The 72,089-nt window shown below is 45.8% G+C and overlaps 1 protein-coding gene and 1 non-coding gene across 2 annotated transcripts; one reads left to right on the top strand and one right to left on the bottom strand.

Moving 5' to 3' along the window:
• Positions 1-26,081: 26,081 nt before the first annotated feature.
• Positions 26,082-50,786, top strand: LOC119375213 (uncharacterized). The gene is made up of 5 exons (XM_037645399.2): positions 26,082-26,136; positions 40,959-41,088; positions 47,511-47,656; positions 48,033-48,165; positions 49,878-50,786. Exons 1-5 carry the CDS (start codon positions 26,082-26,084, stop codon positions 50,134-50,136), a joined length of 723 nt encoding a protein of 240 aa, XP_037501327.1. The 3' UTR covers positions 50,137-50,786.
• A 2,146-nt stretch (positions 50,787-52,932) lies between these two features.
• LOC119373291 (uncharacterized) lies at positions 52,933-60,128 on the bottom strand. Its single transcript, XR_007417946.1, has 3 exons — positions 59,908-60,128; positions 57,108-57,197; positions 52,933-53,227 (listed from the first exon to the last, which is right to left on the bottom strand). It is a non-coding gene; the product is annotated as an uncharacterized LOC119373291 (transcript).
• Positions 60,129-72,089: the final 11,961 nt, after the last annotated feature.

The raw sequence follows: 72,089 nt of genomic DNA, 5'->3' as shown, positions 1-72,089 counted from the left end.
CTATTCTAGTTCACTGTACCACTGCGCACCTAGAAGAGCACTCCGGGACGTAAGCAGGCGCACGACACCTGGCGAGCACCGGAGAAAGTGCACCCGATGCGAGCCATCTCCTGTGATGTAAATGAGATGGACGCTGTGCATTGGCGTGTGCAGAGGAGGGGCAGGGGGTAGTGACGTACCCTAGTCACTTAAGAAGACCGGGCCACAAAGTCTGCCCCATACATTGACTTAATAGGGAGGGGGGCACCGCGATGAAGCTTCGCCCCCCCCCGCCCCCTGAAGGGGAACCCTGCGCACGTCTATGACGCTGTGTAACCCGGCGCACAGCTGGTGCAACGGGAGGGAGGACCGGGTGAGACCGTGTGGCGATGAGGATGTGACGTCAACAATCCAGATGTTCGCGGTCCTTTAGCGTTGTTGAAGTCACGACATACCCGAATGTCCACTCTATCATATACAAGCCTTATCTTGACCCTGTTCATTCCTTTTATACACGGTTTCGGCGTTTATGTGCCCTAGCGTATTCCTCAGATGAACTATATGTTGCGCGCGCCACCGAAGCAACGGAGAAAAATATTGATGGACCCTTAAGCTTCGCCTTTAATGAACGCGGTAGCGGTATCCGCACGTACGCACGCACGCACACACACACACACACACACACACACACACACACACACACACACACACACACACACACACACACACACACACACACACACACACACACACACAAACAAACAAACACACGCAAGCACGCACACACAAACACACACACACACACACACACACAAACACACACACACAAACACACGCAAGCACGCACACACAAGCACGCACACACACACGACACAATATCTGGAGCAGTGGTTCTCAGCCGCCGATGTGTCGGGGCACCCTTGTGGACTGGTCGAAGTGATGGCGGACCCCTTGATGTGACGAACCGAAGGAGGGGGAGGGGGGTCTGATGTAGTAGGCTTAGTTTTTAATTGAGGCGTTGGGGCAGCCGAGGCGATCTTGTTCAGAATGTTGCTGCCGTTCCTGGAGCAAGACCTGGGACTGGGAATAGGTCAAAACCAGCCTCCACAAACTTTTTTTTTGCGGGCGATGGCGTAGCGGAACCCCATTTCGGAAGCACTGACCTATGGTAAAGGTGAGGGTATCCACCCTCTTTAACAGCACATTTATGAGAACAGTGTTTTGTAGCCGAAAGTCCTTGCGCTTCGGCGACCCCCATGGCCCAGCACACTATCCGGAGTTGGTCATCCGGTCGTGAGCTGCGTAAAGCAGCCTCCCCACGAGACACAAAGCGACCCCATTCTTGCACGCATCACATTTCGTTACAGGAGCAAGACGCAAGATGCAAGAGAATCTTCAGTAACGACGCTGAGAAAAAAAAAAGTCCATATATATAGGCAGTGACAAAATGAATAAAGCCATTTGATAGTTTGCGCTCCTTCCGTTTACTCTGTCCTTTCCTTCCTGTGTTCGTCCGATTGAATGCGCAACGATTCCCACCACAGACACACACCAACCCGCCCAGCTAGAAGTTCTTCTACAACACTGTAGCAATATCAGTATTTGCGCGATAGACGATGCACGCAGTGGAGTACGCGGCGCCGGACAGTGGCTAAGAGCAAGTGTCGCGGCATTGGTGCAACTAAAAGAAAAGAAATCTAGAAAACAAAAGGTACGTGGGCTGGGCGTAGACGTCCGCGCGCTTGTCTTCCTCATCTTGTGCCCTCACTGGAGGACTCTCGCGGAAGAACAAAATTGCGTCACTGCCCATAGACTTATTGAGATGGCTTAGTGGCACCAGTACCAGCTTGAGAAGCGGAGCTTGGCCAGCGATTATTGTTTCGCACGGTTGTGTTGCGATAGAAGTATTCTGTATCTTAAGATACACGATACATTATCGAACGTTATCTTTCCGGCCTCTCTTCATCCCAGTTCGTACGGCGGCTTGCTCGACTGCGTTGAACCAGCGTTGACACCTTGTGAAAAGGTTGGAGGGAGAGAGTTCACAATCAACCTTGTGGACAAGATATTGGGAGAGGTTCTGACACCGTTTTGTAAAAACTGCAAAAGAGGATCGGATTCATGCAAGGCGCTGCCCAACCTGCCAGCACTGGGTCCACATGATCGGAAATTCAAAAGCTTCGTTGAGCTCATCGTTGAAGCGGTACACACGGCCATTCTCAAAAACTAGCAACACGCAGCGTCTGTGTCAAGCTTGTGTTTTGCAAGCAAATAATGTGAAATAGATGGTTGTTTCCATGAGTAAACATGTGCTGTAGAATGGTTACTGCAGAGATATCTTGTGGATACGAGCGCGCTGTCTTAAATAAAGATAATTCTATGCATTTGTAAGATTGCTAGGCTGTGGTACATTTGTAAACAAGTGTGTTTGCCTCGAAGCATGAAATTAAATGTCAATGGCAGCTGATGCGGCGACGGTATGTCTTCTCTTAGACATTGCCAGCTCTCTTTCTAACAAGTGGCGTCATCAGTTGTATATTCAAAGCAGGGTTGCCAACTGTAGGGTAGTTACCCTACTTGTAGAGTATTTTCGCAATTTTTCGGCTAGCGTTGTGTAGTAGGGCAGCAATACGATTTTCTTATGAGACCTAGGCTAATTTTCACAATTTGCTTGTCTTGGATCAGCGAAAAATGCTGATCATCCGCGTCACATATCTGAGGGTTTCATCCTTAAAGAGATCCGAAAGCTAAATCTGTCTTTGAATAAAATTGGAACTGTCTTAACTCACATGTCACCAGCATAGGGCAGAGACGGAAGTTATAATACACCACATCCCCGTGCTAGCCATAGGTCAGAAAAAAAATTGGGACTCACTCACTCTCACTAAACTTTTTCTCAGCCGGACTCACTCAGACTCAAACTCACCAACATATTACTCAGCCGGCCTCACTTAAACTCAGACTCACAGCTTCATCTAAGTCTGAGTGAGCCTGAGTGAGTCAACTCATGAGTCCGTTGGCGTAAAATTAGCGTCTTCGATCATGATGTCAATACTCTTTAACCCCAATATCTCCCATAATCAGTACTCTACGATACGCCTTTTGTTCCTGTACTGTCAAATACGAGCTATCATCATATATCGATCAAGTAAGGACATTTTTATGAAATACGCGACTCACACGAGATATTTTTATCAAGAGCTTCCAATGAAAGAGTTTGCGGAGAGAAGTCATGGCACCCCTTCCCGTAACCCACGCCTCTGATCAATAAATACTGAGGTGTGAATAGACTTGAGTATAAACGTAAGCCGATATAAGACTGATAGTAATGCTGAAGATTAGTAGATAGGGCCATAAGTCGGCAACAAAATGTAGAGCTCACTCGGACTCAAAGAAATATATTTTGCGCTTAGGGCTCACTCGGACTCAGAATCACTAATGTTTTCCTCAACTGGACTAACTCAGACTCAGGCTCACTAAAAGTTTCTTCAGCCGAACTCACCCGGATTCAAACTCACCAAAATATTACTCACTTGGACTCACTCAGACTCAGGCTCAAGAGCCGATCTGAGTCTTAGTGGGTCGACTCATGAGTGAGTTTGCCGACCTATTTATTTATTTATTTATTTATTTATTTATTTATTTATTTATTTATTTATTGAAATACACTCAATGCCATTTGCGGCGTTACAGAGAGGAGCGGTTACAAGTTATAGATGGCAGTCTTGAATGATGCATGATCAGGGTTGTTGGCGATGGAGGCAGGAAGGTGTTTCCATTCGGATGAAGTCTTCGGCACGTAGGAGTGGAAGTACATGTTGTTATGGCAGAATGGCACATGGACTTTGAAGTTATGGTCGATGCGAGATGAAACGTAAGAAGGTGGCGAGAACAATGTGAGTTTTATTTCAGGATTCATGAAAAAAAATTTGTGGAAGAGACAAAGGCGGGCCTGCTTCCTCCTGTTAGAAAGGGTAGGAAGGTCTAGAGAAGTTTTAATTGATGATATACTAGCAGTACGGGAGTAATTAGCGAAAATGAAGCGAGCTGAGCGATTTTGGATGGCTTCTAGTGCATTAACAAGTGAACAAGAATGAGGATCCCAGATTGATGAGGCGTACTCGAGTTTAGATCTGATTAGTGTTTTGTAAAGAATAAGTTTTAATGAATCAGGTGCTAATGAAAAGTTACGGCGCAAGAAGCCGAGAGTGCGGTTAGCATTGTTAATCCCATAACTGATATTGCTATTCCATGTTAAATTGTTATCTATGCGTACACTTAGATATTTGTAAGTATTGACAGATGACAACTGAAAATTAGTAAATGAATAAACAGGGCTAAGTGTAGTCAGTACTTTCTCGAGATATCCTCATTATTTTACATTTGTTAATATTCACTTTCATTGACCAGAGTGAGCACCAAGATGTAATGTTGCTCGCATTGTTTATTTTTTACTCATGGATAGTTTCTTCCCTCTCTGTTGTTTCCCATTATTTCGTTGCCTAGAGGGGCCTTCAAATTTTGTGACTCTGGTCGGAACAGTTATTAAGGCGAAAGCCTTAGGTGCCTCATAAAACACGAAAAGTAACCGCTGGCGTCAACGCGAGTGATTGATAAATCATGCTACAACGACATCAACTCATGACGCCAACGTGACGTTACAGATATCCAGAATGTGTGACCTCATCATGGAGTCATAGTGACGTCAAATATAGACGCCGTCACATGAAATCGTCCTTTGGTCATCAGTGAGCCGATCCCGGATGCGCGTGAGGTGCAGAAAGCTTGCCATGCCCCCGATCCTGGAGGCAGTGCAAAAGCACGCAAGGCGCAGAAATGTTTCGAGTGCTGAGGATAATATCGACTGACAAGAAGAAAATGGTTTTCGCCTTCCAGTCATCTTAGGCAAATGCGTGAGGGACCATGCGAGTTTTTTTCAATGGCAGTGGATGGATGGATGAAAGAGCGTCCCTTTTATAACGGAGCGATGAGCTGCGTTCCACTAAGCTGTATATTTTGTTATTATTATTATTATTATTATTATTATTATTATTATTATTATTATTATTATTATTATTATTATTATTATTATTATTATTATTATTATTACATTACGGCCTAATCTTGTCCAGATGAATTAAGGTTATCTGCCTATAAAAAGAAACGTCATAAATTCACAGCCCAACTTTCTGCGCCTTATCGCATTTATTAACCTTATTTTTCCTGCTTTTTTTTCTTTCTGCCTATACTTTTTTGCCACCAATCCTCCTGTCGTCTTTTACTTATCCCTATCGCCGGCCTGTTTACCTTTGCAATGATGTTCATAAAATCCTAGGCTTCATGTATGCTAGTGCCCTAACATACACGCGAGTGTAGTCACCACATTCAATTAAAACATGCTCCGTCGTTTCTTTACGTTCCTCACGCATTTGCATTCCTCTTCTCTCGATTAATAACAACGCGTGCTAAGGCAACCCGACCTCGCTTCAAGCAGCGAAGCACTTCCTTCTAAAAAGACAGGGCGTGCAAACACGGACACAAGAAAGAAGTCAGGACACCTCTGCACGCCCTGTCTTTTTAGAATGAATACTTACCAACTAGCTCAGCTCTGTTATTCGAAGCACTTCCTTTTGAATACTCGTAAAATGTATTCTTGCTTATCTCAACTTCACCCTTTCGGTAGTTGCTCAGAGCCTGCTTACTTTTCATTCCTGCTATCGAATACATCTTTTAGGGGCGAAGCTCCTTAAGGCGTCACCCGTTCGTCCCTCGTAGTCGTCGTGGTCGTAGTAGTGAGTAACAAGTCTTACGCTTTGACCTCCAAGGTGGTGCCGGTGGGAGATTTCTCCTGTGCGTTGTTGAACAATAAAAAATTCGCAGCGTGCGCGTTAACTAAAAGCCGAATTCTTCTGTCTCTCATTCCCCATTAGCAGCCATTGGCATGTTCCAGTAGGAAACGTTAGTAGAAGTAGAAGTGTAAGTGTTAGCTAAAAGCCGACTTCTTCTGTCTCTCATTGCCATTAGCAGCCATTGTTTACCTCCAAGGTAGTGCCTGGTGAGATTTCTCCTGTGCGTGATTAAACAATAAAAATTTTGTTCAAAACGCCGTTGATTGATGAAATAAACCAACGAAAGACGCCAGATGTTTTGTAAAAGCAGAACGAAAGAACGCCAGATGTTTTTCTTAAAGTGTAGTAGTAGTAGTTGCATGTAGCCACCTCGCCCGATCGTCAACGGGCGAGGTGGACCGGCAACGGCGCGAGGACCCTGCCGTACGAGAGTTAAATCACACTAAAAGACATACTTTGCGGGCGATACACTCTAGTGAGCTTTCAACTTTTCGTCTTAATGTACATGATAAAGAAATTATTTCTACGAAAAACGCAAGGCACACCTTGAGCAATATGTTTGGTTTTGGGACGCTAAATGGAACCATGAGGCGATGCGAAGCCGGAGCACTTGCACGATCGCGTTCCGTTGGCTTTCGTTGGGCATGCTACCGACCTCGCGTCGTGGAACGCGCGTCCTGTCTTCCCTCTAGCCTTGCCTTTAATTCGCACAGGGCGAGCGGGGAATGCGGTCTCTCTTGGCGCTCTTTCGCTCGGGAGCGGACTTCTTCCTTGCATTTCACCGATCACAAGTGATAATGAAGGGACCACGTAAACCAACAGTACAATAAAAGTTTGATGTTTAATATATACACGATGTTTCACACTCTTTATATTATGTACTGGGCGCATTTCACGGAAGAGTTTCACGGTTTACAGATGATTCCCTCCGTAGCTTCGCCCCACTCATCATCATTCACCCCGTGGATATGCTGTGATTTTTTCCGCCTCTATGACATTTCGCTTAACGCTCCTTAATTGTTGCCATGTCGCTTACACTGCCAGCCGCATACTTGATGGGGAGTCTCCTAGAGATTTGCTTTAGGGGCGAAGCTCCTTAGGGCCTAGCCTTGTCGGCGTCCGTTACGGTCCACGAAACCGAAACCGACAGAAAAAGAAACATATGTAAACCGAAACCGAAATGAAAATAAATATCTGTGAACAAAAAATGCACGACAGGACGCTGCAGTGGAAAAAAAAAACGTTTGTGAAAAGAAAATTACACGCTAAGGCACTGCAGTAAAAATGGGTATATATATAACCGCGTTCCAGGCCACACATTCTCTTTCTGCCATGGGCGACCGCGAACGCGCTCTGGCCCGCGAAAGGCAACGTCGATGCAAACAGCGAGCTACCACCAGACCACCAGGGAGACGTGCATAGACCTCGTCTTTGCCAACTTCAGGCTAAATCCCATCGAATAACAATTGGCTCTACATTTCACGGACCATAAAGCAGTAATAATGAAGGGCAAACGGAATCCCCAACTCAGCACCACATACCCTTTATGACCAATAAACATTGTATATAACTGTACGCACGCGTTGTCACTCATTTACACGCGCGAGTGGGCAACGTCACGGGAGATTCACAGTCACCGAACAATACCCAGCGCTTCGCCCACTCATCATTATTCACTTCGTGGATATGCGCAGATCTTTTTTTTTACTCTGAGTCAACGTTCTTCCAACACAAATACCAGAACGCTTTCTCTTGCCATGTTACTTAGCCTCTGTTGGAAACTAATTTTTAAACCGCTCAAGCCGCTACCGACTTCAGCGCCACCTCACAGTGCATGTTCTGCAGTGAAGCATAGTCTGTATGTTATTATTGTTACATTGTGCTATTTTTAGGCCTAGGGTAAAATGTAGGGTAATAATAATGTTGTGTAGGGTAAAGTAGGGTAATTTTGACCGTGACGTAGGATATTTTCCGAAAATTGGTTGGCAACACTGATCCAAAGCCTCTGCATTCAACTGTATGATTCCTACACCAGACGGCCTCGGACGACCAGCGAAGGCTCAATGACCAGGTCACCCGGATTGCAGCAGCAAATGGGGGCCTTGGACTGAGGTCTCCAGCCTCATAGAGTTCACATGCAAAAAAAGAAGAAATATGCAAAAAAGGTTTTTTACTACGGCTACTACTAGCAGAGAGTATATGCAATCATGTTGTTGTTACATGCCTTAGTGTGCCATCTTGTAGTGCTAATTGCGTTGTGTGATGTATGATGATGATGGTGATGATGCAAACTTTATTGGGGTCCAGAGAAGACACAGGGGAGATTTCACGGAGTAAGCACCGGCATCAGTTATTGCTACCTTGGCTCTCGGGTCTAGGTCTCCTTTGAAGTGGCGCCAGATTTTTTAGAAAGGTGCCTCAATGCTTAGCACGTTTTGTCGATAAATATTACATACGCGCTCTTGCTTAGGAGACCTTCTCGTTGATTATGTTTCTATCTGTTCATATTATAACTGCATGAGGCGCTAAAAACCCGCACAATAGTTGGCAATACAACGAGTTATTAGTGGCGCTCCGTCCCGTCGTCCTCTGTTGTGGTGTCTGTGCTCTTAACGCTTAAAACAGTTATATTTGGGGCTTCATTGCTCACCGCTGCGAAGAACGAATGAGGAAATCCATGTCCTGTGCTTAAAGTGCTCTCTAAGAATAACGCCAGCGATGTACGTGGAATGTTATAGCATATATGAATGAAGGACACGTTGCCGGGCTAGATGGGTGGCTCCTGCCGTGTTGCGCTGCTCAATGTAATATTTGAATAAAGCCGCGGTGACGCCCCTCAAGGAACGCAAGGTATGTTTTATATCCCCGATACCTTATCGGTCATGAATTCTTAATGTACAGGTAAGCGGCACCGGCATGAATCCTACAGGATATTTCGTCGGATAGCTACGTCAACAAAATTACTATAGATGTAAAAATCCCTCCGGCGTTTCATTCTGTGAAATGCGCGAATTTATTTATAATTCTTGGCGAATCACGATGCCGAGAAACTAGGGGTGTGTCTCCTTGGTACTCTCCAACTCTTCTCCTGCAAGATTTGAACCCTCCTTCTTCGCGCCATCCTCCTTTTTGAGAGCGAAATATAAAAGTGAGTACTTTTTTGTATGTGTATGAAGTGTGTTTATTTATCTTTGTATCTTCCCCATTCCTTCCCCCAGTGTAGGGTAGCATACCGGTCCTTCTAGACTGGTTAACATCCCTGCCTTTCCTTTCTCTCCTTCTCCTTCGTGTTATATAAAAACAGAAAAAAGCCACACAAAGTGTCCTCCATTGATGTATTTGATGCTACAAATACGCGTATTGGATGTTTTTCTTTGTACCGCATCCACTGTCCTGCGGTGTGCATGTAAGGGGGGGACTAGTCCCCGTCTAGTGAACGGAGTTTAACTTTCCTCAATTTTTTATGTATGTCAAGAAAAATGGAATAAAATTAGATTGAATTGAATTCAGTCGAGAGTGCATGCTTAAAGAAATAAACTGTAATGACAGATTTAACAGCGCTAGTGTGTCTAGCCAGCGACTATACCGTTGTCTAGGGAATGCTGACGTGCACAACAGTGTCGCTGCTTTGCGAACATAAACAAGTTGCTAACAATCCTTCGTGGCGACGTTAAACAACTGCTTATGCGGCACTGTGAAGCAATATTTTTCTACAATGAATAACATTCCGTTACAATATTTGCTGAACAATCTTACTTTAATAATCAATAATAACTGTCGGGGTTTACCGACCCAAAACCACGATATGATTATGAGGGACGACGAAGTGGAGGGTTCCGGGAATTTCGACCGCCTGGTGTTTTTTAAAATGCACCTAAACCTAAGTACACGGGCCTCAAGCATTTTCGCTTCCACCGAAAACGCGGCCGGTATTCGATCCCGCGACCTTCGGTTCAGCAGTCGAGCTCCTTAACCACTAAACCACCATGGCGGGTAACAAGCTTACTTCAGAATATCTGGTTGGAGGAATTTTTTGTTTGCAAGTGTCAAGATTTGTGCTACAGAGTTGTACGTAATGCGTTACAGGTAATCGATTACTTATATTCAATGACATTTTCTTGTAATTTTGTAGTACAATCGATTATTTTTTCGAAACGGTAACGTTCTGGATAATTCAATTATATTCTCTTGTAACTGATTACCGGTAATCGATAGCTTTCTTTTAAAAAAAAATCAAGTTGCAACCAGTCTACGTCTAGTAAATATGCGACCACTCTGTAGGGATCCATCGTCCTGTTAGATGTGGGGGTCCCTAGAAAGCCTATCTTTCCTGCGCTTACCTGCAACGCCTTAGCCGAGCGCCGGCAACATCGAAGCGCGACGCTTTGTAGAGCACATGGACACTATCACGGAAGTGCTGCTCAACTACGAGCTGCTGCTCGAAGTTCCTGCTCGCCCCCCCCCCACCCCCTCGCGTCTTTTCATGGTAGCTAAAGGGACTGTCTACTACTCGCAAAAAAATTTCTGATTGTGGTGTAAATGAGAAGATCGCTCGTCACATCGGCGGCAACGAGCATGCTTTTGCCCCATAAATAAAGTAATTATATTTTTAATTTGATGTTCAAAATCATGAAACAATGACTGCTAGCGTCACCCAACAGCGAAGCAGTCAGTCTAGTGGTAGGACAAGAAATCCTCGTAGGTAGACTCAGTTTGGTTGAAAACAAACATCTATAACTTGAAATTGTATTTTACGCATTTCAGGCAGCTTTCGGTTGCGTCAGAGAGTAATCTCTCACGCATCCAAAAAGGCGCCCCATGGCGCTGCTTGCGGCGCCGTCTTCAATTTCGTCTGCTTCAACTCATGTGCTATGCCATGTGGCCCTCCACGCTGGTCGTAGTGTGCCGCTCTATTGTTGTTAGGATGTCTCACATGTGCTGCGCTGTGAAGATGTGCACTTATAGTGTCTTTTTGATGAATCAATTTGGCTTGGAGTGCGGCAGCAGTGCTCGAATAAATGCATAGACTGCGATTACAGCAAAACAAGTGTTTTGTAACCGTGTGCAACACTTGTCCGGGCGCTTTGAAATTACCCTGCAAGAGGACTTCGCACCCCGTCTACAAGGGCGGCTCTACAAGTTCTTGTTGCCAAAAAGGAAAAGAGAAAGATCAATGAGATCAAACATCGCAGTCGAGAGACACGGCTACCGTGGTGGGAGATTTATTGCCGATTGTAAAGTAGTCCAGTGTGCGTGCGCTTTAGACGGATGTGTTACTTGTACAGGGCCTGTGTGCTACATAATATATTGTATCAGGTTTAAGTGTGCACGGACCTGCATTAGAAATATATTGCCAATGTCAGAAGAGCTGCTATCTGTTGAAAAAACAAGCCACGTTCTCAGTACGCCTGCCGAAGGTCGTTTGCGAATGCTTTACTGCAGTCGCTACTGCTGTGACACATGGATATAACGAAAGATGCTAACAGCTATGACGCACATAAATTAGCGACATCAACTTTCGTAAGCGCTGTGCTCGCAGATTTTTGTTATACACATTTTGTTATAAATTTATATTCTGGCGTATAGATGTTACAGTTTTCGTAAGACTTTTGAAACTTCATAATGGATGTGAATAGTAAAAAAAAAACACTGCACTGCCTCAAAATAACACACTGCGTAGACACGCGATTGTTAGATTGAAGTTTTACACGCAGAAAATGCCGTTTTGCTGCGTAGTTTTCTCTGTTTATTGCGTTTTGCTTCCATTAGATTGGTAATGCAAATGAGCTTGCATTTAAATTGCCGCTAATGTGTCCCTGCACCTCAGTTGGTTCTGAACTTCTTCCAAGAAAGTACTCTCAGAAATGTTGCCAAAATACACAGCGGTTGGAATCGTGCTGGTCGCGGCGTCCCTTATTGGTAAGCCGCTTTTCAGTTAACATCTCCCAAATAGGGTATCCTGAGCTACTAGGAAACACAGAGAACAGGAAAGTTGATAGATAAGACACATGCGTGGCTATCTTTCGTTTACATCTTGATTGCGCAGAATATACATGCCTCCTCAGTGTGAGAAACTATTACATAACAAATACACGGCAATGAAGGGTGAACGTCACCTCATACACAACGTTTACCTTTGAACAGTAATTTCCTTGTTTCCAGTAAAATAGATGCAGTTCCATACCAAACGTGACATGCCTCTTTTTTTTTACATGATTATCTATTTGTGATGATATCATGTGTTCGGCACAGTCCATGCCCTTCATCGAATCTCGGCGCGCACCGGGTTACCTTGAAATACTGCGCAAGATGTACTTTGGAAGCTGTCGTAACAGTGAAGTGGAACTTTTTACGACTTTCAGAAAATCATTCGCCAAATTTACTCCTACACGTGGTGGCAGCGGGCAAGCCACACTGAATAATAATAAGAAAATACCTCGGCACGTGTCTCCAATGGCCTGCCGTGCTGTCTCTATCATCGGCCACTGTGCTTGCATTCGAGCGTGAAATGCTTGCTCAATTTCGGTCGTTGTACGAAGCCATACAAGGTAAGAAAGACACGCACAGGCGTTAAACGTCTGTGTTATCGCTAGTAACCGCTGTTTTTATGCATTCAGAGAACACGTCAAGGGTCATCACAGTATGGAAAATGTGTGCACTTGAACATGGTAACATTCAACACACACACACACACACACAAACACACACACACACACACACACACACACACACACACGCACGCACGCACACACGCACGCACGCACGCACGCACGCACACACACACACACACAACGACAGTGGGTAAATATTTAGCTGAGATGCTCAGGTTAATTCGACAACACTTTTGTCCATCTTTTTACGAAGAACAGCGTCGTTGAAAAAAAAAACCGGAAAGTCATTTTAGCTGCATGACGTCGGCAATACGCGCCTCGTCAGGGACTAATGCGTAGGACGACGGCACTGACTCCGATTTTCCTCGCACTGGTAGCGGTGCTCGTGCGACCCTCTCATTTAGCCTCACAGAACTATTTTATTTCGAACCACGTCGAGAAGCAGGCCCTGTACACGATAAAAGCTCTTATGGAAAGTGTGGCGATTTATCACGCAACGCGAAGGCAACCCTATCTGTTGTGTCAAAGCTCGTTTAGACAAAATAAGGTCGAGCGATTATGTTAAAGCTTATTTGCGGGACACACAAGCAACTAAACGATTGTAGCCGCAGGTTGCTACAGCTTGTGGTAGCATCAGCCTGAGGGTACGAAACTTTCTGATCCGTAGTAACATGTTTAGGCATGTACATTGAGAAAGGTGACATCGCATCTTCTGCACCCGTTACACAAATTAGGCACGTGCCGAGCAAAGTATTAAGGCCTTAGATGCCTCATCAAACGCGAAAAGTGACCAACGGCGTCGGCGTCCCACGGCGTCGGTGCACCACGAGTCACGCAAGAAATCACCATCATGCGATGACGCCATCATGACGTCACGGATCGCTAAATTTGCGACGCCATAATGACGTCACTGTGACGGAACGTCCCGTGATGATGTCATCACATGACATCGTAACTTGGTCGCAGGTGTGGCTATCACGGAGGCAGTGCGAAACCAACTGAATCGCCTGCGATCCTGGAGGCAGGGCAAAATCACGTTAGGCTCGGAAAGCTTTCAGAGGGTGGTGGAGCAGGATCAATCCATTTTAGTGAGAAGAAGATGTCTTTTGCCTTCCAGTCGTCTTAAGTGAATGCATAAGGGAAACCGAGTTTTTAGATGCGAAGTATCTTAAGGCCGAGCTCAATCCGGTGGTGTGCGGCGTGACCACCCTTACTGCGCATGCGCATACCCTCTCCCCCCTCCCTCTCCACTTTCCCTCTCCCCTTCCACTCTCCACTTCCCCTCTCCCCCTTCCCCTCCACTTTGCCTCTCCACTTTCCCTCTCCCCTCCCCCTTTCCGCTCTTCCTCTGAAACGCGGGCTAGACATGCCGAAATTCTCTCTTGCGCAACGCCGCGATGAGCTCGAGCGCATGCGCGTCCCCTCCCCTTCCCTCTCCTCTCCTACGCTACCCCCCTCTCGCCCGCCTGTCGACCGCGTTCCCCGCTCGCCCTGTGAGAATTAACGGCCAGGCTAGATGGAAGATACGACGCGCGTAGCGTCCCTCTTCGCGTTCCACGACGAAGGTCGGTAGCATGCCCAACGAACGCCAGCGGAACGCGATCGTGCAAGTGCTCCGGCTTCGCATCGCCTCATGGTCCCCTTTAGCGGGAGATGGTGTAATTTTTTTAACAATCATCTCACCTAACAGGGCCAGCACGCCTTAGCGTTGCGTTCAGTCTCTTTCCTGCCCATTTTCTTTCCTTTTTTCTTGGGCTAGTTAAATATATCTGTAGTCAGTAATGGACTTGCAGGGACTTCTAGGGGACTACACAGGCTGACACCAATGCCTCGGCATTGCATTTTCGGGGGGACACGCATATATACAACATTCCAGAGAGGATTATAGCAGCACCCGGGAAGCCTTCGTTGAAAAGAGTTGTCAACGCAGGCCTTAATATGTTGCCAGCTATGTTTACATGAAAACCATTCCGCATCCCGCCTAACTCGGCGCTCTTTGAAACCGAAACTGCAACTGAGCGCTATAAAACCGTCTCGAAATAATTAAGCGTGGCGTGCTCGATCAAATCAGGTTCCCAGCCATGATAGTGGATCGTTAGCTACTTATTGCAACTGCAAAAACAAGATGTAAAATTTTTGTGTCAGTACTCTTTAACGATGTATTAGCCGCGTAGCCGTGCTTTCAGTTCATTTCGGCCAGAATTCAAGAAGCAAAGCCATTATGAAGGTGTAAATTTGTTCCTACTTCTTTGCTCTCCATTTACTTGCATCCAATTTTCTTAATCTTCGCGAAGCCTGCGTAAGGAGTTCAAGATATAACGTTGTAATTGTGATGTAGTATATGACGCCGCGTTATTGTAGACACAGATTAGAGCTTTTTTCCTGCAGATTCTTCATTTATCGGTTGCTCAAGCGCGACTTCCAAGCTACCATTGTGCGTCTTCGCTGACACGCGGCAACAATTTTAGTGGGTCCAGAACGCCGCAAACCTACTGTTATGGAATGTAAATAAATTATCGTATTCACAAACCCTTTCTGCAAAATTTTACAACCTATTTGTGAACTTACCTTAGTACGATCTTGTTTTAGGGGGCTTTGTGAGCCTGTTCAGTTGTTCACAGCTCCGACGTATCATCGCGGCCCCGCAAAACAAAGATAAAATAACAAAGCTCTAAAGTAGTAATCGCCCCACCCACGTTGGTAACTAGGAATGCCACACAATCCAAAAGCGCGACTGGCGTTGCTGGGGTTGACCTCAATGACGTCGTGTTTGGAGACATTGACCTCATGAAAAGGCCGTGTGTACTTGGGTGGCGATGTTCCCCCGTCACCTCTTGTCTCGGCGACTTGCGCGTCTTAAAGAACACGAACATGTGCCACGGACCGGTATGTGCTTCAGTGCACTTAGTCCCCTCATTTATGGACAAAGTCGCCACGCAGGTCACGGGTTCGATGCCGGGCGCGGCGGTCACATTTCGATGGAGATGAAATGCTAGAGGCCCGTGTACTGTGCGATTACAGTGCACGCTAAAGAACACCGGATGGTTGAAATTTCCGGTGCCTTCCACTACGGCGACCCTCATTATCAGAGCGTGGTTTTGCGGCGTTAAAACACATGTTATTATCACAGCCGCTTCGCACGAGCGCTCACCGACCTGTTGTTTAAGAAGCGCCAATTAGACGCGGTAGTTGACCCCGCGATGTCGCCTGAGGCCCTGGGAGAGAGCTCAGGCACGTTCCAGGAGCAACGTTGGCGGCGGCCCAAGGTTACCGGTTGCGTACGGGCACATACGTTCGCGATGGCATGCGGGAATAGTACGAATGCGGGAAATAGGACGCGATGGCTGATGTCTCGATGCTGAGCGCGAAATCCCCCGCGGAGCGTGCAGGATTTCTGCTTCATTGACGTGACTGTGCTCGTCTAGTTGGACGAAGTAGAATGATCAATCGCGGAATGCGCTCGCAGTTTTCAGTGTTATTCCTTGTGTTATTCGATAATTACGAGCGCCCCTTATACATTTCTCGTCCACCTAAACCAAATGCAGATTTTTATATTGCTTCAAAGTGTTCAGCTCTATTTCAAAAGAAATATATGCTTCTAAGCTTTACAAATTTATATTGTTAACATTAAATTCAAAGGGTTTGCCGGCTAAAATAAGCCTAATAACAGCGACAGAAATGTCGATTGTTGGAATTACGGTTCTTGAAATGCCTGTCATATATATTTTGTCATTGGCGTTTGCATTGTTTTTTTTTATACCTTCCTCCGGATTTGGCGTGAATAAACTAGGCATGAACACGCTACGAAATTGAAATTGAACAGCTCCGTCGAGAAAATGATATTCTGTGTGAATTGTTAACGTTACCTTTCGCCTGTTGGTTCATCATAGTTGAAGAAAAACAAAGCAACTTCTTAGGACAGGGACAAAAGCCAACAAGTTTGACGAGTACAACGCTCATTTCCAAATATAAAGCTTGATTACATACAAGACGCACATACACGTCACAGAAAGAAGCAAATGAAGATCATCATACGAAAGAAAACTGCCGTTGTACTTACCCGTGATCCTCGGAAACTGAAAAAAAATTACGATTAAATATCTGATAACTTGACGGTATGCCTTTATGAGCCATATCGACCGGCTCACAAATTTCGACTTTACTCTGATCCCGATGCCCGCTAATTGTCATATCTTAACATGAGAAGGTACACCCAAACGTGTAACATCCTAAGAATGGGGAACCTTTCTTACCATTACGCACATTATCATGGCGCTCGCGCGGGAGGTCACACGTCTCTCCTCGCCTACATAACAGCTCAGAAACACAGGAGTAAAATATACACTCTAGGAAAAAAAGGTGTCTTTTGACTCTCCTTTGCTACACACGTGGACTGTTTTTAGGAGAGTCGTGAGACACACGACTGTGCAAAAGATAGCATGCGTTTTGTAGTGTTAGCTACACTTGCCTAGCCGGAGCCGATTTCGCGTGGAGCGTCATGAGCCGTGCTACGCATGCGCGGGTATCAGTGACGTCACACAGCTGAGTCAGCGAAGCTGGCATCTCACGCGCTCTCTGACAAAGCCGCGCGCGGCTCGCCGCCTCTGGTCTGCGCGTTCGGGAGGAGTGGCGTCATAGGCGCGGCAGACAGGCTGGCGCCGGCGCGCGCGCAGACTCCGGCACCGCCGCGCGCGACTCGCCGCTGCTGGTCTGCGCCGCATTCGAGAGGAGTGGCGACGTAGCCATACACATAGTGGTGCCGGCGCGCGCGCAGCTGTTCGCTTTCGCTGTGCAGTCGCCGTCTGGCGCTGCGCTGGGGCCGCTTGATAGCGCCTCTGGCTGGAGTTTGCAGCTGGGCAACGCCATGCAGAAGGGCAGCGCAAATGCTGCTCGACGGCGCAGAAGAGCCGAGAAGCTTATTTCATCGGATCCCGAAGTAGTTGCCTGGCAATTAGCGGTGCAGCGTACGATGAATGAACAGAAGAAGGGTAATAATCCTAGACAATATGCAAAGCTAAGAATAATCAGCTGAACGTTTGCTAACGCCACGTATATCCTGACATGGCCGAGCTAAGCCACTGCAAATTTTTTAAAGAGAGTCATACATCCCATGACTCTCCTAGGGAGAGTCAGCGTGCCTCTATAAAGAGAGTCATACATGAGTAGCAAAGGGTTAACGGAACCCTTTTTTTCTTAGAGTGTAAACAACGTTGCTAGCGCATTGCATGCAGCGTGTCCGGGAGCTGACCATGATATTTTGTATTTTTTTTCTTAAAATGACAGGTGATGCAGGACCGATACGATTTATACGGCGCAGTAAAGACACCTTGGAAGCCTGCGCGTCGCATTACCTTCGTTGACCAATGGGAAATTCGACGCATTTGGGAGGTAGTAAAGAGCGTGTTTCGTTGAAGATCTATAGAGTGTGCTAAAGGACGAAAAGGGAGGGCACGAGGGCTCGCCGTGTCCCGCATTCTCGACCACTACCTCACATTTCGGAGTGCTAAGCTCATCCCCCCACCTCTGTTTTATTACTAGTAACATTTTATTAGTGGCTTCAGGTTCAATACGCAGACGTGGCCATTTAATTAACCTTATTCACATAGGCGTGCGCAGGGTTCCCCATCTGGGGGGGGGGGGGGGGCGAAGGTTCATCGTGGCGTCCCCCCTCCGTATTAAGTCAATGTATGGGGCAGGCTCTGCGCCCCCCTCTTCATAGGTGACTAAGGGGGCGGCCGCCCCCTTGCCCTCCTCTGCGCACGCCTATGCTTATTCATTACCTTATTTATTTCAGTACGTTCAAAGAAGAGGTTGCCTGTACCAAAAGGCTCATCAACGACTGTGCTGACGGTGCGTCGAAGGCGGCTGCATTGGTAGCCGTAGAAACGTACAAAGAGAGCTTCGACGGCATCCGCAACGCAAGTTCGAAGCAGTACAAAGCTGAGATAACCTAAATACGTTAAGCGAATGGACCTGCACCAAAGCCGATTTATGGTTCCATGTTAAGTACAAAAAAAAGGGGTCATTTCGCTCGGTTAGGACAAATTCCACTGAGTGTTTACTACTAGTTTTTTAACAGCGAGGCTGTTTAAGCAGGCCGTAATCTGTCCAATGGGAAGAAGAAACCTCTGGCGGGCATGCTCCATATGAACTGGGCAAGCCGCACTACTGAGTGCAGCAGGTGCGCGCGTTAAACGGAACACACTGTGAAAGAGAGAATGAAAGAAAGAGAAAAATGTGGACAGAGACAGAAAACGCGATAGAAAAAAAGAGAAAGCGAATAAATAATAGACATAAATAAAGGAAATAAGGGCATAAAAACGTAGAAATGCAAAGAAAGTCATTACAGAGAGAGAGAAAGATGGAAAGAAACAGACACACACAAAAAAGGCAGAAAAACAGAGAGCAGCAGAGAAAGAGAATAAAAGAAAGAAATAGAGAAAAGCAAAGAAAGAGGGAGAGAAAGAAACAGAGACAAATAGATAGAAAGAAAGAGGAATTGATAAATAGGAGGGAATACAGCGCAAGATAAGACAGGGACAAGGAACAGAAATAGAAGGAGAGAGATAAAAAGGGCAACTAAGAGAAGAAAAGATAGAAAGGGCAAGAAAGAACGAAATAGACAGAGAGAGTAAGAGAGAAATGAAACGAAACATACAAGCAGAGGGGCAAGAAACGGAAATAAAGATAAAAACAGATGAAAAACAGAGATATAGAGAAACGAGGATGGCCGCCCCTAGCTCCGCTCTTCCTTCAGGCTTGGCATCACTAGTGCGATGCTGCAATAATATTTTTTCTTAAATACAGCTATGCGTAGTTCTTTGCGACGGTACAATAGTCGTTGCATGCCGTCCAGACATTATTCATACATGTTCTTATTTTATTGGCACAGACAATTTCGATTTCTCTCAATACTAACTTTCTCTCAATACTAACTGTAGGAAACGTTCGGAGCACGACGGAAACATTTTGGCGCTCGTTATCTTGCAATCGTAGTTAGCTTTGAAACATCTCGAATATTGCTACACAAACGCTGCAACATTCTGCTGGAGATTTGGGACCGTTCCTTGTTAACTGTCTAAAAGCCTCGTTAGAAATCACTTACTAAAATGTTCAGGCTCATGACATAGTCCCTCTTATACTTGACACCAGCATTCGGCCACCTGCCAATCCAGGAACCGTAATAGAACACTTTAGAGCGTCACTGCCATTGCCTCAAGTTTTGCTTGTATGTACAGTATACCTCAACATTTTCCAGCTATTCTTTCGTCATTTATTGTAGCTGTGACATTTTATATTTGTATACAGATGATTTTATTGCGGCCGGTATTCATCCACATAAAACCGGGAGTTAAGATCCGGTATGGTTTCATGTAGAGCGGTTAGTCCAGGACATATTTCACGTGAAAAAAAAATAAAACTAAACCAACAGAGCTTAAAGCGGCTTCTCTGGAAACCGGCATTCAATGTTGACAAGCTATATATCATGCAATTATATTGCTGTAAATGTGCTAGCGGAAGTTCGCGTTCGAAAAACAATTAAGCACTGAGAGAACCGCAACTTGCTTGTACAAATACATGGTAATCACACAAGTGGTCGATTATGTGACAACTGCATTATTATGAGGAAGATAATTCGCATTTAAAGAAAATATAAACTTCACCAAACATGCAAAGATACAGTTAGAATGGGCATCCTCATGTCCGTACAAGGATTCTTAAATACCCGTATACAAAAACACACAAAACCACAAAATTTTGCTTGCCAAACTATGCGCTATCTTAGTGACTCACGATGTTCCGTAACCAGCATTTGTTGCAGCATCTCGAATGGTACAACAAAATATATCAATTTACGGGTTACTCGAAAGTCGTCGAAGGTTTACAAGCGTTTCGCAAAGGTCCTGTTACAAAATAAGTTTTATACTATAAAAAAAGCTTCAAATAGACGATATTCATTGAGTTATTTTTGTAGATAAAGTTTAGAAATTGGCAAAATTTTTTGTCATTGCGTTTATGCACACGTTAATAGGTGACGGGGCATTTTGGTTTATTGGATATTCTCGGAAATGCTTCGAAAAAATTCTGATGCGCAAACAGAGCGCATCGTCCAGTCGTCACTTTCTTTGCCCGTGTCTTTTCTGTGCGCCACAAATTTCAATATTTTAATGTCAATTTAGCTACAAAACACCTACGACTTGTGGCCCTCGACACCTGCGCATATACCATTAGTTTACCCAAAGAAAAGGAAAGCGCTATTCGGTATGCGCAATGTTTTAATGAATATTTAATTAAACTTGTTCAGCTGCGTGATGTATAATTCAGATTTTGAAAAATCGCAGCGACATTCTACTTCAGCAAATTCGCAGCCTGAAGCCAACCTCAATTTACAATGTGTTTTAACTAATTGGATACTTTAAAAATATTCTTATTGGGTTCTCTCAGGTTTTCAGAATTATTAAAGACGCAAGTACAAGTCAAGTGCAACGCTCGGTAGATTAGGTATTGGTTTCATAGCTTGCTTCCTGGATATAGAAAGTATACGCCATTCTTGATGTCTTGCAGCGCCCAGGTGCTTTATGGTATCGCTTTGGATGACCGCGATACTTGTAAGGGGGAGAAATATCAGGTTGTTTTAACGAATCTTTCGTTTGAGGCGCGTGCTACAGCACGCTAGTGTTTTCCGCGCACAATACCTTCCGCCTGAAGGCAAGGTGTCCTTGGCACGTAGGTTTTCCTCGCGGATGCTTCCTGAAAGCTATGAAAATGTCGGGTGCACTACCCGCTACGGACAAAGAGGCTGCGGCGCGAAGCCATAAGACCTTGAATTCATTCCGGCCCCGTATGCATGCCCACCAAAACCGGATTCAGCGGTTATCAGTGGAATTCGAGTGCTTTTCCGAATTTTTATTTTATTTATTTTTTTTACAGCTGCGTCTGCATCAAACTGCAATGTAATCGACGGTTTCACAAAAATTTCACAAAAACCCGTCGGGCGACTAAGGAACGCGGCTTGAGATAACGTACACTCGCCAGCCGAAAAACAAACACTCATAAAAAAAGCAAAAAACTGTTTCGGCGTTTAGGCAAAGAGCATTGTGAGCAAACCAGCCGTCTTTTGCGCCGAATCAACAGAAAATCTTTGTTGTTTTGTGTTTATCGAATGTGGAGTGCACGTATTCTAAAACCAGAAGCCGCAATGAAGTGTGAATTACGCAGTAGTGACGGCATGCATTTTATTTTCATTTTGTTATTTTTCGGGTTTTCGTACTCTTATTTCCTACTTTCTTCAAGAAAGCATGCTGCTTATCACTGAAGAAAAATAAGAAGCGTCGACGACCTAACAGCGCTTGACGTTTCAAGAGAGCACAGGAATTAAAATTTTGACGCCATATTACGATATAATGGCAATGAAAATGTTACAAAAGAGAAGAAAGACAAGCGACGGAGAGGAAATGTGGCACCTAACGGCAGAAAGCATAAATTAATTATGGTCTGTCACATTAGAAAACAAACGTAATATAATGAGCGCCTTCGAATTGATTTCAACCCCTCTTGGGTTCAGTCAGGTGGACCTAAATATACGTTGACGGAAACGTCTGCACTTTGCCCTCATCTAAATGCGGCCGCCGTGGTTGCAAACACAACCCGCGCGCACACGTTTAGTCACTAACGAAAGAGCATATCCGTGAGCTATCATGGCGAGTATGCGCTAATCACAATTCGGATATTCTTGAAACGGCATAATGAATAGATTAAAAACCTCATAGAGCCGGAGAACAGAACGACAGAGGAGAAGGAGAAGGCAGCGATCACCATCTGGGCAGTCCAAAATTTTTGTCTCCTTGGCAGACAAAGTAATTGACAGCACGTAATTTTTAAATTCAGTTCTTTGGCTCTTTCTCTTCTGTACTAATTGACTCTCTTTGAAGGGGTGGAGGTTGATGTCACCTCGGCTACTCCACTTCTATAAGTTGCGCAGCGTAAAAAAATATTGTTTACCGAAAAGCAAAAATTAAGAAGAAAAAAAAACACAGAGTAAACTGAAACAAGTAAACTAAATAACATGGCGGAGGACAGCTCGCCTGTAGTAGGGTAATGGGGAACTTGACGGCAACGGGAAACTTCAAAGAGGTAGCTGCCGAATGGCAGAATGGGAAGGAGGCCGTCTATGGGAACTTCAAATTCTGAAGACGGGAACCATAGACGGGAACTTCAAATTTTGAATTTCCCGTCTATGGGAACTTCAAAATTTATTTCCTTCCTTAAAGGGACGACAACTGCCCAGAATATGAAATGAGTTCACTCCACTGATGTAAAGAATGTCCGTCGCACTACCTCAAACCAACCCTGTTTTTTTCGTGAGAGATGGATTTATATTTTTATTTCTTAATTGAAAGTCACGAAAAATAACCTGTGGCACCTCTGGCGGTAGAAACGTGAATGATCCGATGAAGATGGCCACGTGACCGTTGATTGCTGTACGCATTGACGATTTTTTTGTTAGTAGTGAAATATTGTTCGTTTCTTTATATTAAAAGGTATTACTCCATAATAATTTACATATAAGCCTGCGTTAGTAGTATGCAATAAAGTGGCGCTGCCTTCGCGTGACGTAATGATCCCATGCTCGTCAGCGCGTCTTCAGCAACTTTTCAGCGTGCTCATGCAACCATGCACGCAGTTTCTAGGTCGCTAGAATTTTGGAGCGACATAGTTTTGCTACCTACACTTCGTCTCAGAAATGACGCGCGCTGCTACACGGTGCGGCCGTGCATATGCACAGTTACGTTTCCGATTACTTGGCTTGGCTCGTGTATCGAGAGATCTAGTAACAACGCCGGGAAAAGCCATCCATGACACAGGCGTAGGCAACCTTGGGCGCAAGCGCACACAACGCTGTACAAATACCGGGAAGGGGTATAAAGCCAAACATCTCATTGTAACAGCTTGCTATATTCAAAAATGGTTGGAAAGCTCAAAATAAAGGTGGTTAAGCATAGTTACAGTAACTCCTGCGAAAGCAGAACGACAGCTTTCACAAGGGCTAGCGTCATCGCTATCAATTCTCAGCGTTGCTGGAGCAAGCCTCCATGCATGTTTGGAGCCTTCCAGATCATAAAATACTGCTTATAAAATAACTACGTGCTTTTCGGATAAACCACTGCAGCTACAAACGCTACGAAGGGTGAGCTTGCTGTCGCGAAGTGAAAAACTGTCGAGAAAAATCAGTTGTCGGTCCCTTTAAAAGAAAAGATTGCTATGATAAAACTTGTCATATAAGAAGAACTATTTATTTGCTTTAGATTGAGATATAAAACTGATTTTATATTGGAGCACCACGGGGAGCAAATTGCGTCTCAATGTGGACCAAAATGATGATTTTCTCAAATTTGTGTTCTTTTTTTCTCGTAAAAGGTAGAAACATCAGGGGTCTGAAAATATTTTTAACGCGAAATTCTGTAGAGTAAGCATTCATTACTCAGATATTCATACATAGCGACATATTATAAAGAAAAGAATGCAAACATAGAAAATTTTGTCAAAATCACTGGAGGCTAGCATGGCAGAAATATTGGAGTAATATTACTGACCCTCGAACACTTTACACAAACGTCTTTGCCTGTTATCTGAACCAAACTTGGTATTGAAACAAGAAAAGATACTCTCAGAATAATTTGTCTGACAAACCACACTCAGACGACATTCTGCGAAATTCGGAAGGCCACACGTGACCAAATTTTTTTTCTTTCCACAATATTCTAGAAATTCACTGTTCTACATGCATTAAATGAGAACAATTTTTTTTGGAATACATATGAGAAGATTATCGTCTAAATGGCTGGGACGTTTGGCGTGGAATGATCCAATAATAACACATAACCCCCGCCCCCCCCCGCGCGTCAACGTATGTGCTGTTTGATACAGCTTCGCTGGACATTCACGCTCCCAGGGCGGGATGGCCGCCAATTTTTTTAAAATAACGTATTAGTTTTCTTCTGCGAATGTAGCGCTGCCCTCCATACCCGTTCCCTTAACCATTTAGACACGGCGTCCTCATTTGGAGGCGTGCATTCATTTTGCCAATTCCAGGCAGTGTTTTCAAGGAAGAGACCAAGAACACCATCATTACGGTTAATTGAACATACGTGCTACCCAAAAATTCGTGTTACCTTTATCCCTGGAAATTGTACAAGGTTCCTTTATACCACTTCTGGGTTAAATATTGTGCTGCACATGATCGCTTTGGTGAATGCAACCGTGTTTAACGGGTTGCTGGACGTGGGGCGTGTTGACAAAAATTTAGACATTCTTTTTTACATTGTTGGATATGCTTCCCGCCAACAGATAACTATCCCATGTTTTTGAGTGAGTCGTTGTATTCGATGTCTGAAGAAATATGGCATGACTGACTGCACAATAATTACATACTTAATTACTTTGTAATTACAAGTGAATAATTCAGACAGCCGCGCTGAGAATCACACGGACTGCGACAGACAGCGACGCAACACAGCGCTAATATGCCGCCTGGATATGTCACCGTCCGCGTAATTATATGCGCTACTGTCTGAATTAAGCACTACCAACCAGCCCATCAGCCTGTACCAGTGATCGCTATAACATACAAAATAATTTATTCTAACACTTCCACTCGCTTTAGATTGGGTCTCTGGAACCTTGGCATCAAATTTTGTAAATTTCACGCGTTTATAGACCGTAGATCATAATGCGTGTCGCAAAGAGCTAAATGTTATACTCGGCGCCGATTTCGCCAGGGTCAAGGAATGCCAGATTACCGATCCTCCTGCGCTTTTACAGGTGGTATGAAGCAGAAATTTTAATGTGCGTTACGAAACTCCATGTGTGTTGTACGGTTTTTTTGTTCACTTTCGCGAGTTCACGTTGAAACCACACAGTCGCTTACTGATAATTTCTGCTATGACAGATAGTTCGTGCTGTAGCTGACCGATCGAGCCTGTTAGACTACTCCGTGATAACAGGAAAGTGGAAAAAAAAAGTAGCGTTTACCGTGACAGCTCGCAAAAAAATATTTCTTCAGAAGCGCCCACACGTCTACGAGTGGCGTTTGCTAACGCCCCCAGAATTAACGCGCATAAAATTGCACAATGAGGTGGATGGGGAAACGACCGCCGCTGCAGCTCTAATGGTAGAGCGTCGGAGACGTAGGTGCCTTCCTTGGCCTCGTTAGGCTGTGTATAACAAAGAAGGGAGCCCTCGATCCATTCCCGTACCACCGTTTTTACCGTGTAGACGGCGGTCGTGAATAGAAGGTCGAACTACGCTCTCACAGACCCTAGTCAAGCCCCATGCTCAGAAGGAATATAAAGTGCGCCCGAGTGGTTTCACAACAAGATTTCCGAGTCTGGCAGTTTTCCTTCTCCGGTAAGCCGACGTGCCGCCTTCGGTGAAAGAAATATTCAGCCTTGCTTTCACGTTCCGCTTAGCGTGCGTGTACGGAATAGGCGTTGCGCAACCAGTCCTTTCTTGCGCATAGGAGTGAACTTTTCCTCGTCTGCGGCGTGTCCGTCATTGCCGTGTACGCCTAATTGGACGGCTGTTACGAATCTCGAGGGGAAGTGCTCACGTCGGGGCAGTGCGATTATTAACAGCTGTGAAGATGCTCCCGAAGCACGCTGTCATCGGTCTCGCGCTGGTCGCGGCGTCTGTGCTAGGTAAGTCATGATTTCAGTGCGTGGAGGCGTATCGTGTACAGCGGTATTTTGTGTTTATCGATTGTGTCACCGTACGCAAGTTGAACACATTGCTGTTCGCATGCATGACTATTCGACTGTGCTACTGCCTTCAAAATCTACGCACTGTTGTTGACGCGCCCACCTCGTTGACAGTGTCAATGCGTTCAAGATCTGCGTAGTGTGGTTAGCGCGGACAACACATTGTGTCACTGTGTCCAAGATCTACGCATTGCTCTTGGCGCGCGCACCTCGCTGACTGTGTCACTGTGTCCAAGATCGACGCATAGCTCTTCGTGCTCAGACCTCGATGGCTGTGTCAGCGTGTCCAAGATATGCGCATTGCTGTTGACGCGCACACCGCGTTGATTATGCAACTGTGTCCAAGGTCGACTGAGGGCTGTTAATGCGCAGGCCTCGTTCACTGTTTCACTGTACCCAAGATTGACGCATTATTTTTGGCGCGCAGACATCGATGGCTGTGTCGCTGTGTCCAAGATACGCATTGCTGTTGACGCGCACACCTCGTTAGCTAAATCATTGTGCCCAAGGTTCACACATTGCTGTTGGCGCGCCCACCTCTTTGACTGTGTCACTGTGTCCAGGCTCTAGGCATTGCTCGTAGCGCGCACACATCGTTTACTGTGCTATTGAGTCCAAGATCGACTCAGCTGTTGGCGCGCACAAATCGTTGACTGTGTTATTTCCAAGATCGAGGCATTGTTGTTGGTGGGGACACCTCGTTGACTGTGTCACTGTGTCCAAGACCTACGCATTGCTGTTGGCGCGCACACCTCGTTGACGGCGTCATTGTGTCCAAGATCTATGCATTGCTGTTGGCGCGCACACCTCGTTGATGGCGTCATTGTGTCCAAGATCTACGCATTGCTGTTGGCGCGCTGTCACAAACGAGCGCATTATGAAGCGCGCGCGGCCGCTTTCAAACGACAGCGGGAGACAGAACGGCGCGAGCCGCGCGCGAACGACGAAAAACCAAGCATCAAAAGACGCCGACGCGCGGCATCCTCCTCACCCACTCGAGCCAGACGCAGACAACCCGATCAAACGCCCGGCAAAGCCTGGATGTTTCTAGAAGGAAGGGGGGACGCATCACCGAGCGACGCCGCCGCGAGTAGAACCGGCGAGAGAAATCTCGAACTATCCTTAGACTTGGCTGTACTGCACCCCGAAGAACCCTCCCGACGCTTCTAGAAACCGGAGGAGAACGGATAAAAGCGTGCGAAACAACGACCAGACGGTCAGTGAAGAAGTGAAGGAGACAGGAGTGAGTCAGTCGGCCCGGTGATGGTGAAGTTATGCTAAGTGCGGCTCCGTTAGCCAAAGAAGACGTGTTTATGATGGTGTGCGGTCAGTCGATCGTCAATCTGGAAGAATTGGATGACGACGCCGTATGAGCCGTGACAAGTCACGACGACGGTTGAGCTACGACGATCAACGCTGGAGCTGGCGTGAGTGTTTCCTGGAAGAGAAGCATTCGATTACCGTCCAAGAATTGTGGACTGGATACGCCGTTGTACGTTCGGGACTTTAACTGTCATTGAATAGTTGTAATGCATGCGATTGCATTTGTAGCGTCTGATCCGTTTGTTTAGCTCCCGTTGTGTAAGCACCATCTGAGTTATATTGCGAAGTTGTAACTGGTACCAGCCGAGTGTGCATGTGTTTGTGGTGTTTGTATTGCCTTAACCGAGAATATATTTCGTTCTCGCTTGTGTTATCGACACTCGGCTCTGACTCGGTCTTTGGACCACAACCGGCGTTCGATGGCGCACAAAAGGACCAACTCTAAGTCGTCCGCGCTTTCGTGTTGCGTTTCGGGGGGCCGATACGTCCGCCCTTGGAATTCGGCCGGCGATTGCGAACCCGATTAACGGGATTAGTGACACGCGCACACCTCGTTGACGGCGTCATTGTGTCCAAGATCTACGCATTGCTGTTGGCGCGCACACCTCGTTGACTGTCCTTGTGCCCCAAATCGACCCACTGTTGTGGGCGCGCCCACCTCGCTGCCCGTCATTGTGTCCAAAAATGGACGGATTGGTGTGGGTGCGCACACCGGGTTGTCTGTGACACGGTCTCCAAAATCACCACTTGCGCGCCTGATTGATTGAGGCACGCGTTTAATGAAGTAACCGCGAAGATCACGCGCCTGCAGTCACGAGGCTCGCGGCTCTACTTTTTGGGGGTCATGTGCTTTCTTATACAACATGCCGGCTCATCGTGGCGCGAACCTTCGCATTATGCATATAAGGCTTTCGCTTTAATGACTCATCGGCTTTTACGTGCCAAAACTACGATGTAATCATGAGATGCGGCGTAGTGATAGACTTCGGAGAAGGAGGAGGAGGAGAAGGATAAAAGAGAGGCCAGGCGGTTAACCAAGGCTGAGCCATCAGCTACCTTGCAATGGGGAAGGGTTCAGGGGAAGGAAATTTAGAGAGGATCAGAAAACAGTCACGCTTGCCGCCGACGTAATAGTTCCGCGTTTGATAACTTCGACCAACTGGAGCCTTTTAACGTGTAAATATTTCTAGATAAAATAAACGTAACAAGCAGTCACCAATGAATACAAATTGGATGTGGATCGAACCTAAAAAACACTCTATAACAGTGCGCTTGACCGTAGCGAAATAACTTCAGAAGCAAAAACAAAACAAAAATTGGACCATCTCCCCAAAGGGAACCCTGATGGGATGCGAAGCAGCAGCGTTGCGCACGGGTGGCGTCACGGGTTGAACTGCGCTAACGCAGGTGCTGCAGTGAGCGCTGGAAGATTCGTTTGAAGCGAAACTCGGTGTAGCGTTTACTGGTGTAAACGTTTGTTTGAAACGCAGAGACGGGAGGCGAGCGGGCGTTGGGGCTGGCAGCTGCGGGCGCTCCGGCGGGTAAGGGAGAGAGTGACGTACGCGCGCACCTGCGAGGGAAGCGTGCGAGAGGAGCGTGACGTCAACCCCAGCTGCGGTGTGACCTACTTCGCACCGCTCCAACACCTGCGCCGTGGGAAGCGCGTTGCCTCGCGTTTGTGCGGACGGAGGGACAGCGTTACACAGGCTAGTCAAAGAGCTGCTTCGCATCTAAAACAAAGCTTTGAAAGGAAAAGCTAACAGCAACAAGTTGACAGAATGAGGTCGAGCATGAAATTACCATGAAGTCGACGGAGGAGCATCTGGGAAGGGCACTGGCGTGTCTTGTTGGGGTGATTGCGACTACTGGGCTGATTGTCCTTGAAGTCTAGACCTGGTGCCTTTCCTCGAAGACACTGAACTATCTTCAGGGAACATCACTGTGGCCTGCAATACAGACGCTACTGCGTCGTCTCTCACGTAAACATGTCATTAGGAGTTCGCATAAGATAAGGTGGCCCAGGCGACAATGGACGGCACAAGCTTCTCGGATCCTTCTAGATGGAATTCTAACTCAGCTTCTAGATCCATTAACAGGTGCTGTAGCCTAGGTTCACATAGGGTCTCCTTTGGAATTCAGAACGACGGGTAATAATGGCGGTCCAATCAGACTTAAAGGCAAACTCCGGCGATTTTTCGAGGTCGATGGATCTCAATGAAATTCGCTGGGTATGTTCCTTTGCACGTTTCCGTCATTTATGCCAAATTACAGGCTTGAGACATGCGCAGATTGTTTGGAAATGAATTTCAAAGATTGTCTTCAAACGCCCTCCTGGCTTCCCACAATTATTGGCAACATTGCGTCTGTGACGTCAGTTGTGGGAAGGCGGTGGAAGTGACGCAGCCGAGGGCACCGCTAACTTTGGCCGCTACAGCGAGTGTCTGCTGTGCTGGCCGAGGCACTGTCATTATCATACGCGGCACTGTCAGTCGCAGACGTTACAGCTGATGTGCGGCGCCTCTGTGCGCCACTGTGCGCCTGCTCGTCTCGGCTGCCACAATTTTCATACTCCGTGCCGGCTTGACCGGCATGCCTTGCACGACTTCCGGTTCGTTCGTAACAGCGTCTAAGTCATACGTAGACAGTACACTCGGTTGGGTTTCGGTTTCGGTGTTGCGCTTTTTTGCTTATTTAAAATGATTCTCCAATTTGCCGAGTATTTCTGCTATCGGGCCCGTAAAAGGAGCGTCTCACGAACATAAAAGCACCATTACTTTGACATGGCCAAGAAATCGCCGGAGTTGGCCTTTAAGCTATTTATCTCAAGGCTCCTCTCAAAAATCTTGCTTGAACTCCATCGAAGCCGGGGTGATGGGAGCAAGTGTTTCTCACGCTGCTGTGCAACTAGCTGGTGTGCACACACACACACACACACACACACACACACACACACACACACACACACACACACACACACACACACACACACACACACACACACACACACACACACACACACACACACACACACACACAAACGCGCGCGTGCACGCACGCACGCACACACACACTGCCTTGTGTTTGCACTCGGCCGCTAATGTCCTTTCGCAAGCGCATATATGCCTCCTTTAAGCGCAGTGTGACCACACGAAGGTCACATTCTCTTACACTGTATATAATCTGCTCAGAGCCTGAATTCAGGGAGCGCAGACGGCCTCTAACACCTCATCTCCGTAACCTTCACAACGTCCGCGCGGGGACTTTGTCAGGGTTTCACAAAAGGCTCTCGATGTACCCGCAACAATAGCGCCAACAAACTCTAAACCTTTCCGAGGTAGCCAGCCCAGTGATCAACGCTACCCGTCTCTCTCGGCAGTTTCCGCTCTAACTACTTCGCGGCGCCTGTTAATCAGCGCTTCGCCTATTCCAACATTGCCCAGTCTTGACAGAAACGTTATGCAGGATAAGATGAGGTATCAAGGCGTAAATAACAACACGCGAATTAGGCTACACACAATGCGAATTCTCCGCGATGGATATTGCAAAGTCCGATTTTCAGTTCAGTATTTTCGAGCTTTCTGTGTGTACTGTTACTCCAAAAAATGGTAGAATTTCGGGGGAAGATGGAAGGTTCAAGGGATATGAAAATTCTTCAATGCGGGGTGACGCTGAAGCCAACGTTTCGACAAGCGGACTTGTCTTTTTCAAGGTTGCAACACTGTTGAAGCCTTGAAGAAGACAAGTCCGCTTGTCGAAACGTCGTCTTCAGCAACACCCCACGTTGACAAATTTTTCATCCCTTTACTGGTTACTCCTCATTCAGCAGAGGCATTGTTGTTGTTCTTGTTGTTGTTATTATTATTATTATTATTATTATTATTCTTATTATTATAATTATAATAATTATTATTATTAGTAGCAGTAGAAGTAGTAGTAGTAGTAGTAGTAGTAGTAGTAGTAGTAGTAGTAGTAGTAGTAAGAGTAGTAGTAGTAGTAGTAGTAGTAGTAGCAGTAGTAGTAGCAGTAGCAGCAGTAGTAGTAGTAGTAGTAGTAGTAGTAGTAGTAGTAGCATTAGTAGTATACGAAGTGGTGTAACCTCCGTTAGTAATCTTGTTTTCGTTCTTTTGCGCACCACAGCACTAAGTTAGTAACATGTTGCTAACTTTCCTTTAAAGTGATCCGGTGTAGTGACTATAAAATAGCGATCTGTGTCCCTAGGCAAAGCATTCCGAATTAAGCTATTGAATTCTTTATTAAGGCGAAAGGCTTAGATGCCTCATCAAGCACGAAAATTGTTCGTCGGCGTCCTGCGGCGTCGGCGCCAACACGAATGACGCAAAACATCATCATCGTCGCGTGAGGAAGTGACCATATTACGCCGTAATTTCATTACAGATCGCCCAAATTTGTGGTGTCATTATGACATCAATGTGACCTCGCATGATGACGTCATCATGTGACATCTTATGTCGCGGAGCTAGAGGTCGTAGGTTCGACTTCCGGTGTTGAAACCTTGTTCTTGGTAATCTGAGCGTGCGCCTTCTTTTCGCGTCATTTCCGTGACGGAAATACGTCACGAACATCTTGGTGGACCCCACCATAAAACACCTTCGTGTTAAAACGTATGACAGCTTCCCTACTGTGAAACCCGCGGAAGTGCGTTGCGCGGGTACCCAGCGATTCCCGTTCGCAGACTTCCCACTGCTCCGTGCACCATAGCGTCGATGACGCCAATGTTTGAGGTAAGCATAAGGGTTTCTCCGGCACGAGTAGAACCTTGCTCGGGAGATTCGCAAACTCGGTGTGCGTCATGTGCGCTACTTCTTGATGCGTGTTATCGACTTCGTGCTTGTTACGGCAGTTGAGATGCGCGTCGTCTGCGGCGAGTTCCGTCAGGTTGTTTCCCCCATCACATGTAGGGACGCAGGGCCAGCAAAGCGCAGCGGCAGGGTTATTCGCTCACTCTGCAAGTCGGTGGTGCCTCTCTTGCACGGCCCCGAAGTCAGCCGCAGGTTTCCGAAAGGTTTTTAGTGATCTTTAGCTAAAGATTGTGATTAGTTCTTGGTTAATTCTCTTAATTATATTATTTTAGACCTTGTTCGTTCATTTCATTCCGTTTTTGAGCATTGCTACGCTTGTTAGAGATCGGTGGCACGTTAGCTTGTTTTCGCTATCCCTAGCGAAATGGCGCGAAGGGCTCGAAGGGCGCGCTTTAAAGGTCGTCGCCCCGCGCGTTGCGATGCGCGCGCGTCTCCACAGGGCGTGTTCACTCGTGCGGGCACGCTTATCTCGTGATGGGGGGTTGGTTTGTACGTCTTGTGCTCTCACCGCAAGTTTGCGTTGAAATTACAGAGAACACGAAGGTCACTTCGCTCGCTGCAGCGGCCGCTTCTGCGAAAGGAGCGCGCTGCTCACACACAAATAATTTACAACTGTGACAGCCAGTGCGCGCTCATCCTGTATATACTTGTGCGTTAGTTTCGCGCGCTCTCCCTTCTGTTTGAGCAGCGCGCTTTAACTGCCGACCTGTGACAGTTCTTAGTTCGCGCTCATCCCATGTATGTTCTTTCCGTGTGCCCTTGAACTCGAGCAGCGCGTTGCGAGTTTCGAACTGCTTGCCGTTCTTCGCGTGACATTATAATTTTGTTGGTATAGCATTCATTCCTTTGCCCATATGCCGAAACAATACACAACAAATGCTCAACTACGTCTGTGAAGACACGTTTCATTTTCGTGTTATACCGATTCCAATGACGGAGGGATCAGCCATGTTTTTTTATTTGTTTATTCACTTATGATTCCTTCATAATCAACAATTTTTGCATGGCGAAGCAGAAGCACGTTAAAAGGGTTCGATATGAACAGACAGCACGATTCGTGTTTTTAAATATGATGCAATAGCTATAAAAAGCAGAACAGAACGACAAATGTTACAACATAGCATAAAAATTGCACTTACAAAGAATTAGTGCAAGGTGTCCAATTATGCAATGAGGGCCGGAAATACGACATGTCACCCGATGTGATAAAAATTTAGCTTCGAGTGTAATGCTGCGTCCTTTCGCAATTGTTAAATCATGTATTGTGTTACTTTATACTAGACTCACTTGCTGTAAACGAGCACTATACTCGTTTACAAGTCAATAGCAGTGCGGCTTTTTGCCGTCAAATGACCCCCCCTCTAGCCAATGGCGTCGCCTTGTCATCGTGACGTCACGGCTGACCGCCTTCGCGCTGCGGTCACGAGAGGAATCAAAAAGCGTGTTCTTCCGCGCTTACGGATATCAACCAAAATGGCCGCCTCCGCACTTCGCGCCAACACATCGGCGTCGTCAGTGGAAACGCGCTCTCGCGAGCTGACTTCAGGGCCGTTCATTCCAACTGTAACTCCACGAAAAGCCTTATTTGTGTGCTGCGTGCAGTGTTCGGTAACTACTATCGCCTTGGTGTTTCGTCTGGTGCGTAAGCTCTCGGCGGTGCCTGGAAACAGCCGCCGATGCGCGTACTGGGATATCTGCGCCGTTGATGGGCGCTTCAATTCCCTGTGCGATACATAGTGGCCGTCACCATCTGCGTGGCGTGGATGGTAACGAACTGCAGTCCTCATTCGAGAGCGACCAAGTACAGTCCGATGTCACCTGCTCGGGCTCCATGCAGAAAAGAGAGCCGGCAATATGCAAAACCAGAATCAGACGGTTGAGGAAAAACCCTCAAAAGCATAAATTCACCGTCAGCAGTAAAGCAGCTATTCACCCCTTCAAATGACCGATAAACTCTCTCACATGTTTTATTTAGGCAGGGAAATAAAAAAAATTGAACTAGAATTTTGTATTCGCTCGAAATGAAGGCTTCAGAGGAACTACTTTACGGCGCGGATGCACTCATGGAAGCTTGTGTCCAAGCGCTGCCTGTCCTAGGCAGGCAAACGCTAGAGACGCCATTCCAGCCATCTCTAGCGTTTGTCGCAGGCACGGCTATATTAACCAGCTTCCCATGCGCAAGATGTTCTAGAAGCTACATCCAATGCGACGTCGCTCAGATGGCTTCCTGTGGATTCAAGCTAAACAATTACCTCCACACCATACTTTGGAGGCTCAGAGAGCAGGTAAATGGTTGCAGCACGAGCTTGACACAAGTACAAACGAAGATACAAAGAAGACACACACACGGCGCTTACCTTACACGTGAAATAGAATCATACGCAATTTGGTACGAGATACTGGAATTTAAAACAGCGCAACCCAGGTGCCCAGAATAACCGATAGTGCAAAAACAAGCGCTGCAATTGTGTCTTCTCTGCGTGTTCTTTCGTCCTTGGATCAAGTTCACGCAGCAGCCATTTGCTTCTAATAACCAACCAACAAGCCCAATTTTCGACTCCAGAGAAGATGATTTCCATGTCTGTTCTAGCAGCAGACGTACGCACTTTGGCAGCCCACACAAAAAAAGCAGTCACAGTTTAGCCGCAATGGCGATGCAATTAATGCGATAGCAACAAATTGTAATTTGAGCGTGGAATGGCAAGCAGCTCGAAACTTGCAGCGCACTGTTCAGGCACAAATGACGCACGGAAAGAGCACACACAGGACGAGCGCGAACTAGCAAATGTCGCAGCTCGACACGTAAAGCGCGCTGCTCAAACAGAAACAAGGACGCACGAAACGAACGCACAGGTATACACAGGACGAGCGCGAACTAACAACTATCACAGTTACTTCTTCGTGTTTGAGCAGCGCGCTCCTCTCGCAAACGCGGCCGCTGCAGCGAGCGAAGTGACCGCGCGCTCTTTAACTTCAAAGCAAACTTTACTGTGAAAGCACAAGACGTAGAAACCGTGCCACTCACGAGAGAAGCGCGCGTGCCGGGCGACCACACACTATAGGGCAATGTACAGGTGGTAGACGTAGGAGGCGCGCGCGCATTGTAACGGGCGGGGCGACGACTTTTAAGGCGTGCCCTTCGCGCCATCTCGCTGGTGTGTAAGAGAACACGCTGAAGCGCCTCCGAGCTCTGTGTACCGCCAGCACTAAATTGTGGATATAAATCGGTCGCTGTTGGGACACTGACGGACGTATGCTCTGTGGCCGAGTCGTTGAACGAGGCGCGCAGCGGCGCGAGTGGTCGCAGGTTCTAATCCCAGGTCGCGCGCTTCAGAAAATATTTATTTTGTTTTTGCGATATATATATATATATATATATATATATATATATATATATATATATATATATATATATATATATATATATATATATATATATATATATATATGGGTCATTCTATATCAAGTGTACCAGGTAAATTTTCGATTCCGACCACCTACGATCATTCTGAAAAAAAATTGGGCCGGTATGTGTGAACTCCAAAAGTATATATTGAGGCGTTATATTTCGGGAAAAAATTAGTGTTGCCTAGAGGGCGCTTCGAACTTAGGGCACGGAAGTGAAACTGCGTCGGTATTTATATAAAGTTACTGATTTTAGCCATTACTACGAAACATTCTTTTTCTAAATTTCAAGGTGCCACTTTTTCATGACTGCGATAGTTTATTCATTTTAGGGCTGAAGCTTCTTATGCCGTGGGTCTGTCCATCCTCCGTTTGTTTGTAGCGTTGTAGTAGCCACCTCTAGTTCGTGAGAAGCGCGCGTTCTGGTATGCAGTAGAAGAACACGACGTTGACGAGTGAGACTCTCGTGCGTGTTCGCCTGTGTGGCATTCTTTGCCTGAAAATTATGAAACGGTACTACCCTGTTTGACCATCGAAGCGCAGGTAATATTCAACCGCTTCATCGTCTAAAGGGGCAGAATTATGATGTAGTCAGTGGCTTGCAGAGCTCTTCTTGGGCGTCGTGTTTGGCTTCTGATAATTAAGATGCATGGTCTCACGTAATAATTAACGACATAATTTAGCTACAGTTTATTTCAGTTGTTTTTATGATCTTTCAGGTAGAGGGGCGCGTTGATTTATACCTCAAAGATCATAAAAACAACTTAAACAAGCCTGTAGCTTAGTTATGCCGTTAATTATTACGTGAGACTATGTATCTTAATCATCAGAAGCCAAGCACGACGCCCTAGAACAGCTCTGCAGGCCATTGACTACACTATAATTCTGACCATTTGGACGATATAGTAGTTGAATATTACCTGCCCTTTGATGGTCCAAGGGGGTAGTACCGCTCCCTAATTTTAGCACCATTGCCATTTTTGACGTTATATACAGCAGTATTACTAAAATAAGTGGCAAGCAGTTGTATGACTTGCATTATTTGCGGCGAAAAGGCCCCCGCTGAAATCCTGCGCTGACGTGCTATGCAGTGAAGGCGAAGGAAAGGAAAACTTCGTACGACCTTGCGATTGTTCAGTTAGAAAAATTTTTTCCTCGCGTAAAACAAAAACTGCTCTTTTAAAACTCCCTGTACGTCATGCCCACAAAGCATACTAACAACGATGCAAAAGTCATATTTTTACTTAGATCGCTGCATTGTGAAAATGAAGCCGCAAGATAGGTCAAAACGCCATTTTTTCCAACTTTGTCACAATACTGCGGCAACGTTTCTTCTTCATTCGATCTTGCAGTATTTTTATCACTTACTACAAGAACCGACAAAGCCCTCAATGTCAATATATTAATCGCTGAAAATTCGGTGCTCTTTCTAAGAAACGCTAAACATACATCATCTTGCGACTTTTACAGCGAATGCTGTTATGAGATCATTTCAGCGGCCGTTTTCGGCGCCGTAGTTGTCCGCCGCCGCCGCCGCTGCCGGTGTCCGTAACCACTATCGCTCGAAATAAGAAAAAAACGAAATAAGAAAAAAAATTCCAGAATGGAACGAGGTTTGAACCTGGGCCCTCTGCGTGGGAGCCCAGTATTCAACCTCTGAGCCAGGCCGGTGCTTGAAACTGCTTTGCAAAAAGACCCTATACAGGCTTCATGTCGGAGAGGAACCACATTAACATATGCAATAGAGCGTGGTAGAAGAGTAAAATAAGCACCAAGCGTCGCACAACGCGAATTCTGTAACCAGGCGTCACACAATGCGAATTGTGCAACGAGTAGGTTGTTGAATGCTTCCAACCCATTACAAAGGGCTCCGCCATAATTATTCATCGTCATCAGGCACAGCATCAACAAAGTGCGCATAATGCCTTACATGCGTTTAGCAGGTACCACGGCTCTCCGTAGAATGACGAAAAATGGCATAGTGCCTGCTTCCCTACTTCTCAAAATTACAATGATTTATAGCGTAGTGGGTACGTCGCAAGTGCACTTGTATTGGTTGCCAAAGAAGCCCATAAGCGCATGATCCATTTCCTCGGGGTCTCTATAAAGTTATTCGCCCCCCCCCCTCTCTCCCACGTCAAAGTATGTTACACAGCATGGCGGAAGACAGAAATAGCGACCGGGCTTCACCCAATGCAAATTACATAACTGGTGGGCCGTTTAAAGCTTCCAACCCATTACAAAGGGCTGAGCCATAATTCTCCATCGTCATCCGCCGTCGCTTCAAGAAAGTGCACATAATGCCTTACAGACATATAGCTGGTGCCTCGCTTCTCCGCAGAATGAAGAATATTGGCTTAGTAGATGCTTCCCCACTTCACAAAAATTGTGATTTATGGCGTAGTGGGTACGTAGTGGGTCGGCCGCTGACAGCGACGCCGACCGCTAAAACCGGCCAAGAGTGTCCATATAATTGCTATCGCAATGAAATGGCAGGGCACGTGGCTGCTCGCTCAAGCGCGAGGGTGTACGTTCGGTTAGACGACGCGCAAGACTGTCGTGCTGTTTTGCACAGAAACTCAACGGGACGGCTCACTGACGGTTGGTTATTGCATGACGGCGATCCCAGGCTCTGTGCTATGACTGATCTCCTGAAATTGCTTATAAAAAGCCACAGTTTCGCCTCAAGGGCGAAGCAATGAATGCAAGAGCAAATAATTGGAATGTCCCAGGAAGAACAGCAAGCAGTTAGAAACTTGCTGCGTGCTGCTCAAGCACAAAGGACGCAGGAAAAGAACACACAAGGCCAGTGCCAACTAACAACTGTCACAGCTCGACAATTGCAGCGCGCTGCTCAAACACAAAGAAGGACGCATGAAAACAGCACACAGGCATAGATAGGAGGAGCAGCGCGAACTGTCACACTTCTTACTTCAACTAACCCCTACTTTGGCTCTTCTATCTAGCAGATCACTCCTTTCGCAAACGCGGCCACTGCAGCGAACAAAGTGACCTTCGTATGGTCTATAGCTTCAATGCAAACTTTGCGGTGAAACCACACGATGTACAAAACTCCCCCTCAACAGATAAGCGCCCGAGCACGGCGGACCATGCCCTGTATGTAAAAGTACAAGTCGAGGGCGCACATGTCAACTTCAGCGAAAGTCTAGACAGCTCTATGACTGGGAACCCAAGAAATTTGCGAGCCGCCAGGACGCATGTGCAAAACGCAAGCCACTCTCGAACTCTTGCGCTCGCGTTGTCCCAAGGCCATGCAGCGCATTCCTTTGGGCGGCAAACAAAATCGCAGAGCGCGTGACCTCAAGAGAAGAAGATGGCGCTTGGCAGTTGTACGTGAAGCCACTGCTCGCGTTCCCTGCGGGCGTCTATTCTGGTCAATAAGCTAAAACTTCATTTGGCTCTAGTTGGTACATATTCTTGAGGCTAACATTACAGCGCAAACGCACTTCTTTGTCCTTCTCACTTCTTCTTTACTTCTTTGTCACTGCACCCACCTGAATATGATTTCATGTCTTCGCATACCTAATACATTATGATCCTTATGACACGTTTTGGTTTAGAGCTATTGTTGTGTGCGCATGTGCCGTAAGTTTCCATTGGGCTTATACATGTATTGGCGTATAAAAGAATAAAGAGGTTGTTAGTAATAGCTTCTGTCGTACGTTTCTTTTCTTCGTGGGTATCTTGTGTGTTTGCACTGTAATTTTAGATTCAGGATTCTGGTCGCGTTGTAGCGTATATAGTGTGCTTCTGGTTCAGTCGCCTCGTTTCTTCCCTCCTGTGGCGTAAGCCTACAAGAGCCAAAGCGTTCGCACTAGCTCGCGCCAACACGAATAACGGGACGCTCTTCTTTTTCCCTGGCCGACTTGCCACGAGTGGCATGGCGCCACAACCCCAAAATGGAAAACTGGTGTGGGTCGCCAGCGATACGAAGTAAACGCACCACGGGCAACGATGCACCATGGCCCGCGTCACGCATAATGTTAATTTCGCCACGTGTGGCGTCCTGTGCGTTTAACCCAACACCGCGTGCGTTTGTATTCTGCCGTTTGTATCCTGGAGAACGAACGAGGCATGGCGTAATTGTTGACGTCCTTAGTGTTAACAATTACGCCATGCCTCGTTCGTTCTTGTTCGTATGTAGTTGTGTATGCAATGTAGAGTCATTAAATTGCCATTTTATGTGACCTTATTTTTCGTGTATATACTATGTAGTGTAAATTATCTATATGTAAAGTGCAAAGTTGATGTTACTAATTTTGTGTAATGGATTGCTTGATCCTTAACATGAGAGGGTTCGTTGTATCTGTACATAGTACCTATCTGCTATGCTCGCAGTAAACACTGACAGTATTGTAAACAAATGAATAATAAATAAATAAAACCAAAACGATCCCATAAATTTAAACATTTTGACAGTAAGGTGAAATAAACCTAAAGGGCTATGTATATTGCTTGAATTTTTAGGGCGTTCTTGTAGCTGTGTTAGGTTTTATATTTTTTCTTTCCGAGCAAATACGGCTAACTTAGGCTGTTTCAAAAACCCGGCAAAAACATTTCAGGGGTCTGTGAAAAACCGCGCTTGGCGACTCATTGATATATATCATAGAAGTAGGCGTTCGAGCATAGTTATCCATGGTATCCATGAAGAGCCAAATCAGAGAGAGTCAGATCTTCAATTAAGGTAATTACTGAAGCGTTCTACAACAGGTCACATGTTAGGTGCGTCTCCATTGATCGTATTCACGGACATGGAAGGATTGGAGCTACAAGACCGGTCATAATGTTTCTACAAGATTACACGGATAGAGCAGCGACATTTAATAATGTTTCTAAGCTGACGTGAACGAGCATTTTCGTTCGAAGTGAATATTCGCCAGTCGCTTCGTGAAAACTGTAGCTTTTCTTCGAAACTCGAGAGCGCATTTATACCGGCAAATATTTTCGAGCTTAGTTTACTTCATTCGTCATGATTTTGACCAAGAAGGAATGTTTGTAAACATCAACTCTAGGCAGACAAGGCCTAACAACATATGGGTAACAACATAATACACCTCGCCTGTAAGTTTCCCTCGTGTTGTTAGTTCTGATTTGTTTCCATTGTCTCTCACGATCTTCAGCCCAATTATGGGATGGCAACTCGCCGTTTATTCAATACTTACTTTATAAGTTTTCCTTGTTTGTTATACGCAGATGTGTGCTGGGCTCAGCTGAAGGACGGCTGCAAGGTAGAGACTCTGCGGGCATGCGGTGACACCTACTTGCCATATTGGAAAACAACACGCTTGGAGGTTTCAGGAAAACCATTAGAGAAAAACTGCCAGTAAGTACGGCCGTAACTAAGCTCTGAACCCTTCTGATCTTTGCGTACCGTCTAGGGGTGCCACAGCTTTAAATACATATAGGAATTCTTGCATCGAAACGGGAAACAAGACTCCCTAAGGTAAGAACACGTTGTGCTATGGTGATTCGCTTGCGCTCATTGGAAGTACAAAGACGCATCAATTAACGTAGTTTTGAAGGTCAAGGACCCCAGTGTTGGAAAACATTTGAAAATAAGCAATAAATTAAGGCAAAGCACATAAAGATTGTGAGATAGGAGGCCTTGCTCTAATGAAATCGTGAGATATCTGTGTCTCCGGCTTCGAAATGAAAGAAGTGGTTACATGAATGTCACGTAAGTTCGCGCTTGCTGAGGCAACGGTAGATAGCTAGTTTCTGTCATTGAACGGGTATCTCGATATTTTGTACAATAAGTTACAAAATGCTCAATGGTTAAGCTCACGCCCAACTCTCGACATGTGAAACCCAATAAGCTAACTTTATTTCCGCAAATACCTTGTAGATGGAAGGCAAAAATGCTTTCAGCCATCTTTCACGAATTTTGGCGAGCGCTGTTCTTCCCTGCCCTCAGTATCACTTCCCAACTGTAAGAACTGGGTAGAAATGTATTCCCACTTAACTGAGTAAGTGATTTGGGGAGGTCTCCATGGAGAATATTTAATTTCATGTCATACTGTTGAGTGGTGTGGCCACGTCTCCACAGGAAACTGCGGTGGCGCTGGGTCCCTGTCATACACGTTTGTGCGACCGGTGTCACGCAGGGGCGTGGGACATTAATTGGCATACTGGACTCTGCGACGCGGCACACAGGTGTCCTGGTTACGTGCCGTACGTGTGCTTTTAGGAGGTTATTGAAAGTTGGATCATGTTGCGTTTGTAAATGTAACCATAAGCCGCGAATATGCCGACAAAATATATGATGGCCAGGATTCAAACCCGTGAAATTCAAGCACATTAAAATCCAAGTTCGACACTTCGCTAGATCGCCAGGCTGTAAGTATGCTTCGGCCCTGTCGCGGTGATCTGGTGGCTATGGTGCTCAGCTGCTGACCCGAATGTAGCGGGAACGAATCGGCGCCGCGGCGGCTGCATTTTCGATGGAGGCGAAAATGTTCGAGGCCCAGCGTACTTAGATTTATGTGCACGTTAAAGAACCCCAGGTGGTCGAAATTTCTGGAGCCCTCGACTACGGTGTCTCTCATAATCATATCGTGGTTTTCGGACGTTAAACCACGAATATTATCATTATTATCAAAAGTATGTTTTCTTGTACCAGAACTACTGATCATCGTTACCGAAGTCGTGTTCGTTCAGCGCGTAGCTTGGCGTCATGAAGGCGTCGGCTAACAAGAGTCACACAACAATCTTATTATTCGCACGAACACCAAGTTGCACTCGTGTCTCTCTTGCAAACGCTTCCGGTCGATCACCTACTTCCGTTTTTTCGGAATATTCAGAAAAAGTCTCCTAAAAGATGAAACTGGTACGGAGTAGATTGTTCTTGTTCAAGTGAAGAGTTATATAGGATACATGTGATATCGGATCAAAAGTTTACTGAAGATGAGGGCCAATTAACTGCCATAACAATTAACGAAAATCAATTATATAAGTTCTTTGAAAGAGCAGGCGGCTTTCATGTGAGCAGCTAGCATTGTTGCGGCACCTGGTGGATCAGATCTCTACCACGCACTTGTTTCTAGGTGGCCTCTGAGAACTGTTTCGGCAGCTCGGCGCAACAAAACAGCAGCGCAGAAGAACGCCGACGCCCGAGGGCCACTACCAGACACATATGTGAATGACAAGGGTCGCCTGAAATTTTCGACGAAACAATCAGGAAGACAATCGGCATATTAAAAAAAGCACCGTTTATTTGACGGTCAATATTCTACACTACACTGTCATCTAGAACCGAAAATATACCTTAATGAGAAACATAAGGCTTTCTAGTGAAGACAATGTGTTTATTCACTTCTTTCAACTTTAAACAGCAAAGCTGTTCAAGCTCGCCGTAATTTGTTTGACGGAAATACAAATGATCGTCGTCATGAACCGGCACGCGCTCTCTTCGTCCTCTTCTTAATCTTCGTCCGCTTCTGCTTCCCTCCCAGAACACGCGCGCCAATTTCTCCGGCGTGGCCTGTAATAACCCTGATGGGTCAGAGAACGAGTACAGAGAGCGAGAAAGAAAGAAAGATAAAGATAATGAAAGAGAGCAATTCCTCGCGAAAAAAGTTCGTGAAGAGGGATTCGAACCCGCGGACCCGCGTTTGTAATTGGGGGGGGGAGGGAGGAGGAAAGGGCAAAGCTTCAATGCAGCGTCCACCCTCCGTACTAAGTCAATGTATGGGGCAGACTTTGCTCCCCCTTAGGTGACTCAGGGAAGGGAAGGGGGAATAGCCGCCCACCTTCCCCGTCCCCCGTGCGCACACCTATGGTCCCAACCACTCTGCCATCCATGCAGGCACATTTGAAGGTGAAATCCTTATACGTCTCACTAAACGCGAAATATGACCGCCGGCGTCCAGCGTCCTGAGGCGTCGGAAGTGGCGCTAAAAATCATCACGCGATGCCGTCACCACGTGACCTCACAGATAGCAAAAATTTGTGACGTCATCATGACTTCACAAATTCTGACGTGACATCATGTGATGTAACGCCACGTAATGCCGTTGCAGCGCCCTCCTTTGGGCGTTGAACAAAACCGTAGAGCGCGCGACCTCAAGAGAAAAAAAATCTCAGCATATCCACGGAGTGAATGATGATGAGTGGGCGAAGCTGCGGAGGTTCATCGGTAAACCGTGAATCTTCCGTGAATTCTGCCCAGTACATCATCACCGACGTGAGATCGGGCGCGCTTATACTAAAGGTTCGATGAGAGTTATGACGACTTGCAGCTCACTTTAATTTTACATGTACGCTGTGAATTTTCATTGTTTAATCACGCACAGGAGAAATCGCACACACGCACTACCTTGGAGATCAAAATCCAGTGCCTATATATACGGGGTGGTCAGTGAATGGTTGTGCAGCGCGAGCGGTCGGTTTTTTCAATCAAGGAGAAACATCTGGCGTCTTTCGTTAAGCAGATGGCGTCTTTTCGTTTTGCTTTTAGAAAACATCTGGCGTCTTTCGTTGGTTTATTTCATCAATCAACGGCGTTTTGAACAAAATTTTTATTGTTTATTCACGCACAGGAGAAATCTCACCAGGCACTACCTTGGAGGTAAACAATGGCTGCTAATGGGAATGAGAGACAGAAGAAGTCGGCTTTTAGCTAACACTTACACTTCTACTTCTACTAACGTTTCCTACTGGAACATGCCAATGGCTGCTAATGGGGAATGAGAGAAGAAGAATTCGGCTTTTAGTTAACGCGCACGCTGCGAATTTTTTATTGTTCAACAACGCACAGGAGAAATCTCCCACCGGCACCGCCTTGGAGGTCAAGATCTGGTACTAGCGTTAAGAGTGGTTGCGCACTACGACGGGGACGAACGGGTGCCGCTTTAAGGAGCTTCGCCCCTAAAAACATTTGCAATGCTGGCGACACGCACATTCTATCTAACTCGGATTAATACATCATCACCAGACAGAAGCAAATATGACAGTCGGTAAGATGGTTCGGGAAAAAGGTTATTCAGGAGTGCAGCGGTTAGCGCTGTGGTGTAAATATTACGTGCATACTCTAGCGTAATTCTGGCTGTCAAAACGTTGACCGTATCAATGATTTCGTGCAAAATCCACACAACTGCGATTATATAGCAACTTTTGTCGCGACATGAGTGAAAGGAAGCTGGTAACTATGATGCTTTCGAAGAAACGCCAAAGAAAAACGGGTGGCAGACGCCCTCAAGTTGAAAAATCGCAACACAAACTGCCGCACAAACAAATGTACTCGACTGAAGCCTCCCTTCTCAAGTGTAGAGAAACAGTTGGCTGTTCTCGTGGGTTCCAAAGCAGAGCACCGAATAAAAAAAGTAAATACCCTATGAAATGCCTGAATGAGGGCAGTGTAATAACTGTAGAACATAGATAAGCTTTGATGCAAGAAATATGTTGCATGCTTTAGCTCTAGCAAGAATGGAAAGGTCTCGTCCATGCCACGTTGACACCTTTCGACGGGTTGTGGTTATCGCGAAAGTGCACTATGGGCCGCTATTACGATAGTTGTCGAGAGGCACACGAAGATACCGCATGGGAGTGTCATTCCATTGAATGTTTGAGACCGCCCAGGGACTTTGAGCCCACATGCCCAGCCAGATCCTCTACTTTTGTCAAAATTTATGCCGGCGCACGCGATTTCAGAGAAACGTAAAATAGTGTTTACTGCTTCATGAACACTGGGTTTACTGATGCAAAAGAAGACAATGTTGTCTACATAAGCTAGAACTTCAATTTCCTCAGCTTCATATCGGTATCCTCTAAAGCTATAATTTATAAACACACTTAATTAAACATAGTGGTTCCAGGTATATTGCAAAGAGCATAGGTAAGAGCGGACATCCCTGACTTATGGATGAATTTACCTCTATCGTATTGGGAAGTGTGGGATTTAGAATTAGCTTTGTAGTGCACGTTATATAACAGAGTGAAATGTCATTACACCACAGAAAGGGCAGATGTCTTAGGAGCCGGAACAGAAAAGCATGCTGTACCTTATGAAAGGCTTTAGCGAAGAGGTGCTACTTCGCCCAAACTGCCTTCGATACACTCAAATACGGACCGTGCTATATGGATATTCGTTCGTATAGAGCGGCCTCGAATTCCAAATGTTTGGCGCTCACCTACATATCTAGTGGTCGCTCTCTGCAGCCTATTTGTGAGTCATCTCGCAATTTTTTTGTAATCAACGTTCCATAAAAACATAGGCCTATATCCGTTAACTCTCATTAATGCTTCAGTGTGAGTACATTTCGGATTTTTGTTGTATGGCCCTGATAGAAAGAAGGAGAAAGTTCACCGCGTTTATAGGCCTCTTTAAAAAGTTGCTCAAGAAAAGGTATCAGAAGTGCCTGAAGTTCTATGTAAAATACCCCACTAAAGCCATCTGGGCCAGGACATTCGCTTTTCTGCAAAGCTCTTATTGCAAGCCTAATTTCTGCCCTAGTGATAGCCTCGTCAACAGTCAGTCGGTAATTTTCCTGTAAATGTGCCACAAGGGCAATAAATTGGTCAGCTTTTTCTACATTATCATCCTGAAGCTCAGCCGCGGTAAAGAGTTTTTCGTAATATTCTTTAAATGCGGCTCTTATTTAACACGTCCGGGCAAATGGAACATGACTCAATCTGCAATATCTGTTCGGAAAGTGCATATCGCTTTTCGTCCCCAAGCGCTCTTTTTGCGGGTTCTGCACCAGTGAAACGAGCAACAGCTAACAGAGCATAGCGTAGCCCTCTATAGTGTAGCAAAAGGGTGGGAATGGAAATTGAGCGTGAGGAGGAAGGAAGAGAGTAAAGCATAGCATAAAAGCAATGAGAAAAAGAAAACACAGAGAAAGAGAGAAAGACTGAGAGATTAAGAAAGGTATGAAAATGGAAGAAAGAGCAAGAAGGATAAAGAAATACAGAGAGAGAGAAATGACACAGAAAAAAGACAGAAAGAAAACGGAGAAGAGAAAAGAAGAATGAAATACAGGCAGAAAGAAACGGAAACTTTGCAAAACTTATCAAAACAGCAAAAGCCATGGCTGCACAGGTGCCCATCAGCTCCGCTCTTTTAACGCGATAGCGTTAAAGAGCTCGTATCGCAGAAATTCCGCCGTCGGCGTCGGCGCCGTTGGTTGTGAGCGAAAAATCATCATCTTGTCCGTGACCGAAAAATCGAAAAAGCTGCAAATAAAATAAATAATAAAAATGTTAGGTCCGAGTGAGAATCGTACCCAGGCCGTCTGCGTGGCAAGCAGGTGTTCTACCACACAGCCACGCCTTTGCTTCGAGCTGCACTGAAAGTAAGTTTCATGCTTCCCAAAAATACGCGTCCTTTATACAGGTGTCACAGTACAAGATGTAATATCGCAGTAATATTGCGTGGTACAAGCGTACATTGCCATCGGGCGTCACACCATGCCAATATCATAACGACTTGGTGGTTGAAAGACAGCTACCCATTACAAAAGGCACACACATTACTGCGCGTATTCCCTTAAGACCACGTAGTGGGTGCATCACAACTTCGAAAAGTTTCTCGCGCATAACTGCTCCTGGTTTGAAGCATGCTACCCATTACATAAGGTGCACAGCTTAGTGGGCGCATTCCCTTAAACACTCCTAGTGTTCGAAGTGCGCACTACGGGCAGGATATCGCTATCGCGTTCAACTCTTAAAGGCGAAGCTTAAGTGTCCCCCAAATTTGTTTTTAGCATTGCGCCTCTGGTGCAAGCTCCTTTAACTTTTTTTTTTCAGAATATACCGAGAACAGATTGAGTGCAGCAAGAACTTCACTCGCGAGTGTGTTCTAGGTGTGCCGAGGGCGGCCGCATTGTTGGGTCTAGAAGCGTTCCTTGACAACGTTGACGCTGCCTGCACAGTTGGTACTAAGACTTACGAAGGTGAGGAAGCTGTTCTAAATTATGATATAGCGAAAATGCGTTATCACATAGCACAAAATTCTGTGAGTAATTAGCTTAAGAAGGAATATATATATAGAGTTTATAAAATACATTCGCAAACAGCACTGACGACTGTTTGCAAGTTGCTATAACGTGGCTGTCATAGGCGGGGGATACAACAAAAGCATCAAAGACCTTTTATGCTTTGTCTGAAAAGGCCTTAAGAGTCTGAGATACCATAATAATAAGTGTGTTTATTTAGGAGACTATAGCCACTAATTGTTGAGATTTCGTTGAGACATGCGTAAATTATAGGGTCACATCGTAGTTATAACTCGCGTCACATCATAACTTGTGTATGTCATGCCACTATCAGCATACCAGAAGTCGATCGGCTGCCTGAATTCCGTTGGAGTGAAGCTCAACGCCTGTTTCAAAGGACTCCATGAAAACCTTGAAAAAGCTGTCGTCAAGGCAGCCACTAAGGACACCATCAACTACTCGTGCTGGTGAGTGCGTCGAAGAAGCCTGAAAGCTGTTTTAATCTGTGTCTATGTCCTATATATTTGACATGATAACAGTATGTACAACCCAATGGAAAAGCTTCTACACGAACATCGATGTCGAGCTTTCCATGGGTGTTGCAGAGCTTTTCCTCTAGCAAACGGTGTGTGTCTACAGTTGAACTAATCAATGGTAACACTGAAATGGTGCCTGCGCTCTTTATATGTCCAGAGGAGGCCTACCAGGCAACCGACAACACTCCCCCTCCCCCCCGCCCAGATGCATTGACCTCTGCTCACAAAATACTCAGCACATTTATGCACACCCGTATAACCTATGGCGCGAGGCAGAGCTGCCAGATGCTACCGAGCTAACAAGCAAATAATCATCACAAAATAAGCCAAAAAAAGCGGCGCGACTTTCGCGAACAAGCCCAAAAGAAACGGACATTTAGGGAATTTTCCCATTGAAAATATTTCAATTATAATAAAACAACGTCACTCAAAAACAAAGCGGTGTTGAAAAAATTACTTTAATTTTTTTGTACAGCGAAAATATGCGCAACTATGACGGAAAGTACATATTCACTTTTAACATTGTCTCCAGGGAAGACTCCATTAGGTTGAATGCACGTTTACCAGCGCATGATTAACTTCACTTGTAGATTCCCCCAACGTATGTTTCACTTCAACACTCAACTACATAAAGTCATCGACAAACACGCTATTAGTGAACGACAAACGTGCTATTGGTGTACGTTATTATCACTAAAATAACTATATTTGCTATATCAATGCAAATAAACCCCAAAAAACGCGACAAGCTATGCGAAACTTCTTCAAGCGACTCGGCGAAAAAAGAAGCCCAAATCCGCTTATTATAAGAGTATTGGCAACTCTGGGGCGAGTGGAAGACTTGTAGGAAGCTAAAGAAGCTGCGTGGCGGATATGTAGTAAGTATAGCACCAGAGGTCACTTTTTGTGAATTACACAATGAGCCTCCTCTTTCATGATGGCACGGCGCATGCGCCCTTCCAGGCTTTCGTTCTGACAATGCCGGTTGTCCCGGCCCCTACCAAAGCCCTTTCAAAATGCCATAGGGCAGCACAGGAAAACGAAAAAGGTGGATTGATGTTTAATGTGGCTCACGAATACAAAGGGCTAAGCTATGATTCACCATAATCATCAGCTGCAACAACATGCGTAGCTATGTAGCTGCACTTATTAGTGAGTATTATTACTGCGTACGTAGCGTTCGTAACGGTGTTGCATACATAACGGTGCCGCGCTTAGTACAAAGCGCCTGCGCAGAACTTCTGCTCATGCGCTGTATACCGAACGCGGCTTTCATACGTACGCAGCACTGTTACGAACACTACGCATGACTTTCTAAAGCTGACTATTGTTTCCATGTCGCATTCTAAAACTCGAGCTGCGAGGGTACGTTCATTGTGAAATTGTTAGTGCACACTTAGAATGCCACTCATCCAGTTTTCGCGGGGACTGTGCTGCTTGTTCCGTACAGACCTGGACTTGAGAGTGTCTCTTTACAGGTTTTGCACTAACCTACGTTCTATGCGTTGAGTACTTAAATTGATCTATTCATGATGCGAAGGACCTACGCAACCAACTCGATGGCTTTGCAGAAAATTATCCAAACCGTTTAAGGGCTCCCTTCAATCACGTTGAAAGACTAACGTTCCGGCGCTTTTACGCAGCTCGTACGGCGAAATGGCGGACTGCTTCGAGAGGGTGCTGACACCTTGCGAGGACGTTGGCGGCAAGGAGCTCACGCTAAACCTCGTGGAGCAAGTGTTCGGCGAGACGCTCAGCCTTGTATGCGGAACCTACAAAAGGGGATCGGAGGGATGCAACGCCCTGCCTAAACTGCCAGCACTGGGCCCAAACGATCCCAAGTACGATGGCTTCGTCGAGCTTGTCATCGAGATTGCCACGGGATTTGGTCGCAGGGGCTAGCGACTGCTGCACTCCCCTTTTTCATAGGGATAACCAGAGAGAGCAAACACCATGGCGCGGAGAACGAAGCCAGTCATTGTTGACACCAACTGGACACTTCCGCGCTTATCATTACACGCTTAGAACTTCTCGGCAAATATGGGAATGACTTCAATAATGTTGCACGAAGAAGTGCAGAAGTGAATAAAACAGTATAGGTTGGCGCGGAAAGTCATCCGCCTCGATTAGAGCTCCAAGCACGGCTTTCTTACATCGGTCACGTCATGCAGGATCCGGTTCAATAAAATTGAAAGTAATGGTAGTGATGTTGGGATGCAACGCAAAACACGCTGCCCGTGCATGGGCTGGTTAGATTTTATTCTCCAACAGAAGCAAAGCTAGTAGCGAGCCTGAAGCTACTGTAATGAAATGACGTCGCATGGCGACTTGGCGGTATTCCTCATTCCTTGTCTGCGTGTGCTTTATTTTTTAGCTTTGCTCATCTCCCCCACTCCCATTGCAGAGTAGCAAATTGGTTATTTACCTTCGGTCGGCCACGCTGCTTTTAGTACTCTGCTCATACCCTTCTGGAACACACCGTATGCTAAGGTAAAACATTCGTACCCAAGCAGCAGGAACGCGTTTCTGAAATTGCCTTAACGCGCAGGTTACGCGTCGGCTTCAAGCAACTTAGCCTTGCGCTCCAGAAGGCATAGTCACTGACTGCCAAAAAAAAGTAAATTTTGTTGCCCCCGAACAAGCTTGCAGAAAGCAGAAGTAGCAAGAAGCGAGTCGTAGCTATTCGAGTCGTAGATGCGAGTCGTAGCGCGCACTAAAGAAAATTTGAAGCAGGTATAATGACCCCGCCAGTTTTACGGCTGCCAATAAGCTAGCTAAGGTATCTGCAGGCGTAGAGAATTATTGAGCAGGTCGTAGACAAAAATCGGACTGATATTTGTTTGGTAAACCACACTAACAATATACAGTCTGCCGTACAGGTGCAGCATATGAGGTTCCTTTTAGCTGCAGCCGCGTGTACGTAGGGGACACGAGCCGCTGGGTTAATAAAAGACCAATAGAGCATATGAGGTCATTAACCCGAATATTACCTTAAGTTCCTAAGATCTTTGTGCACATTATGGAGTGTAAGTACACGCCAAAATTCGATGAATGCGCGGTTTTATACAAGCACAACAATGAAAAAAAAGTCACAGTTTCGCCGCAAGGCCGAAGCAATGAATGCGATAGCAAGAAACTAATGCTATATGAAGTGACGCTCGCCAATGGATACTCTCAGTTTGAACAGTGCTCCTGTAGCAAAGGCGGCCGAAGCAGCGAAGGAAACTAGCGTGCTTCAAGTGTCGAGCTGTGACACTTGATAGTTCTTGCTCATCTTCTGTTTGTTCGTTTAGCGGCGTCCCTTGAGCTCGAGTGGCTTTCGTACGCTCCGTAACATGAGCGCGGACATCTCGGTGAAAGCGTGAAACATCCCTCTTCCCCTCAGCACAAGAAAACCGCGTGAGCAGACAGCGGAAGGGCAAGGTTCTCCCTACGCAAGTATAAGAAGAAGCGAGCGAGCTCGCCGACGACTTTTAAATGCGCCTGTGGCGCTCCTAACGCCATCTCGCTGGTAATGAAGAAACGCTTATAAGCGCAGCCGTCTCTGAGTCCACCCAGCGGTAAAGGGTGTGTATATAACGCTCGCCGTTACCTACGTGGAGGACCTGCGTTTCGTGGCGTAGTGGCTAGCGCTACTCGCTGCGGAGCAAGAGGTCCTTGGTTCGATTCCGCGCTTAGGAAGCATTTTTCTGAATTATATTTCTTTGGGGCTTTTATATATATATACATACTTATACATATACGGTGCATGACGGCGGCGACGGCGACGGCAAAATCCAGCCGAGAGTGTCCATATAATTGCTATCGCAATAAAACAGTGTAATGCAGTGGTTCTAAGCCATGGATGCTTCGCGGACGCCTTGCGGACCGATCAGGGACCCCTTGCAGCGAGCGAAAAAAATGAGGGGGAGGGGGGAGGTCATCACTTAACACAACATGCAGCGTTAAATATGTGCATTTTACTTCTTTCTGGTAAAGAATGGTCAAGCTAATATGCCACGCCAATTTGATTTCAACCGCTCTCAATCATTTGTGCGGTCTTCAAATGTATGTAAACCTAGAAAAATTATGCTCGCGTTCGTATGTCGTAGAAAATTGCAACAAAAGATTTACAGCCAATTCACGGAGAAGGGGAAATATATGTCAGCTCCGCCGCAATGCAAAAATATTATGCAGTGAAGCATACAAAGAAAATCAGAAGGCGCCGTCGTCACGGAACATAGTGCGCTTCCAAATAACGATGTTGTTTTTTCGAGTATGGGTTTCGCGAACCCCGAAAAAATGCCTTTGCAGATCCCCATTTGAGAACCACTGGTGCAATGGTTGAGGCCCAGATGGCATATCAATGGTAGGAAAAGTGTTTGCGTGAGCCAGCGTTCGATTAACGTACATAAAGAGCAAACGAAAGGTTTTAACAGTTATCTCTCGCGTAGACCACCACATATGCCGGTGTGACAGGTTGCACTCTATACCTGGAATATAGTGAACTACCATTGCATTCGTATGTACGCACATATCGCAATAAATATTTATAATCACAAGTTTTTTTATCAATATCTGATAATTCGCCTATTTTTGAGGCACAATCCGACGTAAGCGTCGCTGACCATCAATCTGTTATCACGTCGCTGAATAAAGTGAACCTGGGTGACGGTTTTCGGGGACAAAAAATTTTCACCGGGCCTTGCTTTCTGGTGGGGTATTTTTTCATGATGTCGGGTACTTTATTCGACTTGCGAGCATGTCCAATAAATGTTAGAACGGCACAGTTGGCAATGAGTCCGGCGGCATTACGTGTGTGGTAGCAGGCGTTGCCTCGGACTGCAGGCTTCGTAACACTGGTCGAGGCTGGCGAAGTTATTTGAATTGCCGCCACAACCACCGTAGACGAAGCCCTGACATGTTCTGAAGGTGGCGTCGTAGAAGAAGCGATAGAGATAGCCGGAACACATGCCTCGGTCGGGCGGAAGGAGGCAGGCAGGGTTAGTGAGCACTGGAACCAGGAAGAAAGAGAACGAGCGTTAATCGTAAGAACTATCGACGAGTATGACTATGATTAGCATAATCATTTCACGTTTTCATTTACATCTTTTCTGGTGGTCCTAATCCCGTTGCGTCTTGAGCGCTGTTTTATTCTTCATCTACTAAGCACACTGGTCAAGTTCGTTTACCGCCAGTTAATAGTGATGGAAGATCTTTCGTGACTGCACTTGGATATCCCCTTTAGGGGCGAATTATCCACGACTGTCTCAAGGTGGGTCATATTCGCACTACATAATTCTACGGCACTCGATATTACATGCCAAGAAATAAAATGAAGTAAGTTTTCTGCGAGTTTTAGCATTTAATCCTCATTAAGGTATACCTCAGTATTTAATTGCTCTGAAGTCAGTTATGTTCACTTTTACATGAAAGGAATGAAATCGCAGGCTCAAATTGCATGCGCAATTTGTTTTTGCTGGTATTCATTTAAATCAAAACAAAATAATATTTCTGACGCATGACATTGCACAAGGCGGCACGTTGACCGAGCCGTCGAACTTTGTAGTGTGTTCGCTAAATTGATCGGTTGCAGTCATGCTCAGCTCAGTGATGTCAAGGAAAGATAGAGTGGTTATGGGCAAGTCTCCATTCACCCTATTCGCAACGTATCTTGCTCATTATTGTCCACAAGTCCATAGAACTGGCAAAAAAAAAAAAAAACGCCAGGCCTGCGCGGAAAGCGCAGCACAGTCACAGCGAAAGCTGGACGAGCGGCATTTCTAGAGCCCGTTATAAACTCTCCTGTGGCTACTAATACACGTAGACGAGCAACGTACCCACTACGCCACAAATCATAGTTTTTGTGAAGTTCGGAAATACCCACCACGACATTACTCGTCCTTCTGCGGAGAAGCGAGGTACGAAATGTGTAGTTTCTTGATGCGACGGCTGATGATGATGAAGAATTAGGACTGAGCCTTTTGTAATGGGTTGGAAGCTTTAACGGACCCACTAGTTACGTAATTGGCATTGTGTGACGCCCGATCGTTATTTCACTCTCCCACCACGCTTTATAACATACGCTAACATGAGAAAGAGATAGAAAGAGGAAATTAACTTCATTGAGACCCTGAGGAAATGCATCATGGGAGCCTTATGGGCTTCCTTGGTAACCAATCGCAGTGCACTTGCGAGGATCCCACTACGCTATAAATCATCATAATTTTTGTGAAGTACGGAAGTATGGTATGGTATGGAAATATGTCCATCGGGGCGTGAACTAGCACGTAGCGGGCCGCTCCCACGTCGGGACAGATAGGCCTAACCTGTCCGCCACGTCGTGGGCCCGTTGGACTGCCCATAGCTGCATCCTTAAATCCGTAATGCTTAGCGCAGCATCCCACTTTGACGATCTAACGTTTTCAACCCGTAACGCAGGGCACCGCCAGAGCATGTGATCTAAGCTGGCAATGTCTGAGCAAAGCGCGCTCAGACAGTACGGAAGTACGGAAAGTACGGAAGTACGGAAGTAGCCACTGTGAAATATTTTGTCATTCTGCGGAGAACCGTGGTAGCCACTAAAAACCTGTAATGAATTATGTGCACTTCATTGATGCTGTGGCTGATGACAATGAAGAATTTTGGCAGAGCCCTTTGTAATGGGTTGGAAGAATTCAACAACCCACTCGTTGCACAATTCGCATTTTGTGACGCCTGGTTGTTATTATTTTACTCTTCTATACCACACTTCATTACATATGTTAATGTGGTTCCTTGCCGACATGAAGCTTGTATAGGGTCTTTTAAAGACGATAGTCTTTCTTGGGGAACTTAAACGCAGAAATTTTAGTCTGTCTGTCTTTCTGTTTGTTGGCACGTCACTCGATTCAGACACCCGGCCAAAGTTGAACCACTTGCCCAAGGGCCAGCCATCTTGAACGGCTGACTAGGTTCATACTTGTGTACATTGTTGATCAAAAAGCAAACATTACGCATGTCTGAGGCGCAACATCGCTAGGTAAGTATTAGGTGATGTGTTCCTGTAATACAAAATACATAGATACATAATTCTAGAGACCCTAGTTTCTTAAGCTGCGCTGAAAATGCAACTTCGCTGAAACTTGCTTTCCTCCGTGGCCTCTGCACGAGCTCATTGTTGTGTTTCGGTTTCGGTTCAGTATTGCACTATACGAATGCCATGGGGCACCGCTCTGGCATTCCTGTTTTACCCAGGCGACGTGTAAATAAAAGTGTGTGGAGAGTACAAGGAGGTCTTTTAACCTCCTTGGGAGAGTACTCGTTGAGTACGGACGTTTCTTCTGCTTCGGCGCTTCGCGCCATACCGCGTGTTCGGGCTGGCTGGCGTCCCCGCCGGTCGCGTTGGTCACCACCGGTCTTCACCTGACGCTGCACCGGGACTACCAGCCCGCAACACAGCACTCATGTTTCCCGACGTATTGCCAGATGGCATCCATATCTCACGCAGTGCCTCTACTATCGTCTTTGGACGACATTTGCAGCGAAGCACGCAGATGCGCGGCCAATTGTTTTTAAAAGCAGTTTCAAGCTCCGGCATGGCTGTGAGATGGAATACTGGGTTCCCACGCAGATGGCAAAGGTTCGAACCTCTGTGCACTCTGGATTCTTTTTACTATTTCTTTTTGTTTTTATTTCGCGCAATAGCGGTTACGGGCACCGGTGGCGGCGGCGGACAACTACGGTGCCAAAAACGGCCGTTGTGATCTAATAACAGCGTTAGCTATAAAGTGATGCTTTCCCATACGTGGACGTTGCGCCTCGAGGGGATATTGTTGTTGAAGATATGAAATCTCCCAATAAGGCCTCCTGTGCATCATCTTATATTGGGTCTACCATGGTAACGTTTATTCCTCAATACTTCTTTTAAACAGCTTAGCGAGCACAGCATTGAAGCTACAAACAGTGAATAAAAAACAGCACCCTACAATAATTCCACTTCTTCAGTCGTTGCCGGCGGGCTCAGAGTAAGGTTATTAAACCCTAGACAGTTTACTTTCTAGAAATCATCAAAATGTAAAGAACATTTTATTAAAATTCTCCCTTTAAGAATTGCCCCTTTTCCTTGGCTAAAAATCTACAGCTGCCATTCACAACGCAGACGAAACATTTTCCTTGTGCGCTGGCTCACCATAAACGTTTATTCTATCTCTCTCTCACTCTGACTACACGGTCAAAATTGTCAATCCTCTTCCGAAGGAAACAACTAGGACAACAGAACATGTGGCACTTGATTGGCTTGTCTTGTTACCGAGCGAGGATGAGCATTGTAACAAGATTTGCGAAAGTGATGCGCACATATGAATTTTTGGGCGCCCAAAGCAAGGAAAAGGGGTAAAGCAGCACGTGGTCAATTAGTCGTTTATTAAAGCCCTTAATATAGACGTGTTTAATATACAAGCAATATGGTGTGCTATGTCATAGCGTTGAAACTTGTGCTACCAAATGCACGCCAATTAGACCATTAGTGCGTGCATTTTTTTTTTGGGGGGGGGGGGGAGGGGGGCTAAACATTGCTTCTTTCAAGTTCTCTGTGACTTGGGCAAAGGTTCACTGAGCCGTTACCTCAGTCAAATGTTTCTGACAAATAGGTACATATACTAAAGTATCATAAGCGTTCACGGGAGGATGCTCCCTCATTACTGCTTCGTATTCTTGAGGTTAGCGCTAGTGTGGTTGCACGGGTTGCCAGCATCCTCATTTTAAGACTATTCAATATTAAAGAGGAGAAACGAAGTTACGACTTCGCATCTCTATGTCCCAATATCGTACCAGAACAATGCCCATCAAAAGCAAATACACGATACCTGGCGATGTGATCATTGAAAGGTGAGTAAAAGAGTTTGGCTACGTACCGGACCACATAAGGCTAGGCACTTCGGGGACGGGTACAAGATCGTTGCTGTATTCCCGCAGCTCTTCCGGCCTTCCCCCATTTCTAGAAGCTGGAAGTAAAACAAGTCATGCGCTGTCTGAAGAGCGTAATCGATTCCGTATACGCTGTTATACCTGGTAATTGACCATCACAGATAGCTATTAAGCAACAAGACGGCGAGATGGACTGGTTGGTGAATATTCATGTTTAAAGCAAAAGCTTTTTAAGCACACATAAAACGAGGACAGAAGAACTAAGAATTTGACAGGACAGCGCTTAACTCACAACTGAATTTTTATTGAACAGAATAACATTTAAAAGCACACGAGAACCAATAGCACATGCGTAGTATAACAAGAGGCCTAACTGCCTTCAGAACCAGGACAATGATAACAGCATAGTGCAATTAACAATCTTCACTTATCAAGAAAGTCAAACTCCTTAACCTGTAATGTGATGGATGGATAGCTAACACAGTCACGGCCCCTTTTTCTAATATGAAACGCCTCCACTATTTCACGTGTTGCCTGATCCTTATGCCTCAACAGTATCTCGGTTTCTGTTATTTTGTTCAATAAAAATTCAGTTGTGAGTTAAGCGCTGTTCTGTCAAATTCTTAGTTCTTATGTCCTCGTTTTATGTGCGCTTAAAAGGTTTTTGCTTTAAACATGAGCTATTAAGCGCGATTAATTTAAACAAGAACTTCTAGTAATTTTTCGCAGCTGCATGGCCCTTGACTTGATTAGTCTTTCTACTGGTACTTCGCAAAATTAGGAAGTAGTCTTGAAAGCTTGCATAAGGCAGAGTGCTTCTGGAGCACAATACCAGATGGAATGTGGTGCGCGCAGCTACTTGAGTATTTGTTCTATTAATTTGTACTCAAGATACCAACGTGACACTGAATGAGTTGACATGTTTGCTACAAACTTTACTGCATAAAGTTTGACTGCCGTGACTAATCTCGAAACATGGGCGACGTTTCCATATTCCGCGGTTCGAATGTGCGCTGCTGATGCACGGCCTCTTATTTCGCTATTGGTTTACAATTACTGTAACGCTGTAATGGCATTACTGCAGGGGGTGTACATACAAAGCTGGCATAGTTTAGTTACATGTCTACGATAGAAAGCTCAACAACGCAGAATATAACAGTACTAACTCATAAGAATAATAGCCTACCATCACACATTCAGTACAATAGGAAATGGCAAGCAGATGTAAAAGTTGTGATACACATGTTACAAGTCCCAACGATGAGAAAAACAAAAAAAAAGTCACAGATTTGCCGCAAGGCCGAAACAATGAATGCGATAGCAAGAAACTAATGCTGTATGAAGTGAGGCTCGCCAATGGATACTCTCAGTTTGAACAGCGCAAAGGCGGCCGACGCAGCGAAGGAAACTAGCGTGCTTCAAGTATTGAGCTGTGACACTTGATAGTTCGCGCTCATCTTCTGTTTGTTCGTTTAGCGGCGTCCCTTGAGCTCAAGTGGCTTTCGTACGCTCCGTAACATGAGCGCGGACATCACGGTGAAAGCGTGAAACACCCCTCTTCCCCTCAGGACAAGAAAACCGCGCGAGCAGACAGCGGAAGGGCAAGGTTCTTCCTGCGCAAGTATAAGAAGAAGCGAGCGAGCTCGCCGACGACTTTTCAATGCACCTGTCGCGCTCCTAACGCCATCTCGCTGGTAATGAAGAAACGCTTATAAGCGCAGCCGTCTCTGAGTCCGCCCAGCGGTGAAGGATGTGTATATAACGCTCGACGTTACATACGTGGAGGATCTGCCTTTCGTGGCGTAGTGGCTAGCGCCACTCGCTGCGGAGGAAGACGTCCCTGGTTCGATTCCGCGCTTCGGAAGCATTTTCCTGAATTATTTTTCTTTGGGGCTTTTATATATATACATATACATATACGGTGCATGACGGCGGCGACGGCAAAATCCAGCCGAGACTGTCCATATAATTGCTATCGCAATAAAAACTCTTAACGTTTCTCCAGAGAGTTGATGCCATTTTCTAATTGTCTTTGAAAGTAAGTTGTTAGCAAAACCACCGATCTTTAATGATTATTCTTGTATGTTATGCATTTGTTGACAATGTTTAGAACGATATGTTTGTACAAGTACGCATTCCGCTCTGCGGATTACTCTTTGAATTCAATGTATGCTATGCGGAAAAATTAATCGAAGCTTCAGTATTCTCGGTTGTGCCGTTCCCAAACACAACATATCCTTCACTTCCGAGATAGCGGCGAAGGAGCTGTAGTTATTTCTAGCCAATTGGGATGCCAGCTTTTGAACCTTTTATTTTGTTTCTGCAATGTGCTATTGAGCCAGGTTCCAAAAAATAACGCAAGCCTAGTCAAAAATTGATCTTACATAAAGGAAGTAAAAAAAAACTTTCTATAATCATCACACAAATAATAATTAACAGTTGGTGAGTTCTTACGTCCCGAAATGACGATATGAATATTATAGACGCCGGAGCGGAGAACTTCGGAAATTTTGACCAATCTACAACCACGAGATGACATAATCGTAGTTGATACATGAAATAAGCTTACGAAACAAAGATATGCGGTTGCATAAGTTTTATGAAACGCGGATAGGCTCATACTTCAAGTAATTTTGCTGACACCTTAGATAATCTTAATGAGATACTCAGCCACGCTTAACGGGAAATGCACAGTTGTTAACGACACAGACAACCCTGAGCGCTGGCTGCCTGATGTCGTGGAGTACGAGTCTTCTGTAAATTTGATAATGACGAAAAATACCCTACCATCCGAAATAACGCAGGTCGATTCGCATTGGCTCCTCGTGTAGTGCTTGTTCTCGTTCCCGTCACAACCGCCGTAGTAGAATCGCTGACATCGGCCTTTTGTGACGTTGAAAGCCCACAACGGAATGCGGCCACTGCAGGGTCCACGATCAGCCGCTGGCTTGCACTTGGTTTCAAAATCACCGAGTGCTGCAACATGGAACGCTTAGCAGCGAGTGCATGAGGCTGAAACGCTCGAAACACATTTATACAGAAGAGGGCTTCCATGAAAAGAGCACGGCATCTTAAATGAGCTCAAGGAAAAACAAAATCCTCCTTGGGTCTCCCGCAATATTATAAGCTAGGCAGTGTGCTGTTATAATTGGCTTCGGATTGTACTAGAACTTCGAGAACATATATACCAGAGCAAATAAATGGTTTGTTGGCGGGTGGGCTTGTGGGTCTTATTAACCAAAGCGACGACGCCTATGAGAGACGCCGTAATGGAGGGTTCCGGATAAGTTTGACCACCCAAGCTTGTCTAACGACCAGTGAAATCGTGCAGTACACGGGTCTCTAGCACTTCGCTTCTATTGATATCCGACCTCCGCTCCCAGAATCGAACCCGCGACATACGTATCAGCAACCCAGTACCGTAACCACTGAACAATCGAGGCCACTACAAATAGCTGTATGGGCCTTAGGCAGCATTACCGAGAATAATGAGAAGCTCTCTGATGTCTCGAATTAATGGACGTGGATTAGACATCGATCACAACACTTCATCAGGCTTTATCAGCATTGTATGCCAAAGCGATCAACGCATCGTTTGTTGGAGCTGAATACTACAGAATTTTATCATAGAATTTTCAGCGCGAGCTCGTTGCAGATTTTTGCAGTAGATTACACTAAAGTTCGAAATTATTCTCTCTGAATATCAATGTGAATATCGCTGTGTTGATATCACAAAAATATCGATGATTATAATTATTGCTCAAAGAAATTGGGATTATACGTCGCTTAATCCCTGCTCTCCCGGGTATTACTTCACAAAAACGCACAAACAAAACGCTGACGGAATATTCCGCATAAGGGTTAAATTTAACAGCCTATAAAGCACCATACAAAATTTTTAGTGGGAAAGGCTATTTATGTGTATTTTACGTTGTTTCCTTTGGTGCCTATTTCGTGCTACGTTAACCGTTTAAATGACAACCACAGAAAAAAGTCGCCCCTGTGACCTGAAATACCTTTAATACTTTTGCATTGTGGACCTAAGTGAACCTTAAGGCAATTCAATGTATTAGATTGCAGTACTTTAAAGTGAGATAACTGTCGCGAACCTTCTATGGACATGTTAGGGACGAAGGCGAGCACATAATGTTACACACTCTGAACACTTGTGACACGCCGCCAGATCAATATATATTACTCTAGTCTCTTAAACCTGCATCCACAGAACAAAACATTGAGTTTATACGTGTTTAATAAGTTCACTGAGCAGCACACGACATACATTTTTTTTAATAGTCGCACGTCGGTGTACATTGTTAGCTACCAAACTGCAAAAAATAGACACTGCCGTGACAATTCTAAGACTGACGTCTCGTACGTATTGCCAGCAATAAGTATGTTTGTCTGAAGCTCTCCGTATTCAGAGACTGAAAAACATCCAAACTCACTTTGAAATGTTCATACCCTTGTTTTTCTCATGGGAATAAACGTGGTAACAAACGGCAAGGGTGACATTGCTTTCAGGTTATGTTTACTGACACTCTTTCATGGAGGGTACAAACGAGTTGATTGGGATGCTTGCATTTTAATCCCCAAAAAACTATCTCACACTATCGCGGAAAATACGGGTTTAAATACAAAGGCAGTGAAAACTGCCAGAATGAAACCTAACAACGAATACACGAAATCACCGCTAAGTTTACTCACCAGCCGTAGCAAATACGAGGGTCAAGGAGAGTGCCAACTTCATAGCCTGTCAATGTACGGTGCGCGCACACTTGTGGGATGTCCCGACCGTGACAATGATATTGCCTAGAAGAGCTAGGCGACAGACCGATAACGTGACCCAGGCCCACTTATAAGAACTCTAGAGTGATCTTGAAGAAGACACCGGTACTCTTTCATCTCGAACGTTCTGCTGACAACAAAAGGCCAAGCCTTATCTCATTCTGACGTCAATTACGTTCCGGGCAGGACGTTTACCTGCGCATTAACCATCTTCCTGATCCGGGAAAAAGTTTCAATGCACATTTTATATTGTGGCATGAACAAAAAGGTCACACATGAGCCCGCTACGTAGCACAGCTACAAAAAAAAAGACGATGTGACGTAACATATACAGACCATCCCAGCTAACTTTAGTGAAGCGTAAACAAAGAAAAAGTCACTAAAACTCGCAGATTATGCGGCTCTTCTTTCTATTAGGAGTAAAACAATTTTTGCACAGCCATTTCTTGTGTAACTAGAAAACAAAATAACTAAATTTAAAAAAAAAAGCTGCGTGGCACGAGATATGTGGGATACCCTATGAACAAGGGATGCTGCTTTTGCCTGCAATTACCTTTAGGGGATTCCACTGTGTCAACACAATCGATAAACAGCGCAAAATTTTAACGGGCGTTCTCATAGGTACTTGCCCTGTCAAGCAAGTTTCATTCAAAGGAGCCCAAAAAAACTCACACGGTCCCTTTTGCATTCGCACAAGACGACTCGAAGGCGAAAGCCCTCTTCTTTCTTTTTCTCAGTCGATGTATTGTTCCTTTCCTGCCCCCCTCCGAAAACTGTTTGCACCAACGTGGCTTGGCGCTGCCTCCAGGATGGGAGACATTGCAAGCTTTCTCTACCTCACCTGGTTTTGCATTGTCTGCGTTATCGGCCCACCCTTCACAAAACGATGATGTCAGGGGATGACGTCATGACATGACGTCGCGTGATGTGACGTCATAGTGACTTCACATATTGTGGCGATATTTGACGTCATGTGATGGAGTGATCACGTGTTGAGAGAAAGAGAGTACAACTTTATTAATGGTACATTCGACTGGTCGTTTGAGAGCGCTCTGACTGTGTTTGAAACTGTTGAATTCAACAGCTTTAAACCTTTTCAACGAGAACAAGCACGTATGCAAGTCATCTTTCTCCTTGCTGATCATGTTTTGACCCGATAATGTTAGTAGCAATGGTTAGTTGCTATTTTACACACTTTTTTCAGCGCCTGCGGAGCGCTCGAAAACCACAAGCCGAATGTGCCATAAGAGCCAGTGCAGACGCAGAGGTTGCCCCGCGCCACCCGGATACTCCCACGTTATGGTTTCTTTCATTAGTATCGTTGGCGCCACCGCCAATTGAAGCCGACGGTCAATTTTTGGGTTTGATGAAGCATCTAAGGTTTTCGCCTTAATAAAGAGCGCAATTAAAAAATGCATTCCGCGTGAGAATATTCCAGTCCGCAAAGGGTACCAAAGGTACCACATAACTTGCGACCATCCAATGTAACCATGTTTATGCAGTCTGGTTGGGCCAGCATTTTAGCTATGTATGCAAATCAGAATAAGTGAAAAATAACTCAGTTGTAGCTTCAAAAGGCGTAATTTAAGCCGGAAATACCAAACAGTAGAGGCCATGCTTCAAAGAAATATGTGATATTGATAACTGACAAAGCAGTTATGCAAATATAGAGGACTAAAAAAGTCCGGCACACCCAAAACAGCCGGAACTCGTATTTAAAAGAAGGAAAGTGCCACACATGTTTATAAAGCACCGTACGCACGGTGTAGGAAAAAAAAAATGTTTTTCTTACTCCTCGCCGTTCCGATTCGTGGTTACAAGGCACTAAGAAAATACAACAAAAAATGTAAAACGTGCCTCACCATTAGATTTCCAATAATTTAACTGATATCAAATTCTTCGACTACACATGTCACAGGCAACAGATGATTATGAGGGACGCCGTGCAGGCAGAATTTGGGTAAAAATTGAGCAAACGCTTTCTTTAACGTGCACCTAAACCTATTTACTGGGGTGTTCTTAAACATTCGGAAATTCTGGCACAAAGCATTGGCGTTTCGTAAATCACGTTGGTGCGGCCCAAAAACGCACCCACGTGTTCAAGCTTACCGGCATAGAACCTAAGACGCTTAGGTACGGCAAAATGTAGGACAAAAATATTCAGAGTAAATTGCAGATCTCCTATGGTCGGTACTGATAGCAAATTTCACCTTTATTACACAGTCTTAATCACGATATTTTCGGTCGGAAATATCGACACTGCGCTAGAGGTTTTTTCTTTCTTTTTTTTTTTTTTTTTGGCGCGTCCCTAAGGTACAGTGTATGTGGCGGTGCGTTGGTGATAGTGATTAGTTAAGCGAAAGTGCTTCAGGTGAAATTCAGGGTCATGTTTCGATGCGTCTTGTAGCTTTAATTACGATTAGGCAATGCAACGTTTCCTTTTTATCGGGAGTTGAGCAATGCTGTCAGCGTTTCATTGTTATCGGTGCTGTATTTCAAAAAGTGGCAAGCTGCCGAAGTGGCTCCTTAGACAACCATTCTTGCATTACTTTTCTTAGTAGCTCCGCTGCTCCGTCACCTTGAGACATTCTCTTCTGGGAAAAGAAAGCCCTCTGAGCACGTCAGATGAGTAATTTTCGATCGCGCTTTAATCGAATCACGTACACGTGTTTGATCTAGCGTGAGTGGCTCTTATCAGGCGCCTCAATAGCATCGACGCAGGTGACGTGCGTTATATCAGCGGCCAGGGATGACGAAAACACGTGGCGACAGTTACACGGAATGTAATGGCAAGGCTTCCGCAATGGTGTTCACAATCGTTCAAGAAAAGATAACTTGTCGAAACTGACTAGGAAAGGTCATGCGACCAGCAATAATCTAGCGCGAGCTTGCAAATGCAGAATTCCGAGTCCCCATGTCTTCAGCCATCGCAGCGGATGGTTGTGAGTGGCGTTGGCTAATATACCTAAGAACCAGCGCCAGTAGCCTAGGCAGAAATTTGTTTCGGGGAGGAGGGAAGGTAGCACTGGCCCGGTGTGCCACCCCCTCGCTACGCCACTCACCACCGCGGTGCCTGCACAAGATGCCGCGGTAGTACAGTGGTTACGGTGCTCGGCTGCTGACCCAAACGGCGCGGGTCGAATACCGCCCGCGGCGTTCGCACTTTTGATGGAGTCGAACTTGCAAGAGGCCTGCGTGCTCAGTTTATGCCCACCTTTAAGAACCACATGTGGTTAAAATTTCCGGAGCTCTCCAGTACGGCGTGCCTCATAATCATATAGTAGCTTTTGCACGTAAAACGTCAGAAATTATTATCATTATTGACCGACGTAATGCACAAATGTCTACGAAATCGATGGGAGGATAGCCGTAGCAATATAGGTACATTGGTAGAGCATCTTGTCAACGTAAGCGCTTTGTTTCACTGGCGGCAAATTCGATTTTGATCGATTTCATTTATCAGTTCCTTTACCTTTGGAAGCACAGCAAAAAACAAAACACCAGCGACTTCCCAGTGCTCGTGCCTTCGGTGTCTGCACGTGCCTTTTAGTGAAAAACAAGTTTGGCGCTTGCTTCCCCTTCTTTTGACTGTGCTGTTAATAGCTGAATTCCTGCTGTGATAGCTAGAGGCCTAATTTTTAAGCATTAAAAAAAGTGCATTTTAGGCGCCAAGAATGGGCTGGCGAAACACGTTTCAGGCCTCCAACGTCGTAAGTGCAGGCACAATGAATTTTTACATAAATGCAAACAATTCCAAAACAAACACGTGCGGGACCTGTATCTACGACAGGAAAGAAAATGTTCTTGTTCATGATATCACAAAAACGCCAACAGTTGGACATAGCCGCGCAATTGTCCTTTTTCCCGCACGGTTCGCAAAATACAGTCTCTCCTTTTATTATGTGGTATAGTGAGTCAAGTGTCCCCAGTCGAATCAACACACTCCCGGGTCTTTTTCTTCTTGGCAGGGCTGAGAAGGGCAACACAGGAGCAGATAGCCAGACCACTAAATACCGGAAGGGAGGAATGTCTCGTATTGGTCGGGTCTAATAGCGTAGGGTCAATTGCTCCCCTGTCGTTGAGCACCTTAAAGGCCAACTGCAAGGAGATTTGACTTGGACAGAATTACCTCAGAATGCGTAGCATATGTTGGGAAGTAATGATAATCACAGTGAGAAATCTTGCAGTCGCGTACTTCATTTATATTCGGTGCTCTAATTACCGGCTAGTAGACGACGTGGAGCCCTAGCGGTGTGCCCGGGCCCATCGGACACAAACGGACATGACGTAAGTCGCAGCAGTCCACGGCCGCTCATGAGCAGAACCAGCAGAACTCCCTGCAGCCAAATCCCTTCTTTTTCTGCGCGACGCTCCTCTAAGGGCGGCCAATTCCGAAAAGCCAGCTCTTTTTTAGGACGAAATGCGGGGCCGTAGGCTGGTGGAACACGTATGTCACAGACGGGACTAGCTTTCACGCTGTTCCAAAAAAAAAAAACGTAAAGCTCCAATAGCTGCGGGTTATCACAGTGAGGCGAAAGGAATTGGAGCTATCGAAGAGCGTGGTACTTTACGCGGCGCACTTTAAAGATGACGAATTTATGTACGATCGGTGTCTTCTCGCCCAAATACTGTTGAAACTGAAAAAAAGGAATGTTGATTCCTGACGCTGTGCCTTCAATATTCAGCCACTGCAAACCCAAGAGCGGGAAGCCCCGACCAGCGTTTGGAGAAGCGCTGGCGACAAGAGGTATTCGTACAAGACAGCTTTAGTATAACGTAAAATGCTTGCGCTAGCGTGTTTCGCACGCTAAAATCTAGCGTAACGCTATTCGAAAGATATTTATTATAGCGTAAAACAGGTAAAACGACGCCCCGCCAAGCGCTAGACTAGCTGCGCCATCTACGCGCGAGTAATAAAAGCTCCAAAAAGCTGGTCGGCGTGCTTCTACTTTCGAGTGGTCAAAGCAGCAAAGTTCGACAGAAATGTAGTCACGCTGGGTTGAAAGGAGTTAAAGCACGTAAACGTATTTTAAGGAAACAAATTGTACGACGCTATATTTAATGTAAAAGGCTTGGGCGCAGGTAGACAAGGGTTTACAGAAATGCATGGACGCTTTCGGTGGACATGGGACTGTGTCAAACTAGAGTCACTAGAAAAATTTCAGAGTATCGCATCTGTTTTCCGCGCGCCGCCGCCGACGCGATTGGCTTACTCGCATCACGTGACCTCTCGCCGCCATATCCCTTCCAAGCGCTTTGGGTGCAGGCGCGTTGAATGCAGAGCGCGGCCGGATATTTAGCAGTACCACGGTCCCTAGAAGTACTTCGTCGCTTTTTTAAACGCGTCATGCCAGAAAGTAGCTCACCAGCAACCGAGCGTTGCTGGTGAGCTACTCCGGGAATTTCGTATGTTTTTGCATTCCGTGTGGGAAACATTAACGTCAAAGAGCGTCGTTATACGTGGCTGCATAGTTGGCCGCGGAATGAATTCGCCCCCCTCGATGAACTCCTTTCTGCAGTGAACTACACAAACTTTGCTGGAAAAGCTCTCATGCAACAGGATACTTCACCTTTTCGGTTCGCTATGTTCAGCGATATTGAAAACTACATACTACATACCTTTCTATTTCCTCAGCTGTTTATATCTCGATCTGTTGAACAGATAGTGCATGCATTTCGAGTTGTAAGCGTGTCACGCACGAGAGCGAAATCGAAGATTGTCGCATGATCATTTGCCACTGCGCAAAACTGAAGCGTGGAACTTTGCTGATAATTTGGTATAAGGCAATGTTATTAAGCGTATTTAATATTTTTTTTCCAAAAAAGAATGTTGCTAATGCTGCATTGCGCCGAGCGTACTCTTACAATACTGTTTAGTAAGTGAGAAATGGTCGCAGCAAAAAAAAAAAAAATGGCTTATCCTCTCACGTATTGAGGGAATCGATTTCATGCGAGCCCTAGATCTATATACAAAGTGTGTTGTATACAAAGATTTTCGGGATGTGCTATTTCTGATCAAAATAACATAGAGCACTGCACCGAGGTAGTTTTAAGCATTACGAAAACAAAAGTTGAAATTAAAAGCAGTGCAGAAACCGAACCCCAGCCGTTTACGCGCTGGCAACGCCAAAAAAAAAAAAAAAAACTTTGTCGGAACACGGCAAAATATTTGCAATTGCACTGCAACGTTGGGAATATTGAGGAGACAAAAATAGGAAATGAAACAACTGAGTAGTGACGTCAATCATTTTTGATGGCCTATTTCTACGTATCTGTAGGAAATGACAACGTATTCGCAAAATAAGATGCACCTTACCTACCGCACGCCGATTCACCCATGCGTTCGGCTGCTGGCGTTCCGAACCGAGAGAAATTCTTCACGTACAACTTCCACTTACCGTACACACACCACTGTTATTACAGATAACACCCAGCTGAACAGCAAGCATGGTGCGCAAGTAAGGTATGCGTCAGCGATCAGTCGAAGGACGCAATGCTGAATGTTCTCGTTCGATAATGTTCTCGAATGCGTTATGAAGTGAACCTGAACACCGACTGCAAAGCTAGCGCAAACAGTCAACATTCACCAAGTGTCGAAGTAAATGGCATCTCGCACGGTCATTACGCTAATGCAACCATGTCTACAGCTCCGGACCTTGCGAACAGACCCGGCCGTGAAACGAAAAGAGACCGATGAAGCCACGAAGAGAGTTCGCGAGCTCATGACAACATTCGCCGCACGTTTCATTAGCTACACCGCTTACCGCGCAGTCGATTCATGACTGTCGATGACTCGAAATCACTTCTGATATCCTTTTGAAGAAACACACACACACATATTGCAGTTACGCCGAGCGTAACACGGCATCGAGGCGAAAAGATCGGTCACTTCTCAACACACGCTACCAACGCGCCGGACGGTCCGGAAGGGATATGGCCGCCGCCGCTCAATGTTGCCCACGTGCAGCCTACCTTTGCGGTACTCTGAAATTTTCCAGTGACTCTATGTCAAACCAAGCATCGATATCAAAAACAACGCTGTCTTACCCATCCGTACACTACCAAAGAAGCGAGAATACCCGATGTGTAAACCAGCAGCATCATTTATTGTGAACGAGCGAGTTCTCCAGTGTAGGGCGAGATCATACGTATGAAGCGGGCAGCCGTTGCTTAGAGAAACGCTTTATGGGCATGTATCCGTGTTTCCTTCATGGTGGATGTTTACATATTTTGTTTCTTCGTTGCCATCTAAAAAGAAAACTCTGTGGCGCGGCCGCGAAGCGAATACTTCCGAGCGCAGAGCAGATGATTCGCCTGCATCGGTCAGTCTGTTGGGCTGCGGTCTGCATCACTTCCGGTCATCTGTAATGGCGTCGTTTTTTCTAGTTTCGGTATCAAAAATTGCGTTGTTGGCGGGTTTTTTTCTTAGGTAACCACTTGCATTTAGAGGGTGAAATTGGGAAGGTAGCATTATCTCCAGCTAGACTTCCTACAAATCGGCTTTTTGAGGTTTTGCGAAATTTCGTTGCAGTTGCCCTTTAACCTTTAAGAAGTAAATTACAAATAAAACAAAAGCCCCGTGCACATCATATCTTAACATCGAAGCCGTTTAAGCTATCGGTAATTTGGGCTCCGTCGTAGAAAACTCCACAGGTGGGTATGCGCCTCAGGAAACTGGGCGAGCCCCACTGCCGAGTACAGCAGGTGCTAGCGTTATCGAAAACTCTGCTCGGCGAAGTGGAGCACGCAAAACACATGAAAGAGAGAGAGAGAGAAAGGAAGAGATAGAAAGAGAAAGAGAATATATATATATACAGAGAGAGAGAACAAAAGAGTAACTGAGAGATACAGAGAAAAAATAGAAAGAAATAGAGGTAATAAAGACATAAAAAAGATAGAAAGACAGAAAAAGAGATAGAAAGGGCGCGAAAGAGGAAGATATAGTGATAGAAAGAAAGAAATAGAAAAAAAAAGACTAGACGCAAAAAGAGATACAAGCTACCAAGAGAAAGAAAGAAAAATAAAAAGAAATGCCCCCACCTCCCCGAAGGGAATCGTGAGGAAATGCGAATGCATTTCTTGGGCCGAGAGAGTGTACCGTTGCCGTGAGACATTCGCCTTCACCGACTTCTGCCATCCCCTTGAGAGGTGCCCAGCCAGCGAACGGTCGAAGTGAGGCGCGAGCGGACGGGAGAGTGGGGCGCCAGCATTCTCGGCTCGGCGTTGGCGTTTCACAGCGGCGTCTCGAGCACACATTTCCGGATGTTCTTGAGAGGTGCCCAGCCAGCGAACGGTCGAGAGTGAGGCGCGAGCGGATGGGATAGTGGGGCGCAGGGAAGAGAGAGAGCGAACGGCGAGAGAAGGAGCGGCGAAGCACTGCACCTACCCTCTCCTACGCTCTCTCGCACCACATGCTCCGGTTGCTAGGGGCGAGGATAAGCGCGCGCGCCCGCAGCTGTTGCTATGGGAGAGGGCGCCGCGGACAACGCCGGACGCCTGGCATAGTCCGACTAAGAAATGCATTCGCATTTAAAAGAAACAAGGAAGGCCACCCAGCTCCACCTTTCCTTCAGGCGTGGAACCACTAGTGCGAAGGTGGCATACGTTTTTCTGTTTTTCTCTTCACTCTTTTTTCCTCTGACGGCTCTCCACGGGTGAACACATAGTGTAGGGTTGCGCGAAAGAACAAGGACGAAGAGAAGTGGACAGGACGGGCGCAAACGGGTCCACTTCCCTTCGTCCTTGTTCTTTCGCGCAACCCTACACTATGTGTTCACCTGTGCACCAACTAGCCCAAATGAGAGCTTTACGGCTCTCCACGGTTCCGCATTCGCCAACCGCTCGCGCCATGTCAGCGCGGCGGCGTATGGTGGTTGGCGCGTCCACATTTCACTGCTGCTAGCGATTTCTTTCTGGAAGTTGGTTGAACGAGAGGTCTAGATTGAACCCCATAGAGCTCCGAACAGTGAAGTTTGCCCGGTAACATGAATAACGGTCTCAAGCTGCACTCGAAAGCGAAATATGAGGTTACATAGTGTTCATATAGACGTCGATTTTGAAAATACGCATATATAGGTATTTATAGCATTTGGCACGAACGCCTAAAATAGGCATTTATAGGCACTATAAAAAACTACAGAAGAGCTTCATAACCTCTAATTCATCCTCATATATCGAAGTTGGGCGATATGAACGCAATGAACAAAATAGGCATTTAGCTAAAATTAGATTTCTAGTAATAGCACTGTGTAGTGTAGCTGCTACAGACAATTTCGTGTTCGTTGTCTGTGGAGACAATGTAAATTTGCGTTCATTACGATCGCTTTAGTTCAGTGATCCTGCCAGAAATAAAAAAAAAGGCCGGGTGGGACTTAAAGGGCCCCTCACCAGCCTCTGAAGATATAAAGAAAGAGAGCCTTAACCTCTCCTGGCGTTCTCGTCTATCTGATGCACTTCGTCACGCAAAAACAGTGAATCACATGAGGTCATTACGGAACATACTTTCGATTGCTCCATATACGCGAAATGTCAGTTGTGAATTGTCGCCTACACTGCTTTGCCATGCAGACGCCCACCCGTTCATCCTTTTCTCGCATGACTATAGCGTGCGGGATCAACTGATTTCACTTCATTTTGTGTGTTTGCGAATGCGCAAGCGGAGATAACAGTGTGTTGCCGACAAGCGCGAAATCGTGATAGGATCAACGCTTAGTGCTGACATTGTACACGTGCTTTTAAGAAATAAGTGGCCAGGAGGAAATATCGCCTGTAGGAAGGTTAGCGAATGCGAGAAAGAAACCACTCTTTCGTATTTGAACGCGGAGTGGTTAGGGACCCTTTAAGAGGCGGTGGTTCTCCTTACGCGCTGGTTCTCGTCACGCGTAACCACTGTACCACCATCGCGTCACGCGGTGGTACAGTGGTTACAGTGCTTGGCTGCTGACCCGAAGGTCGCGAGCTCTATTACAGCAGCGGCGGGCACATCTTTCATGCAGGCAAAAATGCTAGAAGGAGGTAGAGGAGGACGTTGTAGGTTGCCGGCCCGTGCACTTCGGCATTTCCCGCCAAAATGACAGCGACATTGTGGTGGTGTCGAAGAGGTGAGCCTTGTAATATAATAAAGTTCTGAAAATATCAATGTAGCCCCGAGCAGTGCAAGAAGTATATAGGAAGACATTATA

The sequence above is a fragment of the Rhipicephalus sanguineus genome, chromosome 11 (genome assembly GCF_013339695.2).
Source record: "Rhipicephalus sanguineus isolate Rsan-2018 chromosome 11, BIME_Rsan_1.4, whole genome shotgun sequence".
Classification (NCBI taxonomy): Eukaryota; Metazoa; Arthropoda; class Arachnida; order Ixodida; family Ixodidae; genus Rhipicephalus; species Rhipicephalus sanguineus.
The sequence above is the reverse complement of the archived record's forward strand: the minus strand, read 5'-3'. Positions and strand labels throughout refer to the sequence as shown.

Coding starts and splice junctions, on each gene's coding strand:
- LOC119375213 (XM_037645399.2), top strand. CDS start 26,082: ATGCTCCCGAAGCACGCTGTCATCGGTCTCGCGCTGGTCGCGGCGTCT. Junction 26,137..40,958: donor GGTCGCGGCGTCTGTGCTAG/GTAAGTCATGAT, acceptor TGTTATACGCAG/ATGTGTGCTGGGCTCAGCTG. Junction 47,657..48,032: donor TGGTACTAAGACTTACGAAG/GTGAGGAAGCTG, acceptor TGCCACTATCAG/CATACCAGAAGTCGATCGGC.